At 40.3% G+C, this 71,685-nt stretch overlaps 8 protein-coding genes across 8 annotated transcripts; 4 read left to right on the top strand and 4 right to left on the bottom strand.

The window, feature by feature from the left end:
- Positions 1–11,689: 11,689 nt before the first annotated feature.
- On the top strand, positions 11,690–13,795 carry KVR01_001875 (uncharacterized protein). Its single transcript, XM_044781923.1, has 2 exons — positions 11,690–12,134; positions 12,204–13,795. Exon 2 carries the CDS (start codon positions 12,645–12,647, stop codon positions 13,440–13,442), a length of 798 nt encoding a protein of 265 aa, XP_044649830.1. The 5' UTR covers positions 11,690–12,134; positions 12,204–12,644; the 3' UTR covers positions 13,443–13,795.
- Positions 13,796–18,280: 4,485 nt separating this feature from the next.
- Positions 18,281–19,727, bottom strand: KVR01_001738 (uncharacterized protein). The gene is made up of 2 exons (XM_044789644.1): positions 18,713–19,727; positions 18,281–18,661 (listed from the first exon to the last, which is right to left on the bottom strand). The coding sequence occupies exons 1-2, from the start codon at positions 18,997–18,999 to the stop codon at positions 18,406–18,408; spliced, it is 543 nt and encodes a 180-aa protein (XP_044649693.1). The 5' UTR covers positions 19,000–19,727; the 3' UTR covers positions 18,281–18,405.
- Positions 19,728–21,072: 1,345 nt separating this feature from the next.
- KVR01_001163 (uncharacterized protein) lies at positions 21,073–21,651 on the bottom strand (the record flags this gene model as incomplete). The annotated part of the gene is made up of 1 exon (XM_044791106.1): positions 21,073–21,651. The coding sequence occupies one exon, from the start codon at positions 21,649–21,651 to the stop codon at positions 21,073–21,075; it is 579 nt and encodes a 192-aa protein (XP_044649118.1).
- A 7,713-nt stretch (positions 21,652–29,364) lies between these two features.
- KVR01_001662 (uncharacterized protein) lies at positions 29,365–30,006 on the bottom strand (the record flags this gene model as incomplete). Its single annotated transcript, XM_044782310.1, has 1 exon — positions 29,365–30,006. The coding sequence occupies one exon, from the start codon at positions 30,004–30,006 to the stop codon at positions 29,365–29,367; it is 642 nt and encodes a 213-aa protein (XP_044649617.1).
- Positions 30,007–30,280: 274 nt separating this feature from the next.
- KVR01_001352 (uncharacterized protein) lies at positions 30,281–31,546 on the top strand. The gene is made up of 5 exons (XM_044781874.1): positions 30,281–30,356; positions 30,414–30,777; positions 30,831–30,933; positions 30,983–31,089; positions 31,148–31,546. The coding sequence occupies exons 1-5, from the start codon at positions 30,308–30,310 to the stop codon at positions 31,203–31,205; spliced, it is 681 nt and encodes a 226-aa protein (XP_044649307.1). The 5' UTR covers positions 30,281–30,307; the 3' UTR covers positions 31,206–31,546.
- A 15,674-nt stretch (positions 31,547–47,220) lies between these two features.
- KVR01_001413 (uncharacterized protein) lies at positions 47,221–49,017 on the top strand. Its single transcript, XM_044792189.1, has 2 exons — positions 47,221–47,689; positions 47,747–49,017. The coding sequence occupies exons 1-2, from the start codon at positions 47,274–47,276 to the stop codon at positions 48,639–48,641; spliced, it is 1,311 nt and encodes a 436-aa protein (XP_044649368.1). The 5' UTR covers positions 47,221–47,273; the 3' UTR covers positions 48,642–49,017.
- A 4,558-nt stretch (positions 49,018–53,575) lies between these two features.
- Positions 53,576–59,090, top strand: KVR01_001767 (uncharacterized protein; the record flags this gene model as incomplete). The annotated part of the gene is made up of 5 exons (XM_044785799.1): positions 53,576–54,448; positions 54,525–55,104; positions 55,164–56,362; positions 56,467–57,888; positions 57,942–59,090. 5 exons carry the CDS (start codon positions 53,576–53,578, stop codon positions 59,070–59,072), a joined length of 5,205 nt encoding a protein of 1,734 aa, XP_044649722.1. The 3' UTR covers positions 59,073–59,090.
- A 6,529-nt stretch (positions 59,091–65,619) lies between these two features.
- KVR01_001169 (uncharacterized protein) lies at positions 65,620–66,992 on the bottom strand. The gene is made up of 2 exons (XM_044782599.1): positions 66,822–66,992; positions 65,620–66,707 (listed from the first exon to the last, which is right to left on the bottom strand). Exon 2 carries the CDS (start codon positions 66,507–66,509, stop codon positions 65,982–65,984), a length of 528 nt encoding a protein of 175 aa, XP_044649124.1. The 5' UTR covers positions 66,510–66,707; positions 66,822–66,992; the 3' UTR covers positions 65,620–65,981.
- Positions 66,993–71,685: the final 4,693 nt, after the last annotated feature.

The raw sequence follows: 71,685 nt of genomic DNA, 5'->3' as shown, positions 1-71,685 counted from the left end.
TTATTAAAAGGCCTTTTAAATAGTATTAAATAAAAATAGATTAAATATAAACTTTCCTTCCTTTATTTATTTAATAAAAGGAAAAGGATATTATTAATATTAATTAATTTAAATAATATATTATAAAGTTTAAAATATTCTTTAAACTTATATATATCTATTACTATTAAAGGAATTAAAATATAAAAACTTAATAATATCTATAAGCTTTTTTATAATATAATAATTATAATTATTAATTTAATTAAGTTATTTAAATAATATAAAATTATTTAAATATAATAAATAACTTTATAAAATATTTTAATTTTAAGGAATTAAAAATAATAAATATTTTAAAATAGTATATTAAAAAGTAAAGAATTTATAAAAGGAAGATATAATTAATTAATAAAGTAGTTATATAAAGAAATAAAAAAGAGTTATAATAAAGAGAGAAAAATATAAATATTAGTAAGAAATAAAATCTTTCCTTAATAAGAGGAAGGAATAAAAGAAAATAGTATAACTTATAAAGTTTACTAATTAAATAATTTAAAGTTAAGATTATAAAAGTAAACATTACTTAACTTATAAAAAAAAGTTAATTAATAAAGAAATTAATAAATAATTACTTTCTATAAATAATTAATAAAAATAGAAAGAAAATATAATAAATTAATACTAACTAATTAATTAAAATAAATATAAAATATTCTTTTTAACTATAAGAAATTTAGTCCCTCTCTTTAATTATTTTATTATTTTAATTAATAAATTATTATTATTAAATAAAAGCCTACTTTCTATTTATATAAAAAGATATTTTTAATTTAAATATTTTTTATTATACTCTTTCTTTTAATAATCTTTTTATACTCTTTTAATACCTTATATTTATATAATAAACTCTAAAAATAAAAACTTTATTAATTATAAACTTTATAAATAAATACTTTTAAAATTAATAACTTTTAAAAATAACTTTTCTTTTTCTACTTAAAGTAAAAACTATTAATATTATTTATTTATAATATTATATTTAAAAATAAAAATATTATAATATAAATATAAATACTTTATATAGTTTATTTAAATTAATTATAAATCTTTAAACTTATTATAAATTACCTCTTTTATATTTATATTAAGATTTTTATTAGAAATTAAAGTTAATTTATAATAAATAAATTTTTTAAAGTTATATAATTAATTATATTATAAAAGCTTTTAATAAACTTATAAAGTAAAAGTATATTTATATAATCTTTAATTTTAAAATTATTTATATAATAATAAATAGCTTACTTTCTTTATTTTTTAATAAAAATACTTTATTATACTTAATATATAAAATAAATAGTTTAAATTTATAAAGGTAAAGTTATTATTATAAAAACTAAAAGATTAATAAGTTTAAACTTATAATATTATAAATAAACTTATAACTTTCTTTAATTAATAAGTATTATTAATTCTTTATAATCTATTATAAAGGTTAATTTATATTAATTTAATTTAACTTTAAAAGATATTATATAGCTTATAAATAGCTATATAAAAGATATTAAGTTTTAATAAAAGTAGGGTAAATATTTACTATAATAATTAAAAATAATTATAAATATAAAATATAAAAATTAGTTTATAAATATATTAAAATATATATAATATTTATAAAAAAAAAAAAATAGCTTTTTTATATACTTAAAAATTTTATATAAAAATATTAAAATTATTTAAATAAAATAAAGGAAGAGATTACTCCTTTAAATTAAAGAATTAAATAAAATCTATATATATATCCTTTTATAAAAATAAGTCTAATTTTAATATATATAAATACTTTTAATAAATATTATTATATCTTTTAATTAAATTAAATATATTAAAAGATTATTATATTAATTTAATTAGTTTATTAAATTACTTTTAAAATAGAAAGTATATTAAAAGAATCTAACTATTTCCTAATTAATAAACTTAAATTTACTAATAAAAACTTTTATATAAAGTTTTATAGTTTTAAAAACTTAAATAATTTAATAAAATATATATAAAATCTCTACTTATAAAGTATATATATTAGATATTAAGAGAAGTAATATTAATAAAATTAAGCTTTATAATAAACTAGGTTAAAAGTTAAGAACTATAAGGAAATACTTAGTATAATATAAAGGTATTAAATAACCTTTTATAGGGATTTTAAGAAATATATATCCTAGAATTTATAGGCACCTATTATTCTATATTAACCTAGCCTTTATTATACTATTTAAATAGGTTAATTTTAATATATTATTAAATTTATAAAGTTAAGCTATATATATATCTATTAATTTAAAGTTTTTAATTAAAGTTAATATTATTATAACTTATATTTAATTATAAATATTTATAAAACTTTATTATTTAAAACTTTATATATATATTAATTTATATTAAAATTAATAAAAGTTTAAGTTTATAAAATTAAAAAAAATAAAAAAGAAATTAAAACCTTACTTATTAATATAATATTAATTAAAACTTTTAAATAGTTAAAAAAATTAAAAATAATAAAAACTTAAAATATAATATATTAGTTAATAAAAGGAAATTATTATCTTATAAATAATAAATAAAGAATTATTTCTTTTCTAAAAGAAGTAGCTTATAATATATTAAATATTTTAATATATATTTATTTTTAATATTTCTTTTCTTTAAATAGTTTAACCTATAATTAATAATTTTTACTATTAAGGAGGTATATTTTAATAACTATTAATAATAACCTTAAATATAAATTATATAAATAGATATCTCTTTTTAAAGGATTTTATTAATAATTTATCCCTTTTTATTTTTATTTAATTAGTATTTAAAAGTAATTATTTTATCTTTTTTTTTATTTATTATAAGTAAATAGTTAACTATAGAAGTTAAGGGTAGAAAACCTCTAGCTCTAAGTGTAAAGTCCTTACCTTTAACTTTAATATTTATTAAAAAAAGCTTTTAAATAAAAACTATTAAAATATTTTTAAAGTATTTTATATAAAAGAAATTATAAATTTTATAAAATAAAAACTTAATAAGGTTTTAAAAAATTATAAAAAGTTTTTAAAAATATAAATTAATTATTTTAAAGTAAATATTTTTAAAAATAATAAAGTTTATATTAAATATAAATATTAACTTATTTTTAAATTTTATAAACTCTTTTTTATAAATTTAAAAATTATTATTTTTAATAAAATATTATATATATTTTATATAATAAATTATATTATTTTAAAATATTTTAAATATAACTTTAATAATTTTAATTTATAAATTAAATTAAACTTTTTTATAATTAATATAATAAAAGTATTAACTTATATAGATTATATAAAGTAAATCTTTTATTTTATTAAAAGTAATTACTTTATATTATATAGTATATTATTAATAAAAGTATTTATATTATTATTAAAAAGTTAAATTATTTTATTTTAATCTTTATTAATTAAATAAAAGTTTATAAGAAAAATTAAATATTTAATTTTAAATTAAAAACTTTTATTATTATTATAAATATATTATTTACTTTATTTTATTATTATTATTAAAAGGTTATTAAATATAATTATATTTATAAACTTTATAAAATATAAAATAAATATTTTTTAATTAAAGATTTAATTTTTTATATTAAATTATTTTATTTAATAAATTCTTTTAATAATAATATATAAAATATATTATTTAATATTAAGTAAATAAATAAAATTATAAGTTTTTATTATTTATTATTTTAACTTTAATTTTTTATAATTCTTTTATAAATTCTTTTTAAGAAACTTTTTTAAAAGATTAATAAAGTAAAAGTAAATATAGTGCTGCTCTTGCCGGGTTTAGCAGCCCTCCTTGCTTGGGCTTAGGCCTATTAGTGCTCGTCCTTATTGGCCCGTTTATTATATTACCTTTTAGCCGGCAATATAAATATAGCCCTCCTTACCTTTTATCCTAATATTATACTTTGAACCTTTATACTTTCTTATCTTGTCTCTTAACTCGACCTTCTTTATTCCCTGCCAGCAACAGGCTCCCTTACTCCTTGCTCTTCGTCTTGCCCACGACCGCTTCATGCTAGCCCTTACTACTTCCAAGCCCTGCTATCATCATTGCATTATTGCCTTGCCTAACATTTAGATCTATGCGTTTCTATGCTATCCGTCCTTTTCTGTCCTTCGCTACTTCGCGGCCGTTTCCAACCAGGTTCTAATTTTAGGCCGAGTTGGGCTAACTAATACCCTTATCTCTAGCCCATTTCGCGCCAGGTAGCGTACAACCATATTATAGCTGCCAGCCTATTTTAATTACCACTTTATCGCGCCTTGCCTATTTTTTTCTAGCTACTAAACCCTATCCTAAAAAGATTTTTTTTTTTACCTATAGGGTATAGCTTTGCATTTGCCCTATTAAAACCCTTAATATATATAGTATTGCCTATTTTGCCTTTAAAAAATGCTATAAATGGCAATAAATTAATATAAAGATGGTAATAAAAGGCCTCCTTCTTTAAGTATATATTAGCTTTTACCTAAAATGTTCTTTTTTTTATAAATTGGATGCCTTATTAATAATAGTTGGACTAATTTTAGGTGTTAGCTATATTAAACTATATAAGGGGCCGTTATAATAGGAAATAGGGTTGACTAGTGGATGCCCGTAATCTAGGATGTAGCGTTAAGGGGCGGCTGGGGAGATGCTGGCGACGAGATGGGAAGCAACCACCTGGATAAAGCAATGGGCTTAGAATCAGCCTCGGCTAGCAATTTAAGATAAATAAAGGCAGGGCAAAGCTGGGAATAACGCCAACTCCACAACGTTATATATTAACCTACACGCATATAATTTTGCGCGCATATAGAGGACGAGCTATGCCCGTTTCGGCTTGCCGAGGCGGAAGGTATCATTGCATTGCCAACATCATTCCGGGGTTAGAAATACATGATCTTCGGCGCTTCCGGTAACGACCCACCATGGCTTAGTATATGTAATAGTTACAGGTCCGTCTCATTACTTTTTGCATGGGCCTTCCCCTCGCCCACGCCATCTCATATTCAACACCACCAATAGAACAAGATGGTTCGCTTATAGGGGTTTGGCTCCGCTTCCCATCTCCTCCCCGAATACCTCCTCTCCAAATTGGCAGTTGCGTGGTTGGCTAAGGTCTAAAGGTGTGGTGGTGCTCCGCTCTATGTTCTTCAATGGCCATCAAGAAAATGCTGCAGCTGGACACATTTCTCGCGGCAATCAATGGAATGGACAAAGTAGGACACAAGTAGACTCTTTGCCATTAAGCTATCGCAACCGCTTTCTTGCTCCGCGCATATAAAGTTTGCTCTTTCTCCTAATGATCGTGTTTAAGGCAGCTACTACGTACTAAATGCTTGTCGTGAAAACTAGCTTAAACTTTCGTTTCTTTTGCAATTTAGCTGTCCTCGCGCTTGCAACAAGATGGCAAATATCTCTCTTAATAATTAGCTCTTTTCTATTCCTTCCCAGCAACTAGGCGGGAAGCCTATAAGCTAGAGTTCTCGCTCTTAGGGTAAATATACCCTAATCGCCCTGCCTGAAGGCCAAAAGAAGCTGCAACAAAATGCCCGCGGCAGCAAGCGCGGTTCTCCGGAACCCCCTATAGCCAATATGATTGAGATATTTAGCGATAGTAAGTCCGATTATAGCGATATTGGCGAGGGTCGATCCCACACGCCAATCCCACAGGCCAACGAGCTTTGGCGGCTCATCGCGCCCAAGACGCGAGCGGCCAGCATTGCCAATACTAGTTCGTAGATATATTTCCACGCTTCCTTTAGTAACATATTGTGCTGACATTGCTGAGCAGGCAAGAGGTTTAATTTTCCCTGCGGCGGTGGTAATTTGGGCAAGTTGGCAGTAAGCAAGACGGGCACCTTGGACAACTAGCAACCCGAGATACTGCCAATTGCTACTATTTATCCCAACCTTGCTATTAAGCGTGGCATACATGGCTTAAAAAACCAACCTTTTACAGGCCCAAGCTACGCAATAATGTCATATTAATTACAACAGCCTGGCTTAATAGATACTATAGCTTTAGCATTACTACTATTACTTTGAATTTCATTTTTGCCAACGCCTTTAAAGGCTATTTTAATACATAGCGTAGAAGATCCATTTAAAGTCTTTACCACTCAGAATACTAATGCTGCGCATAATGCCAACCGCCAAGATGCAGCAACCCAACTTAATAAAGAACTAGTTGGCCTGTATAACTCTGTATCGGACCGCAATTTTCAGTCCTGCAGATCTCTTAGAGAAGAGTTTCGCCCGCTTGAGAGTCCGCCGTACGCCAACTCAGCCTCTGGCCAGCAGCGGGCACGCATTTCAAGAGGTCTTTTGGAGGGCCTCGGCATAGCATAGCCACGGCAACTGCCTGGTTTAGTAAAAGCTATGCAGCAAGATAGGGCAGGCTCTTAAAAGAAGACGTTCAAGCTAGGATAGATATCCTACTTTCAAGAAACTGCTTGCACCGGGGCTGCTGCTAAAGTAGCCCACGCGACACTACCCGTTGAGGAGGCTTCACAACCGCACAAACGCCGTAGAGTAACCTCTCAACATAAAAGAAGGCTTTATAAACAAGACATGAAAAATACTTATACCTCTTTTAATAATAGCAGCAATAACTAGGTAACTTGGCCATTAAGGCGGCTTAAAATAGCCCCCCCAGGCCCAACCTACATAACAGCTACTAGTTGGCATACTAATTCTAACCCTAAAAGTACTAAGTTATAACTAGTTTAAATATAAACTTTAAAATTAATTAAAATACTATCTACAAAATTTATAAAGTAGTTATTTAAAATAGCAAATATTATAAAAATAAAAATAAATAGTATAATAATATTCTAGCTATAGTTTAAGTAAGACCTTTATTACTTAAAATGTAAACTTATAGTACTTAATAATCTATATTTTAATTATATACCTAATTCCCCAGCCAGGCAGCCTAACTTAAAGTTAAATTATATTTTTAATAATAAACTATATATTACTAAAAAACCTTTATAATTATAAATAGAAAATAATATCTAGGCCCCGCCCTTATTAAAATTTAAGGCAAAATATAAAATTAAAAAAATTATAAAGCATAAAAGGCATAAAAAAGGCTAGCAAATTTATATAAAATAGGCGCAATTTAAAAAACTAACCTAAAAACTATAAATAAATTTTATTAAAATGGATATACTAAAGGCCTTTAATATATAGTATGGGCTACTCTAACTTATTGCTCTAGAGGGACTTAAGGACATAAACTTATTATTTAGGCCAGGCTCTAGGGCCGCTTTATATTATCTATTATTATCTACATTTAGTAAATATTTTAGGTAATGATATTAACCATTTTATCCTATAGATGTTTAAATTTCACTATGTTATATATTATTAGTCGGCTGAAATTAGAATTATTACTTATTTCTACAGGATTTATAGCCCTTATTAATTAAAGATGTGCGGCTTTAAGCTGGTCTCGAATAGTTTTATTATAAGGCTTTCACGGTTTCTTAGTGCTATTTTATTTTAAATTTTATCATTATAGGGTATTCGTTTTTTAAATATTGGATCTTTGAGCGTTTAAGACTAGCTTAACGTAAAGAATAAAATGGCCAAGCATGTTGCTAATTTATATTTTATTTTAAGTATGCTATGGCTATAGTTATAAATATCTGGTGCTTAGTAAACTATAGATTGGACCTGATTAACTGTAGTAGTTTTAGATACCTACTTAGTAGGTAATTACCCAATCTAAGTTGTGAAAGATATTAAAAAAAGTAATAAGTTGCTGCCATTGTGCAGCACAGCGCCGTCGTTTTGGCTTGCATCCCACCACGGAGCAAGCAGTACGTACCTTTTTCTGCCGTACTTTTTCTGCCGTCAGTACGTACCTCTTTCTGCCAGTCAATACGTACCTTTTTCTGCCGTCAGTACGTACCTTTTTCTGCCGTCAGTACGTACCTTTTCCTGCCGTCAGCAAGCAACACCGGTCGACGCTCAGAGGCCACTAATCATCCGTCATGTATACCCAATGCCAACGACCGGACCATCAACATCGGAGTGGTGACCACAATAGCCCAGCTATGCCCCACCATACTCTCGGGAATAGAATATGGTAACGATGAATCCCAGACATCAGATCAGATAAGTTCCTTAAGTTGTGCCAGTGCCACATTAAAGGCTACTTATTTTTCTAGATTCTCTCGTCAGGCTGCCAGTCACGACATTGAGCAGGCCACGGCGATGTCGGCTGGCGCGCCACAGCTCAGACCCGGCACCAAACAGAAGGCTGACGATGACGGCCCCGACGTCCCTGGCTACGCGGCACCGCACTTGAGCAGGTGCAGGCTCCGCCTCCCAAGGTGCGACGGCTAGACGCCGAGGGCGCTGCGACATATCTACACTCTCCAACAGGAAAACCGACTTCAGAGAGGCCCCAGCAGGCGTCTCAACCCAGATCCTTGGCCTTCGACGGTTCGATGGCAGTCGGATTCTTGCGGTCGTATGCGCTTCTCGTACTGAGTCCACTGGATTTTTCTTTGGCGAAAGAAGCTCACCTGATCCCTTATGATGTTGAAGCGGGGTTTTGAGACACTTCAGACGGTGTGGTCCGGATCAATATTTGGCCACTCTTGTTGCTTTTCCTTTCTCTCCGAATCCTGTACTGCAACATTCAGCTTCTCAAATATTTACAAACCGACGCTGGCGGAGGAAACAGAAATTGCGATCACTCGAATGCGCGTGGCGCATTATAACAGTAGGTACCAACTAATTTAATAACTAATAGTTACTAAGACTTGGCCATACTTCTAGCATGGTATTTCTCGGACGAGGGGATTGGAAAACCACCAGAGAAAAACGTCAACTTTATTGGCTAGAGATTACACAGTTCTGGATGTTGCATTTCTCAGTTTCATTTGTGACCCAGTCGGAATCTGTAATCGCCTTCTCTGCTTCCTCTGTTATAGCATCAGCTTCGTGATTGCCACAATTAAAAAAAACGAAGCTGGAATATCGGAATTTAAGACAAACGTAGTTCAACTACGTTTTTGCTGCAAATACATCTATATGGATGATCCCATATGCAGCCTGCAAATCACAGATCATAACGACTGGCGCCAGGTAATCTTCAGCAGTGGAACAAGGCCGGCACAGAAGCTCTATAGATGTTAGAATGACTAATCAGTAAAAATTGTCCACATACATACAAGTACAATATACGCTCTGCGGGGGATCCGCGTAATACGACACATCCAGTTTACAGTTTTCTGTCATTACGCCTAATATCCTAATATATATTTCATTAATCACGGCAAACGCAGAAGGTGCCACGCTGCCTTCCCCGGCTTCTTCCGCAACACTCATACCACAAGGAAGACGGTACGTACGAAATTTACCATCCTTCACCCGGCCTCACCATCGCTATTGAGCAGGACGCATAATTTCTACCTAGTGGTTACAATTATAAGTCACTTGGAAGATGCGGGAGGCCTCCATTATAAGGTTCCAGCCCAGCTCACGCCAGACGTATTTAAGAAGACGGGCCCGAAGTCATCATAATGACTCAACATCAGGTCCAAATGACTAATTTTTTGACTGCTTCACTCCACAATATAATTACCTGCGCAAATTTATTTAGTAGAAGCCTCTACAATGATTACCAGATATTCGGTGCGAATTTGGCTTGCAATCGTTCTACTCAGCCTGCTTTCGCTAGCAACCGCCATTTTCAACTCGGTGGATACACTCCTCGCTGGCATCTTGCGAGATCAATTCAGAGGCACCGGAGCAACTGCCGGTTACTGGAGTGACAAAGTCAAGGTCATGGCACTCCAGAGTCTCGTTTTACAGTGCATTTATCTTGGCCGTCGCTGCCACCCTGTTTGCATGGGTCGGCCTTATTACAGCAATCTAACCTGGATAGGGAAATACTCGGTTTTCTAGACAATTCATGGCATCATATTGGTTGCCATTGGAGGATATGCAGTTTTACGAAAGTTTAGAATAGACCCTGTCGGCGATAATTCGCCAGACAAGATTATCCAAAAACCTGGAGCAGGCCATATAGCGAAAATTCACAAAGGACGTTTGCTCGAAATCCTCGATTTGTCGTTATTCTCGAGCGGACTTTGCTGGTGAGATTCCGAGACGATTATTCGACGATTTCGGCTAGCAGCTAGATTGGCTGCAAGAATGGACTGGTGATACTACCCGTTTTCACAGTCTAATGTCAGATGACCTCACGATTTTACACTGGCCGTATCTTATCGTAATCTTATCGGCTGTGGCGAAGTATTGTGGCTATTCTAAGCACAGTTGGCTCAGGCAATGAAGAAGATAGGAAAATCATATCATTAATACCGTTCTCTGAGATGACCTTGTTTTCGGACATCGCATATCAAGAGCGGAATGGCCTAGTAAGGAGCTCCCTCGGAAAACCATCTGAGTATCAAGAAGCAGTCCCGCACAATGCATACATGAGCACTTATGGTGAAATCTTGCAGGGAGGCCCTGTCCTGCAATCATCCAAACGTCGGAATTTCACACCACAATTGGTATAATGATGTTCAGGAATTTGGACCTGGGTCAATCCACCGGAAGTGCACCCGATACCTAGGCACATGTCATCTCGGGAGAGGTGGCTGGTTTGAAAGCGCGTACAGGTCACGATGATCTGATTCTGGTGCCAAATCTCTCTGCTTGGATTTATGGCAAGTCACCAGAACCAGGTGACTTAGCAATCCCCTCAGTCAGCAGCCATTCGTCGTGTGTATCTACGCCGCGAGCTTGGATAGATCGGTCCAGAGGAATGGACCAGAGCATCTCATTCACTCATCTCACATCTTTTTCTGTCGACTCGTCACCCGGATGCCATTGGAAAAAAACGCCCGTTCGTCCCTGACCTTCGGTTCGCACAGTCTCCTCCCACACCTTGATGCCAAGGAAATCGCATCATAGGTCTTGCCCCAAAATAGCCATGGCCTTTTGCCAGTGAACTCAGAGTGGTGTCAGCCGCCCGGTTTCCCTGCCGTTGGCTCAGGTATTCTCCGTCTCGCAAGCCATCCTGGCGCAGTCCCCCGCCATTCCTTTCATTCTACCAAGGTCATCCAAATATATTGCTTGTCTCTTGTGTTCTCAGGGGCACATTGGTGTACCCAGACACACTTCCCAGGCGGATACAGCAGTCACGGTGATCGTATTGAACATAGCGCCTGCATGAAGGCTGCAGGATTAATGCATGAGAAGCGCCGCGGCTTATTCCATTTGGGTTGTCTCGAAGACGCAAGCCAGCTGTCCGGACCCTCCGGTGGCAACTGTGCAGGATCTGACGATATGGGGAACACTTCGTAGCGCCCGGTTCCATAATGGATCTCTTCGTGCTTGCTTGTTGATCCTACCACAGGCCCTGCTCTTTCAGCTGCCTTGAGGAGTGCAGACCCCGGTGACCTTCATGCCGCAGCCAGCCGACAGTCCCAGCCTTGCTCTCATTGGCAGTCAAGGCAGCATTAAACTTGTGCAGCGACCAGGAACAGGCTGCAGGTGAGTGTGCGGGGTCGAGAGGCTGAGACGAAAAGGCAAGATTCCAAGTACGACCACTGGCAGGCGTATTTTACGGCCGCGATCAGCCGCTAAAGCGGTCTCGCGGAGCGGGAGCGCCGGCGTCATCTCATATGATAGGTCCATGCTTAGCAGCGCGGCAGATGCCGGTGGCCCCCCGAGACACACTGCATATTAGCGCTGGACAGACCAAGCCCAAGCAAGGCCCACATCAATCAGCCACCAACATTCTTCTCCCTCTTCTACAATACTCATCCCGCCGCCAACGCGCCGGATCTCTACGCTCTCTGCCCAACATGATCTCTTGACCTCTCATCTTTTTTCGCTTCAGACGGGCAACACCAAGCGTGTCAACTACATTACACCTCGCAGCTGTGTCCGAGGACGCTCGTCGTCTGTAGAAATATAAATCCTCGCGCAGACCTCACTCCGATATTTTGCCTGCAAGCATCACCACTTCCCCAGTCATAAATAAACACCAGACCCGAAAGAAAATGTCGCAGTGGAGTTCTATGTACTTGAAATCTAGTGTAAGCCGACAAAGATGTTGTTTGACAGACCGTCGTCCCCTAGTGTTGACATGAAAACCGCGATTGCAGATGATCAAATCAGCTTGTGAAGTGGCTGTGGATTCCTGCCATTTCAACTCAGCAGAGCCGGATGGAACTCCCAAAAAGACATTCGACTGTGGCAAGACCGACTGTCCTCACTCTGTCAAATATGCGCCGAAGAAGTGAGCCTAAGCGGGAGGCCGGAGTTGATACTTTTCTTAATCAAGTAGGACCAAGGTGAATATATTGCGAATCAGTAGGGAAATCGGAGCTTTGATGAGATTTTTATTTCTTGTAGGGTAGGCGACTGGCATGGGTCTCTAGGTAGTCGGGGAAACGGCCCATGCGATACTTACCCCATTAGGATTAACCTTGAATTCAAGAGGGCGCACAAGTGTATTATGTAACGACAAATTTTATTTGATTATCATTGAGCTATCCCACCCCGCGTCATAAATATCACTTTCACAAATACAATTTCTTGCCATCATGGAAATCGTTTCGTACCATGAAGCGTTCAAACAGATTGACAATGAGCTCCATTACCAATGTGTTAAGGGTGTTGTCCGAATCGATGGTCTGCTTTACCTCGCGGAATGGCATGATCGATTGCAATTACCTACGGAGACTTCTGAACTGCGCAGCATTCAAAAGATATACACTGAAGATCGTGGACCACTGATCAAGCCTGCCTGGACGGTTACAACTCCAGAGCAACATCATTACGTCAAAACACCGAGTATCCATTCATTCTACGACGTCTCCGATCTCGAAGGTCTAATCACCCGGGAAATCGAGACCTGTGAGCTGCTGAAGCTCCATCCTCACCCAAACATAAGCCCCTACTATGGGTGCACCGAACTTCGAGGCCGTGTATCTGGCTTGTGCTTCAAAAAGCATCGGCAAACCCTACTGGAGAACCTCAACCCTCAGGGCCTGAATAAGGCAATGTTCCTAGACAGTGAGCATCGCCGCTTATCCGTCGATCACTCACTCAAGGAGGCTACCTACAAACTTCGAGAGGCTATCGAACATCTACATTCCCTTGGAATCATCCACAACGATATTAATCCGGCCAACATTATGTTCGACGAGGACGGTGCACTTGTCCTCATAGATTTCGACAGCTGTCAGCGCCGTGGTGAGCCTCTAGGTAACACGAAAAGAACCTACGGCTGGCACGACCCAAAGGTGACGGTTGCAACGGAGCAGAATGACCTCAATGCCTTCACTGAGTTACAAACCTGGCTTTTTGGCACTTCAGCAGGTTCTTATCTCTTTCCATAGATCCCGCTCATGTCATATGGTGAAAACCAAAATGGCCTCTCAACGACAGAGTACCACAGTGTACCTTGACACCTCCGATTCAAGGGGTGTAAGTGCTGTGGTCAATATGGTCCCATAGCAATATCATATGGTTGTTCGAACTTATTATACGCATTTTTATGAGATGAATGGCTCTTTAGAACTGGTTGCGTTTGTCTTCGTGTTTCTTCTAGTCCAGAAGCAGCGGGACTGCAGTCACGCGAAGCGGCCTATTTGACTATCTTCAGATAATACACCACTTTACCAGTTTATAGTCGCTGCTTCCTGCAGTTCAGGGTACTTTTAGGAAATTTTAAGCTCAATAAGACGTTTGACCTTGTGGATTGCACAGGGACGGCAAATCTAAGGTTGCATATCTCAGAGTACTGATTGAGAAGGTGGTGCATCGCGCTGCAGGCAAGTTCAAAACATCTCCAAAGACGTCCCTCATTCCCTGCTTCAACCAAGATTCCGAGAGTACCTGAATCTATTGAGGATGTAAATGTGCACTATCAACGAAATGAATTTAAACCCACTTAACCCCGCAAGGTGGAAACGTCGAATGAACCGCAACCTGAAAAGGGAGGTCCACCCTTAATATTTGATGAGACCAACTTTGATATTGATGTTTTTCAGTTAGCAGATAAAGGTAAATGGATGATTTAAGGAAACCTTCAGTTGCAGGATGCTTTTAAGAATTTCGGCGTTAGTGGGAGGCCAAACTACGATTGTGATCGAAACCATCGAGTCATGCAATACTCATTTAAAGCAGAAGCAGGCAAAATCTACTTTCCAGGTGGCTTTCCTAAGTGTCGGGCTTTCCCTAATCGAGGCTTCCGGCATCGCTCCTTGACCATGAACAGGCCCTACCGGTAGTAGCGAGGCAGAATCAGCCTGCGATCCCAGATCCTCTAATCCATGCGAGACGCCGGTAGAGGGTGATGGGACGTTGTGTACAGTCTAATGGCGACATCTTGGACCCGAACTAGACACTCAAGATAGCCTTTACGCGCCGCAAACGGCTTCGACATGGCAGCTACTAAATCAGGTGGCCTTCCTGCGGCTACGCAGTAATTATAACTCCTTGAAAGCGTGCAGAATAGCATATGCCACATGCATGCATGGGGGGATCCCGAGTACTGCCTAGTTGTCAACGCATTAGCTTATAGTTTATAAATCCCTAGAATAAAAATTCCATTATAATATATATCTCCCTTAAGCTAGAAATAAAAAAACTACTAGTATTACCACTATATTGCTCCATAATACTATAACTACTTGCTAAAATTTTATACTATTATAATTAAATATTAGACTTTATAGTTAAAAAGCTATATATAACTTAATTATTCCTTCTCTAAAAAAGGCGTATAACTATTTAAAAAATAAGTAAAAGCTATAAGTTTTTAGCCAAATTCTTTTTCTTTTTAATAGGCGCGGGCTTTAAAAATAATATATTTAAAGTTGCCATTAAGCCCAATACGCCCAACTAGTTGTCCTTATTTGCTAATAGCAAGTTAAAATTAGCCTTTAATAATATTAAATAACTTTTAAGGTCCTAAAATAAGCTAATTAACTTAAAAAGTACTTAAACATTAAGGTTTATTTTAAAGGGTAATTAATTAATAATAGCACAAATTCTCTTAAAATAAGCTAGCATTTAAGTATTATAAACATTTATAATAAACTAATTTATAATTTACTTATCCTTTTTATTAAATATTATAAAATTAAATTTATAAATTAGGTAGTAATAATATTTTATATTTTTTCCATTAATTATTAAATAATATTTATAAATTTTTATAATATAATAGTTATGCGAAACAAAAAAAAAAAAAATTTATTAATAAATCTTATTTTCCCACTTTATAATATAAAAAAGCTTAATAATACCTTATATTACAAAAAACATATTATAAGCGTTTTAGTAATTTGCAACATCTAGTACTATAGCACCGCACTTTATCTTATAGGCAAAAAAGGGAAAGTATATATAGTATATAAATATAAAAAAAAATAAATTACCAGCAATAAAGTTGCTAATAAATGGCAATAGCTTAATAAGCTGGTTATTAGTAAATACCTCTTGCCAAAACCTAATAAAGTAGTTTGGCTATAAATAAATTCCAATTAGGGGGACCAAATTATTCCATTTTTTATTAATACTTTTTATTAAAATTTTAAGCTCCTTATTATAAAGTAATAAAGTCTTTACTAAAAGAATAAAAAGCCTAAAAATATTTTAAATAATTCTAGCTTTATTTTTACTATAAAAGTTCTTATAAGCTTTCTTAAAAATATTACTATTAAAAATAATTTTCTAAAAAAGGTTTTAATTACCCTTAAATATATTTTAATAAAAATATTTATTTTTTTTTTTAACCCTCTTCTTTAATATTTTTATAAATATTCCTTTTATTACTAGCAAGGTTTTATAGTACGTGTTTTAATATAGGGCACTTTTCTTTTTATATAGCTTTTAATTACTAGGCATTATAAAGATTATAAAGTTTAAATGCTTATATTAAAGTAATAATAAAAAGCGCTTTTATATAAATATATATTTTATATTAAACTTAAAATATTTATATAACTAAAATTCTTTTATTGCCTAATAGCTAATTAAACTAGTATATTTATTATTAGCAAGCTTTATAAATATTTCTTTAATAAATGGCGTTAATTAAACTCGCTTTAAAGGCGTAAAATTATATATATTTTTAACAGCTTATTTTTAGCCCTTATATTAAATAAAAGGTGCTATTAACCACTTTAAACTTTAATATTTATATTTTAAAGCAACTTAATTTATTTATTATTAACTAAGGCCTATTAGCGCTTTATAAAGCATACCTTAATTATTTATATTATGCCCCCTTTTAATAACTTATTAGGCTTAAATTTAGGCCATAATAATAAAATATAAAAATAAAGGAAAAAAGATAAGTAAATTTATATTATAATTAAGCATTAAAAGAAAAGGGTTAAGCTTAATATAAAATTCCGCGCAATATAATATAATTTATAATAACCAACCATTACGCGTATACCGCCATATAAAAATAATTTATTACCTATTTTAAAAAGCTAAAAATGGGGAAATTAAAAAAAATAAAATAGTAAATAAGCATTAAAGCTAAAACTTTATTATATAATAATAATCCTAGTAGGCTTTAAATAGGGTTTAAGTACATTTATAAGTTAAGCTTTAGCATAATTTTATATTTATTTCTTTTAAGCCAATTATCTTTTAGCGCTATAACCTTGCCAATTATAACCATAACCTTAAACTATTATATATAATAGATGCTATAAACGCGCTTAATAGTACATGCTATATATTATATTGTTAGTAGCTGCTGCTATGGAAACTCTACTATAAACCCTTATTATTACAAAGTAAAGGTAGAGAGCCAGTTTATTCTTTACTATAAGTGGCCCTTTTCATGATTTACAGCCAAGGTGTAATATTGAGATAAATTGCTTAGTTGGGTTTCTACTTAGCCTGCTTTATTAGATGCCTGCTTTTATATATTGTAGTTATAATTTAGAACATTGTAAGTGCAAGGAAAAATAAATAGCGTTTTAAAGATTTGGTATATGCTTAATTCTGCGATTATTAATAAAGCTGCGCAATTTTTAGTTTAATTAATAGATATTGATTTTAAACTTATAATTCACTGCTAATTCTATATACTAAACACATAAATGGTAGGGAGAGAGGCACGCTGCGTTGAGCTTTACTCGTTTTTCTCTAGCCAGGGCGTCAAAGGTCGCAGCCTGATACAACGTTTTAGTGCGCATAACCTGCTTTGTAGTAGGTCGTTAGGTGTGTTACATTTGAGGCGCAGTAATGGACGCGTGGTGGTACTAGCTGAGCCGGAGGAGTGACCAGTCCTTGTCGTCTTTGTTATCGTTACGGCCGCGTAGTGGCCCATGCAATATAGATCGCGGCGTACATGTCGCTGCCTCTTTTGTGGTCATGCCCTTCCAGACAGATAGATTACGTCCAAGTACCATGTGGAACCCAACCGCGGATCCAGGTCCTCATCTCAAAGGGTGAAACTCAGAGACCACAACTGCTCAGTCAAGGCGCAGGGCTTATAATCGTGCTGCGTAAGTGCTAAAACAACCGAGTAACATGCAGAAGTTTATTTGTGAAAAGGGAGAGGATAACACTCTACAGCCGACGCCGTCTTGGTTCTCTGCATATGAATATGCTGATGCCTTGTCCACTGTTATAGTCAGCGAGCCTTCAGGAAGCGGAAAACGTAACATATCGAAGACTGTAAGGCAAAGATTGCCTCCCTAGAAGCCGCACAGCACGAAACTATGTCTGAGAACGAGATGCTGAAACGCGAGCTCCATCGTATGAGCCTCGAGAACAATATGTTCAAGGCAGACTATCTGTTTAGCCATAGTAGGCCGCTGGTAATCATAGGGCCCCTACAGTACGGTTCCCCTAACTTCTGTAGAAATTTCATATCCCAAAATCAGGCATCCTTCGACAGGCCATCATTATTGCCCCCCTTCTCCACGAACACGGTCAAGAACTTGGGAGCTCTCTACGCGAGCCAGTGCAAGCTTCCAGAAGCTGAGGCAATGTATAAGAGAGCACTAAAAGGGAGAGAAGGCCCTTGGACAGGATCACACATCACCCTTTGACACAGTTAACAACTTGGAAGCTCCCTACGCAAACCACGGCGAGCTTTCAGAAGCTGAGGTGATGTACAAGCGAGCGCTAGAACGGAGGGGAAAGGCTCTTGGACTAACTCATATTCAAACGTATACCGTTACATGCAACTAATAACTTTTGTATTACAGCCAAGGTATGTTATTCAACTATGGTTTTGTGTACAAATGCCTGCGTGGAGGTGTACCAACTCTCGGGCTTCTCCTCCAGCTCCTGCTTGTGGTCCCTGTGTCGGTTTCTTCGAGCTAACTACACGGGACCCTTATGGATTACTGCCTTATGAATCTTCTGAAGATGTCTAGTCAAATGATCCTTTCTGCTGAAGGTCTTGTTGACTCGGGTGCAGCTCGGATATGCACAACGGATGCGAGATACCGAAACACCCATCTCAAGTGCATGCGTCTTGTGATGGACCTTGTAGTGTCTAGTGAGGTCCCTTTTCCAAGCAAAACCTCGTCCGCACTTAACACAAATTTCCGGCTTCTTGAATTTTCTCATTTCTCTACTATAGTGCTTGATCAGTGTGAGTTCTTGATGAGATATGGAAGAGACGCACTTCAAATCACAAGAACGGGACCTTTTTGTACCGCGGGGGTCGGCCCGGGGAGATCTTGGGTGCTTAGTGCTCGATGCGGGACCAAAACCATCAATTGGTGGTGTTGTGGGCGAGTGCGGAAAGCCTTGAAGCTGACTAGGTCCGTCAACTTCGGTTGGCAAGTTCGCACAGGAAGAAACAGACGGAAATTGGGGCAGGGCTCCGGCACCACTGATATTCCCCGGGAGTGGCGTACTACACGAATGGGCCGCCGAATCAGGTTCTGTATCGGTCTCTTCATCGAGCATCTGTTCTGTAATGCTCGCGCCGCCAGTATTTGCGTTGGTATAGGCCTCCTCATTGTCCTTCAATTTATTCAAGACAAGGACATGTGGCGACACAGTCGACAGTAGGAGATCGCTTTCGCTAGCAGCCCGCTCGCGGTAAGGAAGGGTACCCTCGTGGACGTGGTTAGATTCGAAGGGACCCGCGACTTGGAAAGAACCTAGAGACGGTCCTGTTGGAGGTGAGCCTCTGGCAGGCCCATTTTGAGCATTCTTAATCTTCTCATGCGCGTCGTCGGGACTGTTATTTACAGTCCAGGGCTCGGTTAAATCTGTGGTTCCGTCAGTGCAGTTGGGGCCAATGTAACGGATGTATAAGAAACAACTTTCCTTTCTCGCGCTGTCGGTAAAGCGGCTCCACGATTGGATCACGTCGTCATCATCACCCCCGATCTAAAACAAATAGCAGAGGTGCAGTGCGGCGCTCTGAGGAAGGGAGGGGTAGGGCGGGTGATGACGGCGACGTAATCCAATCGACGCCGCACGACAGCGCGAGATGTGGATTAGCGAGTACCATCCCCGGCCCTTCCTCGGCACCATTTGCTTTCGCATAGCATGTCTTACCAAACAAATCTACTGCCCACAGCTCATTAGAGAAGTATTCCTGCTCCCACTCTGTCATTTTTGTATGAGCAGGGTTCAGGATGTTGATTGCCTGAGAGATAATTGACTATGAAAATGATGAGGATCAGCCGTTTTAAGTTGCAATGTGGAGTGTGGGGCGAAACATTTTGGATCGAGTGGACCCGTAGTATGCATAGCGGTAAGCATGTGATACCATTTGATGACGGACACGCTCCATCGAAAATCTGCTATCAGTTTTAGGACCCACTGATCTGCGATCCCGCATTTGGTGCCCAAGCTCCGGAGACGTGGGCAGCTGGCAAGGTGCCTCCAAAGACTGTTGCCGAGAAGCCAAGTTACCGAAGTAGCTCTTTGCTGGGCCTTTCTACTCCAACCCCGATCGCCACAACTTCAAGTGCCGTAGCCGCAAACAACGACGACAAAGTCGCGCACAACAGTAGAATTGCGTTTGATCGTCCACAGACGACGGAAACGAAGGAAACGACCAGCAATGACCTCTCCGATCCTCCCCAACCGAAGTCTTCCTCCTCGCAGCAGTCTGTGACGATTCCAGCACAGCCACAGCAGCAAAAACAGCCAGACCCCTGGTCGCGCAACCGCGGCGCTGCCAAGCGGTGCCGGGCCAAGAGCAAGGTGGCCATGGCGGAGCTCGAGGCGGCGGAGCGGACCATGGGCGCCGAGCACCAGGCGCTGATACGAACGGCGAAGTCGCTGCGCAAGGAGGTGCTGTCGCTCAAGAACCAGCTGCTCATGCACAGCAACTGCGACGACGACCTCATCCAGCAGTACCTCGCCAACTCGGCGCGCATGGTCGCCAGCGGCGCTGCAAAGGCAGCGCTGGGAATGGCGGCCACGCCCAACGCGACGCAGCTGCCGCCGGCCCCGGCCACGGCGGCAGCTCTCGGGCGATGCCTCTTCAACTCGCCGCCTGGTACGCTACCTGGGCCGGCGTCGACCTCGCCTTACCGGTACGACAGCAGCGCGGGGTCAACGGAAGGGTGAGGGACAATCGCGTTAACTTTTTCACTGGGCAAAAAGAGGCGGAGAAGGGACACCTACAAGTGAAAAAGGGATAAGAAGATGATGACGCACGGCGGATCAGGAAAGGGGAAAGCGTTTACTTCTGGAAATGATTGGGTTTTTGCATGCAACAACAGCGGACCGTACACGAGGCGCCTACGCGACATAGCATCGATCCTCCGACGAGCATTGCATGTGCGGACCGCGATAAACGCTTAACGCGTATCATTTTTCGACGGCACACATACATAAACCTGGCAACACAGACCTGGGGACCTTTGGATTTTGAGGAAGACAATGGGGCGACATAACGGAATCAAGCGAGTCAACCCGGAGTCGACCAGGACGCTGGTGCAACAGCCACCCACGCTCTTATACAACATAACCATGAAGAAGGATACCCAGTGAAAACCACCATCGTCTCGAACAGCTCTACCACTTGGACAGCATTTTGGCGTTGTCCAGTTTATCGATGTCAGACGGGATGACGCTGTCGTATCGGGATACGTTGTCCATCATGATGTCGATTGAATCCATAACCGAGTTGACGATGTTGTCCGCGTTGGACGAGCCGGTCTTGCTCTCGTACTCGCTCTCGATCAGGCAGTTCGGGCAGAAGGCATGTAGGTCCTGAGACCCGTCCGGGTGAACCAGCAGTGAGCTGTGTTGATCCACATATCCTTCCACATGCTTCCTGCAGGTGCAGCATCTCCACCCCGTGTTCCTGGCCTCGCAGCCCCTATCACAGTACCGGTCCCCGATCTTGATCTTGATCACCTCGGTTCCGGGTTTTTCGTTGCCAAGGCAGCACTCGTGCAGGACACGCACGTCGTTGTCGTGCAGGTGCTTACTGCAGTTGCCCAACATGGTGACCCCAACGTGCCCGCAGGCGTTGGTCATGAAGTATCTTGTGCAGCCCGTGGTCATCTTAGTTTCGGGGTCTTTGAGGTAGAAGTCATCCAGGGCGATCGGGTCGTCGTTTTGCTTGCTTTTGCCGCATTCGGTGGTCATCTTGGCGTTCATGTGGCAGTTTATGAATATATTTTGTATGAGGAATGTGATGGACGATGCGGCTTTGTTGTTTAATATACCCTGGATATGGTATACCTCGATCATTAAGTTAGATAGTGATTAAGGGCTCGGGGATTAATGGTGCCCCGGGATTAATAGTGGAGGGTACTCCAGGATGGAGGGTACCCCAGGATGGAAGGTGCTTCAGGACGGAGGGTGCTTCAGTATGGAAGGTACTCTGAGATGTACGACATGTTGTTCATACTGCCTGCTTGTGTAAGTGAGAGAACCGCGAAACATATAACTCACTCCAACCGCCCGCTTTTGTCTATGTCAACTATCGTCTCGACACCCACAAACATACATTCCTCAGTCAAGATGAGTCTTCCTTTGGAAAACCGTGGCAGAACCCCAAGCCCAACCATTTATCCATTGTCCTCAACCATTTCGCGGGATCCAGATGAGGGAAGCAAGATTGGGACTCAGATTGAGAACACTCCGAGTAGGTCATCTATGCCTTGTCGTATTAACTTGTATTTACCTCTCAGAATCACCTATATGGGTGATTACCACGAGCAACCCACGTGGTTCCAGTACCAAAACCTGTGATCTTAACATGAGGGCACAAGGTAAACAGCTTACTTCATTCTTATCAGAACTATAATTAACCTTACTAGATCTTCAATGGACAGCCTATCTATCATGTTTCAAAGGAAGGCGTATAACAGATGAAGCTGATGTTCGTTACCGTCTTGAGACAAAGATTTGGACATTCTCTAAGGAACGACCTACTCGAAACGATACACTCCACCTTCGCATCCCCAGCACATGGAAAGAACAATCTTGCACGATGTCTTTCAAGATAATAAAGATAATGGCAGGCTCGCCTACCAACTGTATACTTCTTAGAGTCTCTTGTGCTTTAACTGCTGCAGAGTTTCTAGAGCATTTAAGAACGAGTGGTCCTGTTAACATAGCTAGGAAAGATAAGAGAGGGGGGGGGGCCAACGGTGGCAGCTCTGGGAGTTCAAGTTGTTCGGACTAGAAAGAAATTTCACATACGCATGTGCCCAAAGTTCAGTGAGCCGCATGCCAGATTACCGAGACAGTGTAAATTCATGGCTGAAGGACATCAGGATAAAAGTAAGACGTACCCCGTACTGGTGAAATAATAATTTCAAAAGCTCGTTGATATGTGAAACTTATGTGAATGCGCATGGGCGGTGGTTGTATTGGTTTGAGTTAGGTCCCGCAACACGGTTGGATCAGAGGTGATGTTAAGTCCGGCTTCAGGATGGAGTGGTTCGTTGGCTGACGGGTTTGTAAAGGCGCTGAGCAAGAGAAGTGTTGGAGGGTACTTTTGTCCAAAGTACACCTTAATGTTTTATGGCCTGCTCTGTACTACTCAACCAATCATCTAAACTGGATGACTTTCAAAAATTAACCGATACTTGTGAACCTCGTAACGTGTTTTGTCCTGGGAGCCCGCACGGGCCTAATCATCAGCATGCTTTAGGCGCACAGCTCTCGGAAACACCTTCCAAATCTTCGTGCATACGACCGTGGATCGAGAATGCATGTGTACTAAACAGGAGAGGAGGCTGGGCAAACAGACAGGGGCAACCATTAGTAGGGAGGTTCAGGATGGGTACCTAGGTAGGCTGCAGCCGTCGGGTGGTTTCACCGCCCGCGACAAACCTGGACGACCTCACCTGCCCAGGGTGTAATGAATGTAGTGGTGTGGAGGAGATACTGTGGACGCAGCCACTGGACAACCACTCGGGGTGCGTTAGCGGTGGTATATTACGTTCGACATATTTATTTTCAGCTTCCCTCAAATGGCCTTGGATCCGCATCGCCTTGATGATGATTTCTTGGCCCCTGAGCGAGACCTGTCGCTCTTGCGTTGACTTGGGATTCGATGGTTTGAACTTTGCGAAATGCTTTTCTAGGTCCTCTACAAAAACTCTCTGCTCAACGAGAATCTGCTGCATGTTGGTGAGTAAGTGCGAGTTTAGGCTCTCAAATGCATCCCTCGGTAACCGATACAACATTCGAATCCGTAGCTCGATCTTGTGGTTGAGAACAGTGTCTCCTGTCTCGGACATGATGCGATCTTAAGCATGCTTCCTTTCCATGACAGGGAACGGATTTGCGAGACATGTCTCAACGCCCTGCGAAAGACGGAGGGGACGGGGATGAGTATACCGGAACTGGATTGTCGTTACTGTATTCCTCGTTCTATGAGGCTTTGACTATGGAGATACTCAAGTTTGAATACAAGCTACCGTTTGAAAGGCATTATGATTACTCTTGTCTCTTACGAAAACTAGCCCGACGATGTCGAGACGTCCATCCTCGCGAAGTCGTAGATGGTCTTTCCGCTCTTGCTCCTCAATGAACTTCGTCTCTTCCCATGCTATTTTCATTAAATCAGCCACGTTTCTACCACATAAGCATCGTGGATACTTACTGAAACGTGGCCCAAAACGCGGGCAGTCGCCAGTGACAAAGCCCTTGCTTGGGAGATTCAGGAGCATTGTGTTGCCCCGAGGATCTGCCGGGGGAATCTGAACGTTGTAGAATAAGCGATACCCACCCTCATTCTTTGGCCGCATCGAATGAGTAAAGAACAAATACTTGAGGACGCGTGTCCCATTGTCGCTGACTCCTGGAACAGGCGAAAGGCTCTCGAACGTGCCCATTCCGTCGACGGCGAATCCGGTATTCAAATCTAACAGTGCAACATCCATCCAGAGAGAGATCTCAGAAAGGAATCCGAAAACAGTCCGGTCCAAGTCCACTTGAATGGCCGTTGTTTGCATCAAACGGCCGACAGTTACGATACGAGGAGGGGCCAATTTTTCTTCTATTCTGGAAAACGGGAGCTGAGTCGTCGGGACCTGGGGCATATCGACCTTTGGGATATCCGCCGGCTCGGGGGGGCGGGAGTTTGTTTCTTCCTGCTCTTGCAGAGAAAACTCACTCAGACCGGTTAGGACTGTTACCTTTTGTATCAGTAGGCGCTTTCTGAAAGGATAGGGCCAATGGCTTACTGTCTTCATCGGATGAGTCCTCAGTTCTTGTTATCGGAGAGGATGGTGCTGCTCTTATGCCGCAGCCCGCACCGGATATCTCGTCATCCTCATCCTCGGAAGCAGAGAAAGTATCATAAGTCGTTGGCGAGAGCTGTGCCAATCTCACCCGACCCGAGCCAGGAGGCGCAGTCAGGGGGAAGTAGGCATCCTCCAACCACGGGGAGTCAGCGTATGTGGGTTGCTCAGTCGCCATGTTCATCGCTTGAGAATTGAAGGAGGAAACTATGTTGACACAGCAGAAGGCAAAATGGAATTGCGCAAGCCTTATGTACCTGGGATAGTCCCCCGATCCCTTGGAGTTATCTCTTGGCTGTTGGTCGGACGGTCACCACCGTCTGAGTACAGCCTGCGGATGCTCTAGGTATTACGCTGCTGCCCCCTCTCCCGTAGATATTGATCTAGCAATATGACACCATTCCTTCGCGGTTGCTCATGTGTACATGCGTTGGTGTTCAATGGGGAAACATTCGTCACAAGCCAAATGAAGGTACTTACCTATTCAGCTTAGCACAGACAACATAAGTCCTTTCCAAAGTACCGTCCCTTCGGAGTACCTTCACATGGACGGGTCAGCGTTAAGAATTCCCTCTCATTTCTTCATGCAGACCCCAACCAGATCCCCCAGACCCCAACGTAAAGCATGGGTAGGTCAGCAGAGAGGCATCGGCATGCATTGGGTCTCTTCTGTCCCCTCCCCTTTACTCCCCGTGCGCCCCGGTGCGCCCCGGTGCCCTGGTGGCCCGGTGTGCCCCGGTGTGCCCCGGTGCGCCCCGGTGCGCCCCGGTGCCCTGGTGGCCCGGTGTGCCCCGGTGCGTCCTGGTGCGCCCCGGTGCCCTGGTGGCCCGGTGTGCCCCGGTGCGCCTGAGGGAGACTTTCGGTAATATTGTAGCATACTTGGATCCAGCAGATTCATAGTAGGGGCACATGTACTTGGGAGGATTGGACCAGCATGTCTGTCACTTCCCACCTTTCAATCGATCCAGTCGCCAGTATATATGATTTCAGACCTGAAAGACATGGTTGCCTCCTTTTCTCCACACTTGTTGCCTACTCTGCTCCTCTTCTTCTGCATTACAGACACTGGATCATACTATCACTGAGCACAGAATGGAGGTGATCGTCACCCGAAAACCTGAAGGACATAAGGAGGCCACTGTAACGTTTTATGCTTCGGATCTTTTGGCAAAAAAAGGTACCAGCCAGAATGATCCAGTATACGTGGAGGTCAAATTCGAACAATTAGAAGACAAAGTGTGGTCGGGTGAAAGGGAGCTGTACCTTGAGGCGACCAAAACACTTGATGGATTATACTTCATCTATCAGTGTTCCTTCCGAATCCCAACTGCTCCTCCACACGTCAAAAGACCTTACCGTTGGTCCATCATTCTGTGGAATAAACCTTCTGGGTCTGAGCGTGTCCTCCTCGCCCAACACAACACGAAGGTGAGTGCCTTACATCGATTACTGGCTTCGAGGGAACTAATCAGGTAGACCATGGAACCCAAGGTAACCAGTAAATAATCTCATAACAACCAACGATTACATTCAGGACTGCAAGGAGGACGCAGTATTTTGGATTCCTGAGAGAAAGTTCTGAAAAAGGGAGAGGGGCGGGGTGTCTCCTATGAAATTACGAGTTATGCCTTTTTATACATTTCCATGTTGCCCAGATGAATTGCCTGGCCATGGAGGAAAGGAGATCTACTTTGCAGTGCTGTCGATATATGGTGCGGTCAAGCCCTCAGCGGTTAAGGTTAGGAGGCGCTTCACACAACCTGCCGCTGACAGCGCCTGCCTCATCGACCGTCATCGACCGCGCCTGCCTTGTCTCTAGCATGGTGAAGACGCTGCAGAAATGCTCGACGTGATGGACCAGCCGGCAGCCTGTGCATATCTGGGCTGGGCCATCCATGTTAAGAGTGACTGATTTAGTGCTTTACTGGATGTTCTAGAGGGGAGCTGAATAGCTTCATCAGCTAAGAGCATATATATATAGATACTTACACACTGGGATAATATATCGTCCATCTCATACCCTCCTGAACCTCTGTCCTAAAGCACCCTCCATCCCGGAGTACCCTCCATCTTGAAGCACCCTCCACCACCAATCCCCATTCCTGTGTGCAGGTCACTGGGGACATTTTTAATTGTTACACACTTGAAAAAGCAACAGTATTGATCTGGAACTTCTCAAGGAGGCACGAGCGGGCCATCGGTGAGTGTTTTGGGCAGTGTATCGGGACAAGGACCGACTGTACCTAGGTAGTCTCCACGAAATTGCTTGCCCTGTCGCCCCCTATTGCCCCGTCATTTCCTGTGGCCCACGGCGCCTGGAAATAGGTATAATGGCATCCTCTGGCGAGGCCAACCGGCTGCCTGAGCTGGTCCTCACTCTGATTTGACCGGTTGAAGCGGAATCTACCTGGCTGCATATGTGGCTGACAAAATGCAACGTTCTACATAAAGCTAGGTCTGAACCTCACAAGGCCAGATGGTGACCGTGACTGCCGTGGCTGCACACCTGAATTTCCGGACCGGCTTGGGATGGACGTCCCTACCGGGTTGCTAATTTAATCCCTGCTGTGTTCCAGTTTCAATTCAACGCAGGTTGAGGAAGGCATCAGGCTGTTCCAACCGCCATGACCTACCTATCTACTATATTTCCGTCAGTTCAGCATCCCACATTTACCTGTCTATTAATTACCTACTTACACCTATCCACCCATCAGGCATTCTCTACCTAATCTGACCATTTGTCGATTCGCCCTCTCATTTATATGTTTAATCAGTTCTCTCAACGCGGTTGCCTTTCAGCCTAACATGGCTCTCTCTTTTTCTGAGCGTGCGTTTAAGAATGTTAAACAAAAAATCGAAACAGGAGCTAGACATCTTCACTCGTCCCAATCAGTAACGGATGAAAAAAAAGAAGGGTTGAAGCAGCTGCCAAGCTGCTCGCGGGACTCGAACCAACAGAGCTGTCAAAAACGATGATCAGAACGCAAAAGCTGCTTCTCTATATTCTTAAGGTTGTGGAGCTCGAGCAGAAGGCCTCCAACTCGGCCTTGGCCGATGATAACACACTCGCCAGGGTTCAATCAGCTCTACTGTGTGGGATATGTCTCTCGCTCACCTCTGCGGCGAACCTAAGATTTTCTGATTACGAGAATTTGTATTGGTGGCTGGGAAAGGAGGGACCAAAGTTTCCTCAATTTGCTCTGCGGGCTCTCGATCATAACGTGATATCAGCATTCGCAGATACAGCTCAAGCCTTTCAACGCGTTGATGCTCCTATGCTGAACAACCCAGCCATTTCAACAGTGTGAGTTCTCCCCGTTTCCCTGGGGCATGCAAGCAACCCAATGTTGATATTTTTCTTGCCCTCATCCAGGCACCTTACTTCCAAAACTATTTTTACCCACAAGGCCAGGGCCAACCTAGGCCTCCGCCCCAGGGACGGTTCTTGCCACAAGTTGCAGAGACTCTACGGACAAAACGAAGCCTAGACAACACAAATCAACAGGCAGCACCATATAAGTCGGAGAACCCGAGCATCGGAAACAAAGATTCAGCCGCGGTGGGCATTAAGCGAAGGAGAGCTGACAAGGCCGAACCATCTTACATCAAGCTCCCTACACCCAGTAACTCAATGCCCGTGTTGATGGCCACCGAACAGAGGACACACGGAACTGCCCTTTCCGTGGCTGGAATGTGCGATTAGGCACACACACCGGACATACAGCGCAGAACCACGGAGCCCCACTAGTGTGGCGCGCTTGAACCGAGCACCCGCCAACCTGTACCATGCGGTAGCGGAAGAACTATTTGCCGATTCAGCACTCCAGAGCACGTTGAGTGGTGGGAACCGCCTCGGAAGTGATGTTAACAAAGATTCTCTGACCGCGCCATACTTGCCTAGGTACAATTGCACTTTTGCACCAGAAGATGGTTAGTAAGCTATATCAAATGTGGTGGTAGATACTAAACTAAGTATTATAGTCATCTTTGAATATTGAGGATCTCGACTCCTCTCTTGATTTTGATAACTCCCAGTCGGCTGGCAGATGGTTGTCGGGTCTGGTCAAAGGATTGCGTTTCGCAGGTGTTTCATCTTGGAGTACACAAGCGAAAATGTGAACGAGCCAAAAAAGAAATACAATACATGTGATGGTCAGGCTACTATCCCACAAGGAATTGAGGTGTATATTGGGGGTAAAGATGGCGTGCTGAAGGTGTTGTGATGCCTTCTTAATTGAAGAGCCTCTTCCTGAGTAGTGCGCCTTCCTTGAGGCGGAGAAGATTCCGTTCCTGTCTATTCATCATTTCCTCCTGACATCTTCGGGTTGCAACAACCCCATCGGCTATCTGCGCGCCAAAGAAAGGCCGTACTGTGGACAATAGACAACCATTGAGCAGGGGAGAAGGTTGCGGTATGTGATGTGATCCGTTGGGATTCAATAGAACCCGGTGGTTGTCTTCCGTCTTCATATATGCGCCAAAGATATTGCGAGCAATTTGGTCGACCTTTGTCCCTATTACTTCGATTCTCATTAGGCAATCCGTCTACTTGCTGCAGGGGAGTGTGATAGAGATGGCGGCACTATGAATACCCTTGCTGCTAGGCCGTTTGCGAATCGCGTTGGCTAGATAGAATGGGAACATCTCTATACACTCCACAATAGAAGCATCCACGAACATATGACCATCTCCTGAGAAGTATTCCGCAGCGCGCAGCATGCTTATCTGTGGCGGCTTGTTGGTGTAGGATGGGCTTGCGGAGGATAGGGCTTGTTATATTCGCGGAGATATTTGTAAGATTGTCGGACGTTTCTTGTTGATTCTCGGTTATCATAGAGCTCTCCCTGCTGCCTTCTGTCTGACGACGATTCCGCTGTAGGTGGGCTTGGTGGATCTCGAGGAGACGATCGACTCTCTCCCTCTCGTCAGACCCCAGTGCCGAATTCAGCTGCTCGGCGAGCGATCGACGAGACTCGAAGGAGCTGCGTTGTAGACGAGATATAAGTCGCTGACGTTTGCCCCTGCCAGTGACATGGCCAGTGGCGCTGGCGGCCCTCTTGGTAAGGGCATAGGCCGCCCAGGCTGTCCGTCCACCATAATCGAAGAAGATACGCTCCGTCTTCTCTTTCCGCATATGTTCAACCGCCTCCAAGTCGTTAACGAGCGTCCGGGGGAGCCTTTGGCGGGTCTTGATGCTTTCTAGGAGTATGCTGACGTCCTCTGGATCCCATGGCGTTGACATGGCGAGTGCTAGGGATACAGCCCCGAGTTGGTTTGCGAGGGCGACCCCTCATCAGTCCAACGTAGCCAAAGACAAGCGAGTCGCCAATAAATCAATGAAATTCGAATGACTTTGGCATTGTACATTGGCAACGCGACCAATGTTGCGTCTAGCGGGCCGCATTACCGGGAATGCCCGACTGCGGTAATGCATACGTAAGCCGACTTCGGGACGGGCACAAGCAATAAAAGCCCACGTGCGTACACCTCTCCTACATCCTTAGCCAATGCAGGCCTCTAACTTCCCTCAACCACCAAGCATTATGTCCGACCAAGAAGCCCTAACGCCCCGCGTATTCCTTGTGCGTCACGGTTAGTCAGTTCTTGTCGAATTAAGCCTGTAAGATTCATAACATTTTTGGTATACAGGAGAAACGGAATGGGCAAAATCAGGCCGCTTTACAGGCACAACCGAGATCGATCTTACTCCCACTGGCGTCAGACAGGTTTCCTCAATGGCAGCGAGGACTGTCGGCGCCGGCAAATTGCTCGAACCGTCCCGCCTTACTCACGTATTTGTCAGCCCGAGAAAGAGAGCTACAAGGACATTCGAACTGCTCATCTCCGATACTATTAAAGACCAGGACGTCACCTTTACGGACGATATTGCGGAGTGGAACTATGGCGACTATGAGGGCCTTAAAAGCAATGAGATTAGACAATTAAGAAAAGAGAGGGGCCTGGATACAGAAAGGGAGTGGTATATCTGGGCGGATGGGTGTGAAGGTGGAGAGTATGTCACCTTACCTTTACACCTGGCTGTTGCTAATGCTCAGTGGCAAAAAGATCTATGCAGCAAGTCACACAACGCCTCGACAGGCTTATCTCGCGGATTAGAGATATACAAAAGCCTTCGATGAAGGGGCAGAAACCAGCTGATGTGCTCGTGGTATGTTGTCCTTGAGTCCCACATTTATCACTAAGCTGAAAATGAATAGATTGCACATGGGCTCATCCTCCGTTGCTTTGTAAAGCGATGGCTTGGACTCGAGATTGACTCCAACCTGCAAATGATACTGTCCCCTGGAGGAATCGCAGTTCTGAGGTACGTAGAACTTTATAGGTTTGGGAAAACGACCATATGCTGATGTAACTCGTGGAAGCTACAAAAACAATGACATTAACAAGCCGGCCTTTCACATCGGCATAGCACTTCCGTAGACACACAGTATCTCTGGCAGGTTTCTGGGACGAAAGGAATTACTGCTATTTGCCGTGTTTCTCTAGCTAACAAGATTTCCAATCTCAAGTCACTGTCACTCCTGGTCTCATTGGGACACTGCAAGTCCCGTACCAACTGGCGAGCAACTCCAAGAACGCATGCGATGTGTCGTAATCCACTGGAGGCGCTAGTTCACTCGGGTCTAAAGACTGGGTCTTCAGGATCGATATTGTCTCATCATCTGCGTAGCAGGCTATTGTGTGTAATAACTGGGTGCCGTTGAGAAATCCAGTATACCTGCTTAGGAAAAGTCTCAGAATTGAGTGGGCATTGCATCTGATTGCTGTCATGAGTGGTGTGTACCCGTTGCTTGAGACCTCGTTGATGTTAGCGCCGCCGTCGAGTAGTATCTCGGCACACTTCAGACTCCCCATGCTCGCTACTGAATGCAATGCCGTCCGGCCTTCTGGATTGCTTGCGTTAATGTTGGCGCCGTGTTTAAGAAGTAGTTCGACCATCTCAGCTAAGCCACCAAAGCTGGCAGATGTCAGGGGGCTGCTGCGCTTAGAACCATTTGGTATCCAGGGGTCAGTTCTCCCTCCGGCTCGAAGAATGATGCGTAGGGCCTCAGAGCTGTGGCTGTCGACTGCATGGAGGATTATACTACGGCCATTGTGATCTATTACATTGCAATTGGAGCTATAAGCAATCAACACGTTCATATAGTTAAACTGGGCCAGGGCTATAGCCCAGTCCAGGGCAGTGCGGCCTTGGGCATCAATAGCATAAACCGCGCTGGGATTATGCTAGAGCTAATTATAAAGTTTCTTTATAACTTTAAAACCTAAAACAATCCTATAAATTAATAAAAAGCATTACTTTTCAACCTAATACCTTTACTTGGACCCTATAATATAGTGGAGGCCCTCCTACTTATTAATATTGCATTTTCTATAAAAAATAAAATTTTATATATATTTATATAACTTATTTAAATAAATTAAAATTAGTATTATTATAGCTTAGTATTTTTACTATATTTACTTATTATTTATATATGCTCTTTAAAAAATTAAAAACTAAATAGTTCTATATTATTATATTTTGCTATAAAAAGCCTACTAAAATTATTAGTATTATTAAATAAAATAAGTTAGGAAATATATATTTTTATTAAATTAAAACCTTAAAAAGAACTTTTATTAAATAAAAATGCTAAATTACGGCTAAATAATTATTTTAGGCCATTAATATCCCCTTTTATTGCAAATAGTACTAAATTAATAGTATTTATAACTCTCCTTAGTTATATAAGTTGGAATTATAGTGTAATAAAGGTATCCCACTAGGATAACCCTATGCTCTTAATATCAATTAGCAGCTCCATGGAAATATGCAACTGCGTGTTCTCTATTATTTGGGATAACTTCATATAAGAATTCAAGTTAGAACTTAAAACACTTAGCAGAGCGGCAAGAGTTGGATTTGGGGCAGGAAACAACGCGAAGTTAACGGGTGTGAATATATTTCTTAGAGTAATCCCAACCTAACTACTTCCATCTACCCACTTATTATTCTAGTCTAGCAGTTGGTGGTGGGTAGAGGTTTGTTTTAATATAATATTGGGTTGGATAATCTATAAAGAAATATCTTATATAGGCTATATAAAATCTTTTAAAATTAAATTTTTAAAAAATTGCGTTTTATATTATGGGGGTATAATATTTAGGGTGGTAGTACTTTTAATTTTTTTGCATTTATTATATAGGGGCAGGATTATAATAGGCTTATTTAGGCCTAATTTTTATGTAATAATGTCTTTATAAATATTTATTTCCTTTTTATTTGAAGGCTATGCTTTATATTTATAATATATAAAGGTGCTTACTATTATAAATAAATTATAGTAATTATTATATTTTTTATTTTAAAAGTAATTTAAATAAGTTTATTAATAGGAATAATTTAGGTATAAGCAGGCAAGACTTATAAATAAAGCAATACTTGTTGGCATTTTTCTACTTTATAAATATATAATTATAATATTATTTTAGGCATATTTACTTTTTTTTCTTTTAAGGGTTAGTATATAGGAAATTAATGCAAGATTTTAAAGGTGTGGGCTAGTTAAAAAGGTGCTATTATAATAAAGTAATTTAGCTTTATTTAAATAATTAGAAATATTTAAAGTTTTTAGTTATAATAAGAAACCCTAATTTGGTATAAATATAAGTGTTGTAAAAGCTTAGCCTTTAATGCGACAGCTTTAGAGTAGACCTGGCATTTGATGGGGTAGGTTGCTATTTTTAGGGCTGGTGTGGGTTTGGGAAGCTGTCAATATGCTGGTGGACTGGAGTTCCTAAAATAGCGGGGGTGATTTGCACTGTGGGGTTGTGCGGTAATTTGTATTTTCGAGCATGGCGCTTAAATTCTAGTTTTGCTGGACGACCTTATTAAATTCTTAGGCAGGTTTTGCTAACTAAGCTCCAGCCACTAGTTGCCCAATATCAGGAGCATAACCGTGGCTATAATATAGTAGCCATAAATATTATTAATAAGAACTAATAATATGCTGTGTTGTATTTAATAGTGCATGTGGGCTTGAGTTATTTAACTTGCACCTCTAATAAGGGGCGGGTGCCAGGCTTTCTGGTACTAGGGTTACTTAGAGCACCCTGCCAACTAGGAACCCCTTCCCTTAACTAGCTTAAGTTACAATTTTCAGCGGGCGGCTACTACGAAAGGGGAGGATGAGTATCCACTAATATCCCGGATAGTGGTGTTCCTGCTAGCTACTTCCTAGGTATTTAAGGCATCCCTAACTTTTGCCACCCTATACTAAACACCTTGCTCCTTATATCTACTCTTTACGCCCTTTCTCTATTATCCTTGACCTTTTTTTTTAAATAACAGTTTTACTTTAATTTAAAATAAACTTTAAACCTTAATTATATAGCTATAAGCTATTTACTTTACATAAAGTTAATTATAATAATACTATTGTAATTAAAATAAAAATTAAGGTATATATAAGTAATAAGCGCGGCTGAGTATAGTTATTAACTGTACTATAAGGTGTAATGCAATATAAGGCGTATAGGTAGCCTAGGACAAGGTTAATGATATCCTTGCGTCGTATGGCCCAGTTGGCATCTGCTCATCCCCGATACTATTAAAGATCAGGATCTGTTTAACGACCCGGAACTCAGCGACTACGGGAGGAAGCCGCACGGGCGGACACGGGATACCAAGAGGTGCACCAGACAGTCCAAAGACGGGACCGAGAGATTAGCTCAGGCCATCAAATACGCGTTCAAACACGTGGATAACGAAAGGCTCATAAGGCACAGGGAGAAGCTCTGGATCAGGGGCTCCAATCACTCGGGAAGATGAGTATGGAGGAGAGAACCCCAAGACCTGAAGCCCACGCCCTTCGCACGACAGCGCCTCGATATACCTATTCCCGAACCTAGATTTCTGTATATTCCATACTCGTAGGAACATATTCTGTACACTTCTCCTGCCAGCGTCTGATGATGCAATTTGAACACCCCTTCCCAGCCCGTGGTTCAAATACACACCCGTGGAATGGCCCTCTCCATTTTGCACATGGAGGACAAGCCTTTTTGCTAGCCATTCCCCTACTATGACAGAGAATCGCCCATGCAGCCTCAGGTTCTGCTTGACGTAATCGTGGTATGATCAATTCGAGCGCTGACCACGGGCTGGCGATCATACGGAGGCTATTGCTTCTGTAAACAGCGGCCTGGTCCCCAGAAGTAATCCAACTGGGCAAACTCTGATCCCGTCGTCGTTCTACAATAAACGTAAAGAGATGATCACGGAAGTTCAAGGCGGGTCGGACCTGAGATGGTGATACCAATAAGAGATCATCGGATATATGGTACTCCTCTCTATTCTAAGGAGTATTAGTATAGGCAGGCAGTAGAGGAAAATTGAACTTACAGTTTTAGGTTCGGTTTGCTCAACCGCAAACCCATCATTTTCATACGGATTCTCTCGAATCGTAATCGTGAGTGGTTTCTTTGAGTGCTCATTGTACGCGTGTGGTAGTTCGATAGTCCATAACGTGGAGTATCCATTATAGGGGTAGGCATTGACTGTAACTGGCGGCATTGTTACAGGATAGTAAAGAAGCGATGTAGCGGGCCACTCGTACTTGGCGTTTAATCCAGAAAAAGCCACTCGAATTGTCGTCTCGTTAGGTCCAGAACTGCCCTGTGTGCTGCAACCATCAGCTGGATTCCAGTGCCACGAATCATATGGATCCCGTTGTTGTAGTCACAACCACAATGTTCGCCTTCTTGAAAGTACCTACAGGGCTTCTGGTGTTCCCCGGTACCTCGGTATATGAGAAGGAGGCGAATTGGGTGGCCTGCATCGCCGTCGTAGAGATATTGGGCACCCTTGCCAATAATCACACTACCTTCAGAATTCGACCGGCCTTCCAGCCATTCATGCCCGATGAACTTAAATATCCTGTGCCAAGCACGCGCATGCAAAAAACTCTCTCGGCTAAGACGATACTCGCGATACGAGGCAAGCCGCTGGAGGGGACGACAGAAGTGCACGATATTGACTGTTAATTCAGCCGGTAGTCCGGATATAACTTCTTCAAGCGCTCTCTCATGGGTGGGTACCTCAGACATAGCTGAGACCATTCACCTGGGAAGCAGTTTTGCCGTAGAATAGGGATATCTCTAGGGAAGAATCGCGGCCAAACGTCGTCTAGCCCTACATATTAAATAATATAGCACCAAGAAACGAATTCCGGGCAAGGCAGGTTTCCCAAAAACAAGAAACTGTCAATCAGATGTCCGCCATACAAAGTGGTCTTAATCGATGGAGTGAAGATAGGAGCCAGAACCACCCAAGACCCAGTGAATTGTGCAGCTGAGTTGGTCGTGATGCCCCACTTGGCCGTATGGCTGGACCTTGGCATGCAACGTGCTCCTCCTTGTCTTGGCACAACTGAACATCGTGGCTGCGCTTCCAAATACTGTCCGGATGAAAATAATTCCAGGTAATTCCTTAACCCGTGTGACGCGACCTGGCTCTCGACTCCGACAAATTTTCACCTGTCTTAATTGTACCCAGAGTACGGTAGCTCTTAATCTATTATGCTGATCATAAAATCTGTGGACACCCTACAAAATGCAGACCTGTATAAGGTCCTTAGCGACATGCGGAAATTGACTGATCAGATTTCTTATTTCCGCGAAGATATGTTTCTGGCAGGTCAATCTACTACGACTACCCGTCTCTCTTCTGCCCAATTACGCAGAGGAACCCAATAACATCCTTTATGATAATGAGAATTCGGCTCGTATATCTTTTAAAATAATCTACAAATAATGAGAACACCATAATTGTCATGGTTGAGAGAAGACTTATTCTGGGCCGCAAATAATCTGGCTCCAAGGAGGTGGTATATCAATAACGCATGAGTGTATCAGTGTACATTACATTGAATGCCGTGTCTTGAATTCTAGAAAATAATCTGAGGGGTTAGACTATTGTATTGGCCCGTTCCCTCTTCTTGGTCCTCTTGGCGTTCTGCCTCCCCCGCTGCCATGTGAGCCAGGCTCGTAAGGGTCAGCTCCATGGTCCAAAAGTAATTAGACACAGTCTTTATTATTATAGAGGACGGCTACAATAAGCGGCATGTCGCCATAGTTGTTCTTACTATTAATGTGGCTTAAACAAAGGTCCCGAAGTTCCAGGAAATCATTCAAGAAGACCTTGAGAAGCCTGCAGCCGTCTATTGAGGACCCTAATGGTCTAGTATCTTCAAACAATAAGTGAAGTGGCGTATCTCCCAGCCGGTCGCGCTAAAGCAATCTAGCTCCAATTTGAAGCAAGAGCTTCACAACCTCTTCTTTATTTTCATGAAACCGCTCTCTTGGCGTGCAAAGAATAAAGTGTACAACTATGTCACCACTATCCTAAGGAAGTAAAACATTAAAGTCAATATTGGTATTAGACAATAGCAGACGCAACATTTCTAGGCCGTATAAGCACGCATCATATAAAACCCAAGTATATTGTTTTATCAGCGTAATGCCTAGGTCGAGGAGCAGTTAAACTCTTTGAGTGTTCTGGACCAGAATAACAGACGCGAGGGCCGCGAATTCCGCAGTCCTGTCCCTTTCATTATCATGAAGGGTTGAAGCAAAGCTATAGCTGGAGGACCATAACGCCGCGGGAGAGCCGGGGCTAAGGGTTAACACCGGCAAAATAGGTGGGTCCATGGTAAGGCTCACAGCGGAAGAGATGTAGATAAAATGAATTGCAGATTTAAGCGGATGAAGCAGTTCGTCAGTGCGCTGTTGCATTTCACTGTACCGACTCTCTTCCTCTTATCTTGCACACCGTCGCTCCTTCGCCGTGGAGAAACCAAGGCAATATCCAGGAACGTGGAAAAGGAAAACAGCAAACCGTATACTGCTTAGCGTACATCTAATATACCGTAAACGCGTCCTAGGATATAAACAGGCTTCCAGGCCGGGATTCATTTGGCCCTAGTTGGGGGCCAAATTACTAATTAGAATTACAAGATGCAGCAATGGCCTTAAGACAAATCATCTTCAAGCTTCACTTTGGCAGGCCAATTCCTTTCGCGTTGTGCCTAGATCTTGTCAGCCTCTAATGGATTTGACAAATAGGCAGTAGATATAACAAGGATTCTATGGTACAACATACCAATTATCCATGGCAACTGGCTTACAACCCTCGCACTGGTACTCATACTCTAACAGGTATATAATTATAATCTCTATACTATTATTAATATCTTTTAAAGCAAAAACACATAATCTAAACTAGCCAAATAATTTCTTTTTAAACAATTATATAGCTATATAAGTTATATAAGCATAATTTATAAGCTAGTATTTATTACCCTTATTATAAAAGTTTATTTAATACTTATAAAACTTAATAGCTTACTTATTATTTAAACTTCCAGGCAATACTAGTTTGCTAATAAAAAATCTAATAAGGTTATTTTTTTAGTAAACTATTATTCCAAGCTTTACTAATATGGCCTATAAGCCAAGACCTTTCTTAAAATATATTATAATATAAGGTTTAATATTAAATACATTTATAAAGTAATAATTATAAAAGGAAAATAAGCAATAATCACATTACTTTTTTTTAAAAAATATAAATATTAAGTTTAACTAATCTAGAAACTCTATAGCGCAATATTTATTTTTTACCAAAAATAATATTAGCTTAATATATAATAATATATTCTTTTCTAAAAGCTTATAAAAAAACTTATTTAGCATTTTAGTTTTCCAAATAAAATAAGAATTTTATATTTTTAGAAAATACTAAAAAGCTTTTCTAATTATATAAATAACATAAATATAATTATTAACTAAAAGGGCGTAAAATCCCTTAAACTTTTAGTTATTTATATTATAATATATTACCGCTAAAACTTAAAAGAAATTATATTTATTTAAAAAAATAAAATATAATATACCCTTAAAGGCCCTATATACCTTATACTACTAATTACCCAACTAAAAATAATATTTATATTACCTATTAACTAATTTTACAACTTTTATAATTTTATTTTTAGTTTTAATAGCAATTTAAGTATACTATTTCTTATATTATTAATATTAATAGCAAAAATACTAATTAATATATATTATAATTTTATTATTTTAAATCTATTAAAAATTATAAAATATTAGGCCATATTAAGCATATTATATAAAAATAAAATATTATAAAATTATAAGTTTTATTTTATATTAATAAAATTATAAAATTACTAAACTGTAATATAATTTTATATTACCACTATAAGTTTTAAAATACATGCATTAAGTAATATTAGCTTATTAAACCTAAAAATATTATAAAGCAAATTTACCTCTAAAAGGTTATTATTTAAAATTATACTAGCAAATAGTAAATATAATTTAAACTATTTAGCAATATTTTTATATAATAATCCCCTTTTAGCTTTTATAGTTAATAATTAAATAATTTTTTAGGGGTTGCAATTTTTTATAGTATTTTTTTTAGCTATATTTTTATATAATATAATTCTAATAACAACTTTAATTTAAATTTTACTTTTACTCTTATTTTTATTAATAATGCCATATAATATTCTAAATCTTATATAATAGCTACCCAAAAAGCTCCCACTATTTAAAAGGTTATTAAAAAATAATTGCCAGCTATTAGTAATTAGCTTTAACACGTCTATATTATATTCCAGCTAAATAAGTATTTACTTAAATAATATATTTATTAACCTATTTAAATAACTTTATAAAGGCCAAGCAACCTTTTCTTTAACCTATTAAAAAGTAAAATATTTAAGCTTATAAAGGCTACATTTTAAATAAATAATAGTTTATATTAAAATTAAATTATTTAAAAATATAAAATTAATTATAATAGTAAAGCATATTATTAAGTTTAAAACCATATAATATTAGCCCAAAATAATAATAATTATATTTTTAAGGCCGGTAAAAATAAAATTAAATTTAATATTTATCTTTATAAGCATTTTAAGAAAAATAAAAATATTAAAATAATATAGCTACTAGCCACATTAAGGGTACTAGATTTTTAAATAAAAATTTTAAACTAAATTTTTAAATTTTATATTTAATAACTTTTTAATAAAAATTTAAAGTTTAAAGCCAATAATAATTATATTATATAACCATATAGCTTTATTTTATAATAAAAGCTATTTCTAAATTCTTTTTTCTAATATACTAATAAAATATAGTTATATTTAAAATTTTATTAAGTTTAAGCAATTTGCCTAAACTAAATAATATATTAAAATTAAAAATAAAAAGAGGCCTAATATAATAGCTAATAGGTTTTAAGGGGGTTAAAATAATAATAGCTTTAAATAACTTTTTATATTTTTTTAAAGCTAAATATAAAATTTTTAAAAAATTTAAAAACTTAAACTCTTATTTCCTTAATAGTAAAAGTTTTAAAATCCTATTTTTCAAGCTAAAGAAATATTATATAATAAGTAAAAAAGCCCAGTTATTAAGATTTATAATTCTATTTAATATTTTTACTAAATTAAATAATTTAAATTTAAATATATAAACCTTTTTAAAAAATTTAATATTATAGCAACTAAGGTTTTATATTAATTCAAATCCTATATTAGTTATTATAATGCTTAGCTAATAGTTTGTAATGGCACTATCACCAATTTCTAGCGGTGGTAAAGTGCTGGAAGGGGTACAACTATCACCCAACGATATCCCACTATCTACTACCCTATTAGCGCCTTGCATATGCACTCCTCATTCCTTAATAAATAATTCTAAAAGCTTCTTTAAGTAGACCATTTTCTTTAAAATTTCATCAAACTAGCTTATAATTAGGTTATTCTATAAAATAAAATGCTAAAAGCTATGCTACATTAATGCTAACTTTTAATATAAAATTTAAAGGGCATTTTTAATATTTAATTTTAAGGCTTCTAGCTTTTTACTAAAATCTATTATTTATTCCTTATAATTTAAAAAGCAAATATAAAAAGTAATTCTATAAATAAAATCAATTATTTGCCATACTTAACTACTAATATGCTAGTAGAAAGTTTATATTCACCTTATAACTTTCAATTAAGTATACGTGTCAATTAAATAAATATTTAAATAGTGGCCCGTACAATGCTAATAGCTTAGCGGGCCAACATCCACAATGCAGCCCTATATAAGTGATGGAGAGCAGCAAGGGGGTGTGGCAAAGAGCGAAAGCGGAGTACAACATATAAAAAAGCAACTAAACCATTTTGTCAAGTCATTATGGCGTCCAATCCTATCTGCGTCTTGCCCGTTTAACCATATTATTACCGCCAATACTACCAGGCCTTTAGGCGTTTATAACTATATGAAGGGACCAATGCCAGTTCTTTTTTTTCTTTTACTTTCAACGTCACGCCTTCCAAAAATATGGACTTGAATTAGCCCACGCTTACAAGCTAAGGAGGTCGATGGTGATGTAGTCTGCTGACATGATGTATCTTTCTAGATACCACATCTTGCTCGAGGCACCCAGGACACCTTACACATCCAAGCAGCGCGTTAATCCTTGACTCGCTTCATGTTGGCGTATTGTTGACCACACTGAACCATGCTGTCAAACCTGTTTGTTTGGGTAGGCGGCTGTGCCAAGGGTGCGTCCACCAGCTGCGCCCCATTCCCGAGATGTCCACTGGATCTCCTCATCTTACAACACCTTAACTACACCCGGCTTAGTAGGTATCGGCTGAGTGGGTATCGTCTCGGTGAAGACCATATTCATGCCCGGGTAGGACCGCGCATGGTGGCATCGGTCGTAGTGATGACCTCGTGACCTTGTTTGCAGGCCCACATACCCCTAACCGCTACTCAAGCCACAAAACTGTGTTGACTGGCAAATATATTGAAAGAGACAGTCAAAGGTGTACTGTATTAAATCAGCTTCGATGGTCCTTAATATTCGCTGGTGCTGTGTTGATATCTTCAGACGTAATGATGGCAGTTCAGAAAGACGAGGCCCAGCATGGAGAACATACCAGGAAGGGAACTTCCTGCGACGATGTTGATCATCTCAAGGCTTGTTTCCCCATATAGGCGTTCACTCGCTTGCACTGCTCCCGATTCCTGGGAGCTGCAGAGCTCTCATGGTTCGCTTACGGAAATCGAAGTGAAGCGGCTTATAGAAGTCTCGATTTCGAGGCTCATCGCAGCACTTGTGGTTCCATCCATCATCCAGGATATCTTACTGCTAGAAATAGAGGTAGTTTGGCTTTTTGTGTCCACGACAGCAAAGGTCTGACCGCATATCTCCAGTAGCCACCTGGAGAACTGCATCACCCACCAATCTTGACCGTTGAGATGTGACTTAGTGCAGATGACGCAAATCCATGCTGCTCCTTTGAAAGGAGGAACATAGATTGTGGACCGTTGCACGGCCTGATCCGTCAATCTGCGAGGTGGCCGGTGGTTTCGAAGGGCATTCAACCTCGCGCTAGGATGTTATCTCTGGAAATGATGTAAAGCCGGAGCTAGCTGCTGACTAGAGATGTGCAGCTCTTATGGGATGCTATGTCACGAAGTAACCTCGATGGAGTGTTTGAGCAACCAGTTCAACTTCACCGAGTCTCCCCCCTCCCTGCGGCCGACATCCTCGCCGCCCGCTCTGGCCCAATGCCTAGCCGACCTGCTCTGTATTTTCTTCAGCTGGTGCGCTGCACCGTGTTCTTGCCCATTAGACTGTCAGCAGATATATGCAAATGAAAGGAACTACCTGTGCCGCCTATGCCCATTTGGAGGCCTCGCGACTAGATCTCGGCCAGCTGCTCGGTGCCAAAAGACAGTAAGATGTACACTTAATTCTTTATACTAGGTAAGCGGAAAGTAAAAAGCTGGGTAAGCCGGACCTTCGCCTACTTAAGCGTCCTAAGAGCCGCAATCTTTTAGCAAGTTAAGCTCTTTAGCTTAGTATAATAAACCAAATTTATTTAAATCTCTAACGTCTATTCCTCTATATTAAAAGACCCTCTATATTAAAAAAAATAATAATAGCTTTAGTTGTTAGGAAACTTAATATTTATAATATTATATAAACCTAATACTAGCGCTATAAATGTATTTACACTTTAAACTACTAAAAAAAATATTATAGCTATTATTTTAATAATAAAAATTTAGCTAACTAAAAGTTGGCAGCTATTTTAAAAAATATAAATTTTAAAAATTATTTTATTAATATTAATATTTCTATTTAGTAATATTATATTAATAAAAAAGTAATAATAATTTTTATATAATATTATAATAATAAGCTTAATACTTTATTTATATTTATATAGCTTATTTATAATATTAGGCTTTTACCTTAAAATATTTTTATATAATATTTAAATTAAAATATTTTAAATATAAGGGCTTATTTAATAAAAATAAAAATTTAAATTAAGGTTAAAAATTATAATTTTAAAAAATTATAAAGCCCTTATTAAACTTTTAATATTTATTAAAAAATCTTGCCTAATAGCCTTTAAACTTAAATATTAAGGTAATTTTATTTTTATTAACCTATATATTAAATTAATATAATTATATTAAAAAAATAAGTAAAATATAAAAGTTTTAATTTTAAAATTAAAAAGTAAATAAAAGCAAAATAATAATATAAATATTTAAATTAAAGTTATATTAGGATTAATAGCTAATTTTAATTTATAGCCTAGCAAATATAATTAATAAAAGTAAATAAAAAGGGCCTTATTATATATTTTTAATAATATAATATTAATTAGTTTAAATAAAATTAAACTAGTATATTTAGTTATTATTATTTTTAATATAAATTTATATTATTTTATTTATTAATAATTTTATATTATATTTATAGCTAATATTATTATTTAATATTATTATTATTTCTTTTATTTATAATTTTCTTTTAAAAGCTTTAATATTTTTAATAAAATTTAATAGTTTATTTATATATATAATTAATTTTATACTTTTTTAAAATGTTATTTTTATTACTTTAACTTTTATTAAATAGTATTTTAAAGTTTAGCTTCCTTATATTATTATATTATTACGCTTTATTTTATAAGTATTTATTTTTTATTTAGTTAGCTATTTTTTATATTTATTATATTTTTTAATTAAAAGCTATAATAATTTCTATTAATTATTATATAGGCAATTTTAAAAACTAATTATAAAAAGTTTACTAAATTAAACCTATAATTTACTATTAATATAATATAAAGTATATAAAATTGCTATAAAAGGCAATAAAATCCTTATATATTAGCCCTTTTAAAAACTATAATATTTTAGTATATTATAAAGAAAATTAATTTTATTTTATTTATTTTTAAATTTATAATATATATTATATTTTATTAATTACTAAAATATATTATATTATTACTAGCTAAATAAAATAAATTTATTAATTAGTATTAAATTAAAAACTATTAAAATTTTATTAAAAATATATTTAAGTAAAGTAAAAGGCTAATTATAGTATATTTATTATTAATTAATTAGTTATTACTAACTTTATATTATATTTTAAAATGCCTTTTAAAGTAATTTATTAATTTAAATAAGCCTAAAAATAATTTTTAAAATAAAAGGCTAAGCTATTTTATTTTAATAAAGGTTTTTAAAATTTTTATAAATAATTAAGAAAAATATAGTCCTATATTTAAATTGGTTAGGCGTATAATTACTATAAAGTATATTATTTTTATTATTTTTATTTTTATTTTATTATAATTATATATAAGGCTATATTTAAAACTTAAAATAATAAAATATTAGGTATTTTAAATTTAACTTTTATAATTATAATATAAAATTATAATTTTATAATAATTATAAATGCTATGTTATTTATAATTAAAATAAAATTTATAAAAAATAATTATATTAAAGCTAACTATTATATTTATTATAGTTTAAGCTAACTTTTTTATTAGTTATATAAATTTAAATTTATAAAATTTATTATAATATATACCTAAAAATGCTTTTTTATAGTTAGTAAAAATTAAAATATTATATTATTAATTATATTACTAGGTATATAAAATGCTATAATTACCTATAAAAGCTTAAATATAAAAAAATAATAATAATTTGGCTATATAATATAAAAAGCTATTTAATAATAAAAAATTTAAAATTTATTTATAAAAGTAAACTTTATTTTATAAATTAAATATGTTATTAAATTTTAAAAATAATTTTAATAAAACTAATAAATATAATTTTATTTTTATTAGTTAAAAATAAAAATTAATAAGCTAAAAATTATTAAATAATAATTATACTAAATAATAAGTATTTTTTAAAATTATAAATTTAGCTTATATTAATAGTATACCTTTTATAATATTAATAGTATTTAATAATTTATATTATATATAATAATAAATATAATATTTTTAACTTTTAAATATAAACTATTAATTATTAGGTATTTTTAAAATATATTATAATATAGCAAATTTTACTATTTTTAATTAAAATATTAAAAGTTAGCCTATTAATTATATAATTTATATTATATTAATAATATAACCTTAATATAATAATTAAATAAAAAAATTTAGCTTAAATATATATATTATATTTTTAATTTAATTAAAATATTATATTAAATTTAATAATAAATAAAATAAAAATTTAAAATTTATTATATATTAAATATATAAAAGTTTTTATTATAACTATTTAATAATTATATTTATTATTATTTATTTATAAATAGAATATATTAGTTTTATATAATTGGCCTTTATATTTTATTTAACTTTAAGTTTTATATAATTTTTTATATTATAAAATTAGTAAATAACTATTTTTATATTATATTAATAAAAATATTAATAATAGTTGCTTAAATAAATAATATAATTTATATTTTATTTAAAAATTTATTATAAATAATTATAATAGTTTATAATTAAGTAGTTGCTTATAATTTTTATAATAAATAGTAGTAATTTAGCTATATTATTAATATTAGTAGTAATAAAAACTTATTTTATAAAATAAATAAATAGCTATATAAGGCTAGCTAATAGAATATTTATAATAAAGGAAGTTTTTAATTAAGCGAAAAATATTTTATAATATTAATATATTTTGGCAATTAATTATATAATTAGTAAATAATAAAAATAAGAAATAAATAAATATATTTTTAAGCTAATAAAGGTTCTAAGCCTTACCTTATTTTTAGAAATTAAAGACTATTAATATACATACTTGCACGTATATGTGCGCATATTTGGCAAAAAGCAATTTATATATTTGGTTTAAATTTCTCCAATGCCAACTTATATATACTCCCCGTTTCCTTCATTTCTTGGCTTTACGACTAGTATGCAATACTTTTAGTTAGGAAACTTGTCCCCTGTCCTCCCTAGAACTACAGCTCCTATCTCCCTAAGATCATCCTCATAATTGACGTTATATAAAGTCCAGCTAATACCATCCTTATCATTAATGGCAAACATAATTCACCTAGAATTTGCGACGTAAGATGATATTACAAAGTTTTGTTAATAGTCTTCTAAGAACCTCTGTCCTGCTATCTGGGTCATTCTTTCCAGGCCTGCTTGGCGCATTTGCTATTATCATTAGGCATTTGTACACAAAACCATGGTTGAGCCCAAATATTTGCCTATCCAAACACCGTGCTGAGTGACCCCCATGGCATGAATTAAGGGTTCTTATGCGGTGAGCATTCGCTTTAGCCGTTTGCGTGCCAATCGCGTCTCAGCAGACCTAGATTCTTGCCCTAATCAGTCGTGCATACATCCATCTGGGAATGCAGGTCCTTGGTCGAACAGTGTATGGTCAGGTTCATATTGTCGTATATATGTGACGTGTAAGGTGAAGGATTAGTTCAATTCCTCAAAATTTTAAAGATCCGTTGAGTTTGCAGATTGATGGTGGTCTCGTGATGCAACTATACCCTGTATGCCAAGTCCCGAATTCCGGGTATTGTATGTGGGCATATTGAATGCGACCTGGAGCTGGGGTCTCAATGGCTTCGGCTCACGCGGCCCAAGCGGCTCACGATTACTGAGCGGGGTAGGAAGTGTGGCGATGTGCACGCGCACGAGCCACCGGCAGTAGCTCCATATTATCCATGGCAGTTGGAAAGCGGACGTGGTAGCACAGTCATCATCTCAGCACCCTTATCAATGACTCATTTGTTACAAAATGTTTAAAGAGTGACCAATATCTTCATGGAAATGAGGCAAACATGGTCAGTATGGGTAGGGTGACCGTCGCTGAGCATTGAAGAGTCTTGGTCTCCACGGCGTCCTGATTGGGTGCTGGATCGGCACAATCCAACGCTCCATGAGCGGCTATTTCCCACGTCTGATAGGACCCGCACGGCCCTAAGCATTCCACCAGAAAGTACTTAGCCCAGCCTGTGCGTCAAATTTCACCCAAATCTGTTCTTAACTCACTCATACCGCTCAAGTCATTGACGTAATGGCTGAAACTGTAGGTCTTGCCTCGGGACTCCTGGCTTTGGCATCATTTGCCTTCGAATCCAGTGTTTCACTTTTCAACACCATACAGAGTTACAGGAACCACCCTAAACGCGTGCGTGATCTTGCCCAAGAGGCGAAGGCTTTGAGCGAGGTTCTGTCTTTGCTTGCCGACACCATCAATGCTACTGCTGAACTAGATCTTTCCGCCCTCGAGCTTCCTCTGCGTCGATGCGGCGAGGCATGCAAGGAGTTTGAACATGAGCTAATGAAATGCTCATCGCGGTCTGGTGACGACCGTACTAGCTTCCGCGACTGGGCGAAGTTGCAGTACATGGGTGATGGCATTGACGAGTTCACCCAACTTCTCGCCGGGTATAAGTCTACTATCAACATTGCCCTTACCGATGCGAATCTGTGAGCCTCTTTCTGCTGCCAACGCATGCGAACAACAGCTAAATTAGTATTTTGCAGGCGTCAATCCGCTATTACCGCCGAGAGTATTGAAAACTATCAAGCGATGATCAAGACAGCTACTGATGACCTCGAAGCTCGTTTAGAGAGCATTGACGGGAAGCTTGCGACCATTTTCGAGCGCACGGTAACGGAGACCGACTCGGATGCGAAGGAGTTACAGCGAATCAAGGAAGAGCGGTCGAGCACACAAAAATGTCTCGAGATCTGCGCGCAATTGGCAGATCATATCCAACGGATCCAGCTTCAGTCTACCCCAGGCCCGAATCTCTGCAGCTCCTCCGATGCAGATTACGCGAACCAAGTCACCAATGAGGGCCTACAAGTATGCAAGGAACGTCTCTCCCAGACGATTAACAGATTGGAAAAGCATATGCAAGAGCTGATAAACCGGCTGATTGAGAAGTCGGCCGCAAAGATGAACTCCAAGGTCGAGGCTACCGAGCTTACTAGGCTCCAGGAAGAGTGGACCACAGCTCGTCAATGTCTCGACATCTGCTCGAGTGCAGAGAGTCATGTCAAGCAAAACATAAGCATCATCGATAACTATGCAAGGGGCGACGACACAGTTCAATTCTTGGTTTCAACCAACGGAAAGACGATTCACGGCAAGAACAGAGGTTTTGGAATTATGACGAGACAGGTTGGAGGCCACCTCAGCGACGCGTCACTCCAGCAGATGTCACGGGACGTGAGAATCAGCTTGCGGGCATCCAAACCGGAATCCTCAGCTTCGCAAGATGACGCAGATGCGGAAGACGAACAAGACGTAGAGTTCAAGGGACGCTACGGACGAGGGCTGAAGTTGTCAGACAACTCCCCAGATATGGAGCCCCCTTGCCAACCAACAGCGAATCAAGGACGGCCTCACTTCGCGAAGCACACAAGTCAGTAACTCAAAAAAAATTTTTGGGACGATGAAGAGATTCAGCAGTGGGGTCCCTGCTTGCATTACTTGCCTCTGCAACGATAGTGCTTGTAAACGCGGGTCCAGAGACCTGCATTAGCGGTTCTCTGAAGCTTTTGCGCCTCGGTAGCGCTCTGCCCTTCTTCTTTCCCTTAGCCGAGGATGAGTCGCCCATGGCTTCCTTAAAAACAAATTATACGCCGAATTTGTCCTCTTTTTACTGAACAGGGCCCCGAGGCCTTCCATGTGGCTATCCAGCATATTCCAGTTGATATCCAACTCCTTGTAAAGCTTATTCAGACCATGCTGATGGCTTTGCTTGATAAAAATATTTTTTTTCTTTATGAGTATACTTATCCCCAGGCTATCTATCCTTATTTTTTTTAATGAAGTTATAAGTTGTAGCTTAAAGGTGATTTTCTAAAAGTTGCTTAAAGCTAGAACGAGATCGGGATCCGTATCTAGACAAATTTACTTTCTTTGGATGTTCTACTATTTAAATACCTTCTACCTAAAATCATAATAAATACACTTAGGGCTATCTTTATTATATAGTTTAATAAGAGTGTGTATTATTTGCGGCAGGTGATAGCAAGGTCGAATTAAGCCAGATCCAGGCACAAAGCATCGAAACAGCGTGCCAAAATGACAGCAAAGGCGCGGTGGGCGTCAGCAGAGGTCAAAAATCGAGCTTTGGGCATCTGGCAAGAGTAGTGGAGCCTACATCAGTCCCTGCCGGCCCATCCAAGGAAGCCAATGAACGCAGAAAATCGGATTCCGAGTCCCAACACTCGCCCTCAAATTTGTCATGCAGAACAGAAAGGATGGCAGGGAGGGATAGTCAACAGGTCGAGCGCGATGTACAGGACTCGCCGCCTTATGCAGAACGCAAAAAGGGAGCGCAATCCGCCCAGTCTACCTCATCACCAAAGAACTCGAACCACTTCAGATGCGTCAAACACGATGACAGTATCATGGAAAGTATGGATGTTGCCGACATTATCAAAAATCCCATTAAGCCCATTAAGTCCACTGACTCTAAATAATCTCGCAAGTCTTCAAAATACTGTAAGGACGGTGGTAATGCACTAGAAGAATACTATCATTTGCAACAAGGTCAGAAATTTTCTCAGATCATACGCCCCGACCATGCGAAAACCTTCTTTACAAGGTCTCTTGCGGTTCAAATTGAATACTCAACGGGATCGCGTCTGCAATCACCAGCGGGGACGCCACCACGGAAGCTTCCATTCGCCATAGACCGGCTGGGACTAGATGAGATTGTGGGAGTGGAGGATGAGGAAAGCATATCCATCGGCAAAGCAAACGGATTGATTGCTGAGGTCCCTCTGATCCTACCTGGTATGGGAAGTCTTTATATTGCTGCGAGCGGAGTTGTGTTTAAAATTACATTCCAATAAGTAAAATGACAACCATTATTCCGGAGGTATCTGTGTACCATCCGTTTGACTTTGTGCAGGAACCGTTTTCTTCTGTGCGAATATCCCTATTTTAAATAAAATATATAAAATTGAGTTCAATTAGTTTTAAAAAAATATTAAAAATATTCACTCTTTTAATTTATATAAAAGGATATTATTCTATTTATAATTTCCTGTTGTAGTACTTTAATATATAATTAAATAAGGATGTTTAATAATAAAAAAGCTAAAATGTTAAGGATTTAAGAAATCATAAAATATTTATGAAATAGAAAATATATAAGATATACTGAATAAATCCTAAATTTTAATACATTAAATGTTGTATTATTAATTAAATTTTATATTAATAAAACCTTTTATTTTTATTCTTTATAACAAAAGTTTATACGGAAAAAGTTTATATTTATTATTTTATTAATAAAATGGTCATTTTAATAATAAGTTTTTAAATACTTAATTACGTATATTATAAATATGATCCACTCTTATGGGCCTCCTGTCTCCGCTGGTTGCTTCCTGGCATGCAGTGCTGCTTTGAAAATGGATTTCTTGCCTCTACTTTCTGATTGTCGGCGCCTTTATCCAAGAGGCTTTGACGTTATCTAGCACAAATGTTGAACGTGGATGCCATTGATCCTGCTAACGTCTATGCTGCTTAAAGCAAGTATTTTCCGATACCAGAAGCCATCTTCGACCCGGACTTACTACTATGTCCCCACATCTTCCTCCCAGCGATTATGTTTCAACACCGGGTTTGCAAGTCAGATATCCTGAATGACAACCCACGACTTCTCTATACATCGAGGATAGAGCATGCAGAGAATCTGATTAAAGTAGGCCTACGTTCTGAAATCATGGATATACATGTTTTCCGAAAAACAGAGAAGACGATGACAGCCTCCAAATGGGCACAAGACCTATACCCCGGTCGAAGATGTCCAAGATGATCGGGGCTGTTGGCAGACTTGCCGGATTTCAAGGCAAACTATCTGCTATACTATATGGCAGGCAATAATCTTGATCAGAGTGGTACGTATCTCAGGCTGCGGGGGACTGCTTGATGGATCTCACACATATCCCTTCCAACTTTACATATCTTCTTCGCACCGTATGTCCTAACTTTCTGGCAGTTAACTGCAGCACTGCGCTCCGTGACTCGGCCATGGACCACTCCCACGGGAGTGCAACCTTCTTCACGAATTATCTGAATCGCTGTTTCCGCGTGGACCTCATGGCCATCCATCGGGGAACTTGTCCCCAGGAAGCTCTGATAAACCAGATTACCAGCCACGGCCACTCTATGAGGAAGCGGCGGCCGGTTGAGCTGACGCAAGCACAAAGCGAGGAACTCAAACAGGACGCAAAATACCAACGGATAACTAAAGTGCTCGAGGGGTTTCCCAAGGCCTCTCCAGGATACAAGGAGGTTTAAGCCAAGAGGAGGGCCTACTTGGAAAGATTTCGAAAGGCGAAGCTCGATCATATCCGTAAGGATTGGAGCGTCAATCAGGGCGTGGAAGACATGGAGCGGCAGTTTCTCAGTGGGGAGTCCACGCAGGCAACAGGAGACAGCCGTCCAGGCTGCCCATGTCATCAAGCGCAGCAGAGGATGCTCAACGCGCTTACGGCCACCCTTTTCAACAACTCAGATGCACAAATTAGCTGGAATCTAGATGCGCTCGCTGTGAACAGGACATACTGCGAGCTCGAAGAGCCACGTAAGACAAAGCTCCAACAGCGGCAGAAGCCAGGACCGTCACGGTTGAAACTGGACGGCACAACGAAGTCACCACCGCAGAAACCCGAAGATATGCGGCGCTCGACACTAGTCCGCGTCTTCGGGAAGGTGCTGAGGTGCTACATCTGCGTGGCCAAAGCCGGAGGCCCTCGGGGCGGATGATCCCTATTACGCCGACTATTGCAAGGGACAGCAATCCGCACACACTTGTCCGCCATTTCATTCCTGCTCATCTGGATGCGTATGAATAGAGTGAAGTGTTCCAGTGCCCCATTTGCCAGGTGACACTGGTCAACAAGAAGCACCTTCAGAACCATACTCAGATCATGCACGGCATCAACACGAATATCAAGTTTCAGCACCTAGCGAAGAGGAGAAGGTATCATTAGGTTCAGGAAACGAAGTGTGTGCAGTTCCAGGAAAGAGTGTGTGCATTATTCTAAAAGTAGCAGGGAATCAATCTCCAAATAACACCCAATCTCTGTTTGGACTGTTTAATGACAATCGTGATAATCCGTATGGTAGATAGTAGGTTTCGTTTTCAATCCGATCACAGTACCATTTTTTTTTAAAGAAAAGAGCTGCAGTATGTCCCTTCATACAGTCGTAAACACTCAAATACCCTGGCTCTAATAGTGGATCATGTTTTACTCTGTCCGCCGACTTGGACCGCCCATTTCGACACTACGAAGCTCACCCGGCTAGACAGGTCCTCCATAAAGCACGGCACCATTTGATATTGCAGCCCAACTTCGTCCAAAAAGGTGCAAAACATGTCATGAAAGTGGATCCAATCTTCCTTATGCTCTGGCATGAGCCTGACGCCATCATCTACCAACCAGTTGCCAGGCTCGCACACAACAACAACAGAATTCGCCATTCTGCCATGCAGCTCGGCCCATTCGGCGGACTCACGTAATGATCTTGCGGCATCGAGTCCAACATATCTCGTTGCGTAAATGATAGGGTCGACGCCGGACCTATCAGACACGAACCACCTTTTCTCCCGTAGAGCCGATCGTTCGGAGACCACCTGGGCCGCCAGTATTAACTTCTGGAAAGCGAGACTTTGATCGGGGGAAGATCGGATATCGTCTGTGGCGAAGGCGTGCCTCTTGAGCTCTTTCCGGGCGACTTCTGAGATGATGTGCGGCGCGTTGTGCTCGAAATCCGGATCATCATTGAAGTGCCGTTGAAGAGCATTGACTAGCGTAGTTTTGCCTGTGCACTGGGCTCCTATAACATAGATATTCGGGATGGGGGTGGCTGCCATCGTGAAGATTGGATCCGGGAATGCATTGGTAACTGATGTGAGGCCGGCTGGACTCCTCTACTTCACGACTTCACCACCCTTTAAACTACTGACTAATTGGATGGGCGGAATATCCGCCGGAGGCAGCTGCATTTGTGTGCTGATCCGAACGAATAGGACCCGATCGACCGCCTATCGCACGTGTGGTAATACAGGGCATTTGATAGAGATCCTCATCAAGAGGCTGGCTATACCCCGCTCTTTACATATCCAGCACCCATGCCGATGCCAAGACCTCCATACCGATGCCAAGGTGTCTCCGCATCGATTTGGAATTTTTATTCTTGGCACTCCTCGCCATAGTGTCAAAGGCCGCGAGTGCTATCCCCGTCTGGAGGGACACTTCCGGCTTCCAACCCCATATCAGTATTCTTTCCACTCGCCCTGTCCGGTTTCATTCACGCAGATCTATTCTGCCATCGCCGCAATGCCAACAAACGGGCAGGCCTTGATATCCTTCACGTTTGTCTTGCAGGATTCTATACGCATGGACGACCGGGAATGGCGATTCACCGTCCCAAATCTGCCGAATCCCCAAGTGCTGGAAAGCCAGCGACTCGTCAAGGCAATATCACTAATCACAGACGGCTTGAAGCAGAGAATACTACTCAAGCTGGAGCCCGTTAGACTTAATCGGGCCATCAGCGGAGAACCTTTGTGCAAGTTCCTCTTGGTCTCTTTAGCCCAGTTCAAGCCACCAAGTCGGCAGGCCTCCTTCGAAAACAGTGAAAAGTCTCTCCAGCCTGCGAGCCCTAAAGAATGCAGCGAATACTCCACCCGCCTCCTCCGAGCTGGCATCTGGATCCAAGGAATACACTACAACTTCTATGGCCATAGCAACAGTCAGTTGAAGTCCCGAACATGCTTCCTTTTCGCTGCTCGGAAGGAGGAGATTACTAGAAAGGTTGAGGCGCTGGGAGAATTTACCAAAATGAAAACGGTTGCCAAGAAGGCCAAGCGCATTGGCCTTCTCTTCTCCGTTGCCCAGATGGCCAATATCGTGAAGCCGGATAGATGTGAAGACATTCCAGATGTCGAGACCGCCGACTACATCTTCACTGACGGCTGCGGCCTGATCTCACCGCGCCTTGCCCATGAGCTCGCCGCCAAGGTGAGAGTCGTGTTTAGGGATAAACGCTATACGCCTTCGGTCCTTCAGATCAGATACCGAGGTTACAAAGGCGTTGTCACGGTGGATCCCAGAATGACCGATGGGCGTGTGCTGCTGAAATTGAGAAAATCTATGAAAAAGTTCGCCGGCGGTGATGATTGTTCATTCTCAGTGGTGGAATACTCCAAAGTAAGAAACGTTTTGTATGCTCCTGAACAGATGTATCGAGTCTGAGTAATTACTAACATCTTTGTGATGGTTTTAGCCGTATACTTATGGCTTTCTGAACGACGAAGTGATCCTGCTGCTTTCCGCACTGGGCATAGATCGAAAAGTCTTGTTAAGGAAGCAACAAGAGCATTTCTGTTTTCTCAAGGAGGCAACCCAGACCCCACGAGCCGCCTTCCGGTTTTTGTGCTCCATCAACATGCCCGATATTGCTGAGAGACTCATCATGGATTCACTCGATTCAGTCCGGAATAAGATACGAACCCAGGTCAATACCGAATATGACAAAATGCTCAACAAGAGAGAAGAGCAAAAGTGTCGGATTCTCATCCCAAATTCAAGGCTACTCTTCGGAGTCTGCGATGCATGGGATGTCTTGAAGGAGGGGGAATGCGCTGTCAAAGTCACCATGGATGGGGACGGTATGCCGCGTGCTCTGGAGAACACGGAGGTGCTTGTGACGCGAAATCCATGCTTGCACCCTGGAGACCTACAGAAGTTCAGGGTTGTTGCGAAGCCCGAGCTGGCACACCTCGTGGACTGTATCGTTTTCTCCACACGCGGAAAACGACCGGCCGCAGACCTGATGTCAGGTGGTGATTTGGATGGCGATACCTGTAAGCCTGCTTCGAGCCACATCATATCGCCGGAATCTAACCATACCATCTGTGCGTAGTCTTCGTCTGTTGGGACAGAGACCTCATACCAAGCACGCTATCGCAATCAGCGCAGTACCCAGGCGTTCGTGAACCCGTTATGTTCAGGCCGATTTCTGACGATGATCGCCTGGTGTATTTTGCAAGATACACAAACGCCTCTCTGGGACGGGTCAAGAATCTGTACCTTGACTGGGCGAGAGTGTCTGGCCCGATGAGTGCGGAATGTCAGCAGTTGAATCGCCTATTCTCCCAATGCGTCGACGGTAACCGCATCAAAATCCCACCCCAGCTGGAAATCGTCCCCAGGCCCCAGCCTGGCGATACCCCTCCTTTCATTCTTGATGAGCTACACGATGCCGCTAAGTTATTGATAAATGACCAATCCTCCGAATCGAAAATCTGGGATGGTTATGATTTCAGTGCACTAGAGCTTCTTCTAGCTCGCGACAACATTGCAATGTCGGAATTCGAAGCAATGAGACTGGCGTTGAAGTGGTGCAACAGACACAATACTCCCATCGATGACTTCCTTCATCTATTTGACTTTAACGTCATGTCCGCCGAGGAGAAGGCTTGGATCCTCGCCCAACTACCACCATCGAGCCACACACCGAGTCTGGTGCTGAATGCTCTGTGCTCATCGGATCTGCTCCAAGAGGACGAGTTGCGTCAATTCAACCTGCAACATCCCGGGATAAGATGGCAGCGCCTGTACAGCTCTTCATGGGAGAGACAAGCGTTGTTCCTTAATCGTGCGGCCAGGGCCTTGCATCTGTTTCACCGGAAACTTATTGTCTTCCGCGCGGATGATCGTCTTACACTCGCCATTTACGTACCACAAAAGGTGGAGCCGTCGCAGGAATGTGTCGTCGACGACCGTGTCCGAGTTTTTGCGTTTCCGCATTCCCAGGGGCCAGAAACCCAGAGTCGGCTTGTGCTGCCAACAAAGAAGAATTACCGCCTCTACTGCGACGAGAATAGCCTCCAGCTGTTTGAGAACCGGCGTGCGAATACGTGGATCTTTATAAATCGCGGAGCTTCTGATGACAGCCTATATCGAAGCACCGAAGACCGAGGAGATAGAAGGCGGCAGAAACACTCCACAATAGAGAGTGGGCTGAATGTTGACAACAGGGCGAGTATCGCGCTTGACAAATTCAGCAAGGGCCTCCAGAGACATGTTGGCAGAGTGAACAGAAATGGCATTTCTGCTTCGGTGAGATAGCTATTGCATGAAAACTTTGTCGTTCTTCAGAGCGGAAGCTGACGAGACGCTAGGAAATCTACATAATCTCCAATCGAGATGTTAGGTCGATGCAGAACCTAGACCTCTGGGTGGAATATATCGAAACTGCCGAGAAGTTGCCCTTGTTCGACCAACATGCCAAGGAATACGCCATCCCGGCAATGAGTACCGGAGACTGGTCCCAAGAGCCCAAATACATTGCTCAGATTGTGGAGCATAATGACCTTTCTGGCCTTGCTGAACTTGGAGAAATCCACAGATTTGAGGCATTGTTCTCATGGCTTCATGAGCGTGATCAAAAGTCGTTGCTCCTTCGGTGCTATGATCACCTTCTCGCAAAATTGGCAGACGATGTACCCCAGCGAGAAGGTTCAGGCACCATTTTCCAGAAAATGGTGGGCTTTCTTGCACGTGCCCCCTACTTATCGATTGCCTTTGGCAGACTGGTGCAGGGGAGAGTGTACAAGGAGGCAATAGCCGCCTTGCTCGAACGATCCGCATTCGACATACTCCGCGCGTTCATTCTGTCCGCGAATCAAGCCGAGGAGTTTGTTGCGACGCCACTACGATCTTTCCTTTCGACTGTTAAGCTTATGAGTCTCTCTGAGTTTGCAGATCTCGTACAGCTTATCTCGCTGACGGTAAGATCTCCAGAGGTGGCGTTGGATGTCCTCCTCGGATGTCTTGAGCCTGAAGCTACACGGATCCTTCCTGGAGAGCCGCCGTTGGTCCAGCATTTTGTGCGCAATCTAATAGCAAACGCCCTGGACCATATCGGAGAGGCTGCGGAGCAGTGCCAAACAAGGGACGATCTGCTTGAGATCAGACTCCTTGACGAACAGGAAGACGGCTACGCGATGGTAGAAATACCGTTCAGGATTGATGCCGCAGGTGGCACGCCGGAAACATCAGCCCACGTTCGTCTGACTGCGGCAAGTCTTCCGACGAACGTGGTGGTGGGCAGGCCATACTCGATCGACGCCCTCGTCATACACTCTCAACAAGGGCTGGCCAAGCTTGTATGCTATCATCCGCCCCCTCCTTTTGTTCGAGATTGCTCGTGGAAGATGCAGAACTGCGGCCCTTTTGTCACCACGAAGACGACTTTCGACGCCATCCGCACATTTGCCGTTGAGTTTGAAGCCTGCTGCGGGATTGCACAGCAAATCCTCGGACTGCCTCCTGTGATACTGGACCCGGCATTGAATATTGCACCACCTGAATATTTACCCAAGGCACACTTGAACAAAAGCCAGAACGCAGCCGTAAAAACGGCTTTGAAGTCATCTTTGACCTGTCTTTGGGGACCACCAGGGACAGGCAAGACGGAAACAATCGTGGAGATGATCAGAGCCCTGCAGGTCCACTTCGAGGGGAGTAGAATCTTAGTCACAGCCCCAACCCACAATGCGGTGGACAATGTTATGCGCAGATACATCACGAAGACCGGCAGTAAGGATCGAGAGAAGAGATTTCCGCTGCGTGTCTCCACAGATGTGAGTATAGCTAGCTGCCTTACGAAACACGTCTATACTTATATTTTCTTCAGATTCGCAGAGTGGCCCACGACCTCAGGGAATTCACTTGTGATGCTATTGCAGGCCAGGAAATCTATGCGAGCCCTGCTGCCGTCCGACAGGCAAAGAAGAAGATCAAGAGCTGCCAAATAGCCTTTACAACATGTATCGGAGCAGGTCTTGGCCTTCTGCGAGCCCAAGAATTCGACATTGTCATCATCGATGAAGCTTCGCAGCAAACAGAGCCCGCGTCTCTGGTGCCCTTGGTCAAAGGCTGCTCGAGGGCCATTCTTGTCGGAGATCATGTCCAACTTCGACCAACAGTACAGCAAATTGCGCTGACAGTGGACTTTGATGTTTCGCTCTTCGAGCGACTATACACGTCCGATGTTACCGGAATTGGGCAGGCTGGAGAGTCACAGATGTCGGAGAACAGCGTTAGCTTCATATCTAGGCTTATGCTGGACACGCAGTATCGCATGCACAAGGCCATCTGCGACTTTAGCTCGGATGAGTTTTATGACGGCAAGCTCCGCACCGGCATCACTCCAGAGTCGAGGCCACTGTTTGACTCTGCCTTTCCATGGCCGAAGTCCGACTCAGCATCCCATCTTAGGAATACCGAGAGAGCACGAACGGTATTTATCGAGTGTGCGGCACGTGAGGACTTCAAAGGAAAGTCAAAGAGCAATCAGGGCCAGGCGAATCTCTGTGTTGAGGTCTGCAGGTTGCTCTGTACTGTAGCGGCAGCAGGCCCACATGGTGTCGGGGAGCAGAAGACGCAGCCCGAGGCGGGAAAGCTGTCCATCGGCGTGCTGACCCCGTACGCGAAGCAAGTGGAGCTCTTGAAGCGTCTGCTTTCCGGACTATCTCACCAGGTTGAAGTCTCAAGCATCGACGGGTTCCAGGGCCGCGAGGCCGACATCATCATTCTCGTCACAGTCCGATGCAACGAACACCACGAGATCGGGTTTCTGAGAGACCTGCGCCGCCTCAACGTCGCGCTGACACGGGCGAGGTCGGGGTTGGTCGTCATCGGGAACCGCGCCACCTTGACGACGGAAGGGGATACGTCGGATCCAGAGAGCAGCGCCACGTGGAAGAGGCTGCTTGAGGTATTCCGCCCTGTCATTATCGAGGCGTCGAGGAACATCACCGTTTAGTTCAAAGAAATGTACTTGCCTTAGGGGCTGCGGATAAGCAGACGGTCATGGAACACCGAGTATATCAAAGATTTGGGGCATCCTAATCCCAGGGATAGCTCAATGACATTGATATGGGATATGACTAACCATTCTCCAGTTCCAGGACTTGTACTCAGCTTCCTGAAGGGATTCATAAACCTTGATCAGATGCAAACTTGTCACGATATAAGCACGTACGGGTGGCCACAGGTACAGGAATGGCGTTACATTTTATATGACAAACTTACAATCTTTTAGCCGTATGCCATTCTTATATTGTGGTACAAATTAACCGGAATTCCGTGCTACGTGTATCATTCATTAATTTCACCTGCATGAAAGGACCTGAGATGTCTTTCCCACGCGGCTTCATATCTGAATGCCCAGGGGCACCCGCTTCTGCATGGATAGACAAGCTCCTTGGCATGCCTGTTCCTGAGGTGCCGAGCCACCAATGAATGTCTTGTAAAACAATATTCAGGAAGATTTTTCTAGCACGTACTTAAGGGGCACCGACAGTAATCGCTTGTGTGGTTATCAGGATGGTGCAACCGCCTGCGCCTGCGCCTGCGCCGTGCTGGCCGACTTGTCGAGCTTGCCTGGTCCGACCTACCCTCACACTCTGAGTCGGAGGAGATAACAACTTTCTCCACAATATCAGGACTACCAAGCAGCCCCCTGGGCTTGTTCTTTTTGAATCTGGGTTGCCTCCTACTGTTATTGGCTGACTGCCCCTCCTGCCAATCTCCAGCTTTGTTTCCTTGCCTTGAGCCCGCTCCTCAGAAGGCGTAGCCGGCACCATTGGCGGTTGCACATATAACTTGCGGCTGCTTAGCTCTCTGAGCCGCTCAGTTGCCCGTTCTTCCGTCTCTTTATCCCAATTCTTGTGCTTTTTCTGAGTCATCTCGAACAGCACATGTGCGTCGTTGCACTCTTGAATCCAGCCGTCGTCTATGGTCCAATATCTTGATGTTTCTCACCGAAAGAAGGTTTGAGATATTTATCCGCAGGATGATAGTTATCTGGGTTTGAGTGAGACTGTGGGAAACAGACAATGTGTTTGATGGGGCGGAACTGGGCATTGAAAATGGGTCCCAGGAGCCATTGTTCCATCCATTCATCAAGTTCCTTTGATCACAATGGTGAGAATCTGATTGTTCCAGCACAATGACTGATTATTACTGCTTTGGCCAAAACAAAGGATATGAGACATACCTAGGTAGAGCTGCAATCGTTGTCATGCGAAGGCAAAGAAAGGTTTCTTGCCCTGTCTGTGTGATACTGGCCTACTGAATCAATCCAGTTCCAAGGTTACCACCTGTAGCTCAATCTCTAAGGTTAACATGTAATGTGTCAACTATATGCATCCTTACCTCGACAAAGACTTGCCAAAAATGCAAGAATGTGTGAGAAATATAGGAGTGAGACCCCCCCTGCAAGTCTTAGTCACCGCTTTCCCAGGGTTGCCATGAGTTTGCCGCTGACAGCTGAGATTCGGGACCCCTGGCATCAATGACGGATTAACCTTCATGAGTAACTCGACCGACGTGTATGGCATTTTGAAATCAAATGCGTTTTGATTTTAGGGGTTGGGTCTACTCCGCATTTCCTGGCTGCCCCCCTGAAAAGATAATGGTTAAAGCAAAAGTGTACAGAATTTAATTTATGGGATGATTTATAATGTATAAGAAAATTGGAAAACTGAAATACATAATAAACGATCAGTCTGGGATAAAGATTCCTCTTATACCTGTTTATTTCTTAGGCTATTTCGCAAATAAGTCTTTGAAAGTGAAACGGTTAACAAGTATATTTACCACTCAACCCTTGATGTAAAATCACGACAATTTCATTGGAAGACAAGCTGCCCTCTATTTATATTTCAAACTTCAATATCGGAAACATGCATATTATTCTTTTTGGTGCAGGTCTCCTTACACTTGAGGGTTTCGCCCTGCCTCTACACTCCTTGTCTATTGAAAAGGGTAATCTTACTAAATCTGCTTTTAAGACTGATTACTAATGCAAAGCGTTGATTTGTAGGAAGTTTGGAGAGTCGCCAAATCCTAATGCTTGGGGGTAAGCTGATCCAGGTTTATATTTTCCTACTATAATTTTCAGTTGGGTTGAAGGATCAGTTGGAAGTGTCCCAAGGCTCCGTGTCAGTCAACGCAACGGACCACTCGAATTCGCGCCGAAGCCCAATCCCTTCCAGTTCCATCGTCCAACCTGCTGCCAACGTCATTTTCCACATCTACCTGCCTCAACCGAAACTCGGGGGCACTTGATCTACCATAAAAAAAGAATTGCTGCGTCGCTTAATGCGGCTCGCCTATTGTGTAGGCATGGTTACCCAAGGCTGGATTGGCTAAATCCCACTGTTGACAGACCAACATGCATTTCGGGCCACCATCTGCCAATCTCGCTGTTCTACTAATCGACGCAAGGTGCCGAGCACACAATCTCCGTTCTCCGCAGGACAAGGGCACTCCGGCACGATAGGTCCACATATAACTAAATCTGACTCTCTGTCTGGCATGTGTCCAAATAATCATAAGCTTTCGGACAACGGAGGCTTTCTCGCAAAGTCTTAAAGGTCTCAGCATTCGCAGGACACAACTATCATACCGCATTATGGTTGCCCCGAGCCCAAGCTGCGAGCTTTCAAACACCAAGATGCAGATATACAGTGGGGCAGGAGACTGGATGATGACCGAACGCGGGGAAGATTGATGGCTATGCGTTTGAAGTGAAAATTGAATCTCAACTCAATGCTTTAAAAGTCGCTAGTCAGTCCCAACCTTTCAAACTCTTTCGTAGATCTTAATCGTGTGTATGGTTCAAGTTTTTCCACCCTCACGACACGCGGTACTACTGGGGAGTGTACCTTGGGGTTTCCACACCCCTGGAAAAAATCTTTTACTACACGGACCCCTTCTTTGCAGAATGTTGGGCCTATGGACGCATTGAAGAAGCCTCCGAGAAGACAGGAATAAAGGACCACTTGACGGTCAAATGCCATGGATATCTCTATCTTCAAGAAGGAAATAAGAAGAAACTGCAAGAAATGGGTCTTGACCCTGGGATGGATGTTCTCCATAAAAAGCTAAGGCTGGTACTGGAGGGGGAAGGTCGCGTCCGAGCAATCGTAAAAGATCTTGCGGTTTCGAAGGCGTCCGTCAGCTCCAGCTGTGTCCGGGCGAGCCTAAGGAGGGGCAAGATGCTAAACGAGCTGCAAATATATAACATGGATATCCGAGCAGAGAATTTCGTCGGGGGAAGACTTGTGGATTTTGGATCGTCATTGACGGAGCCACATATATACTCGATGCCCTGGACCCTGATGATGCCGAGGGCTTGAGGCTGGCCGACCTCGTCAAGTTTGATGACATGATCGAGGAAGAAATCAAACCAAATCAAGGCTGCGAGCGTTACCAAATATGGAGTACCGGAAGAAGTTACGAGTTACTTAGGCAGGAGCGGGACGGCATGGTCGTGGCGGAGAGTATAGTGGTGATGAGGCGGGTGATGCTGTCTTCTTTGCGAGGGGGAGGGGGGTATTGGGGGGAGGATCAGGAGGAGGATGAGGGTGAGGCTTGATTGTTCTGAATGTTTGGGGCGGAAGAGAGGGAGTAGGAGTGGGAGGAGGTTGGCTAGGTCTTGTTCTTATTCACCTCTTTCCAAAATCACTGACCATCATCAACGGCCATCTTTGTCTCCAAAGTTCAACTTCCGGTAACATGCCACCATCCATAGGCGCGAAATCGTGATGCTGTCAACGGGACCTCAGCACACAAAATTACCCGGTCAGTCTCCGGGCTTCGGGAAGGGGAGAAGGGGGGATGGGGGAATGTCAGACATCTTAAAAAGACGCCACCTCGTCCTGGTGGCGGTCTGAAAGCACACGAGTAAGAGATGGTTGAATTCCTACTCATGACTGATCGTCAACGCACGCTGTAGCTACCAGAACGAACAACAACGCTATCGACAAGTAGCTAGCCATCGCCGAGTCCGACCCCCGACCATACACATAAACAAAATGCTGCAAGCTCGCCCACGGTTTTTTGTATCCAAAACTCAACACATCCAAATATGTGAGGTCATCAAACCAAGCACCGACAAGTTCCCAATTCATACGTCTCACGCCATGTGTTTGTTCATCAATCAATCAATCAATCAACCCAGAAGACAGGGCGAAAACAAAATGCCCATCCAATCAAATGTAGAACATCGTGTCCCGCAGCTTCTCATGGATCTCGACCGTCGCACGCGCGGCGACGGCCTCGCTGCCCGCGATGCTGGTCGTGTCGTTCGCGCTGCCCTCGAACAGGGCCGCGTTGTACCGCTGCGCGCGCTCGCATAGAATGTCGGCGTTGTACGCGGGGGTGTAGATGCTGACGGCCTTGGTGGCGCGTGGGTATATATAGCATAGGGCCTGTATAATACCCTCGAGCTTGTTGGCCGCCAACTAGTTTGGCCGCGCCAACCCTGCCCCGCGGGCCCGGGCCCGGAAGATCTCGTCTTGCAGCATAATATAGTGCGCGGGGCGGCTAGTACCCTGGATAATAGCATACAATTATATAAAGAAGTTCTAGATGCTCTTTTTGGTAATGTTGCAATTAATAATAGTGCCAGGCTTATAGTTTTCGCGGCGGTTTATATCCTTGGCCTGGCTGGGGTAAAAGCGCGTATAGTATTACTTGCTGATGATAATGAATGTTATTTGGGGAAGATTCTTGTTGATTAGGTTTGCAGGGTATTTCTTGGCGCACGCTTAATGGAAGAGAGGGATCTTGTTTTTAATGTAGGTCTGGTACTGGCCCTTTGACATACCGTTCCTGTAAACTAGGATATTCTCTGGAAGATGCGCGTTCCTTTTGATCCTAATCTAGTTTTTAAGATAGCGCTTTACCATGTGAACCAACTCGGCTATTATCTTCTGTTGGCCTGCCTGGACGCTTAGGATGCCAGGCATTTGGGCAAGTTTATTGTTAATAGTTGCCATAATGCCGGCGATAGAGGGTGTTTGGGATGACGAGCTAGGGGATGGATGGGTTATGTTCATACCAACCACTATAATCTTGCCCTTAGGGAGGAAGGATAAATTTTGGAGATTAATTGTTTAGTTGTTGCCCCCAAGCTTGAGGTTGAATTTAAGGGCAATATTTATAAAATATTAGTCTTCACCTTTTTAACTAGTAAACTTGGCTCCAATAATATAAATAGTATAAATGCTATACTTGGTGTTGCCAAGCATTTTAATATAGCTATAGAGGTTGGTGTTGTCGCTTTTATCCTTTTTAGGGAGCATAATGAGGAAAAGGTTGAGTTTATTTGTGGACGCGCTTTTAAACACCTTATCCAACTTGGGGTTTATGAGTAAAGTCAACTTAATTGACCAACCATAAAGGGCTTTGGTCTAAATAGTTACCCCATTCTTTTTTAGCAAGGCAGTAAACCTGCTAATAGTAGTAGGGAGGACTTTGTTCGCGTAGAATAGTCGCCTATTATCTTTAATTGCAAGCCAGGACCACCTTTTAAGATTTCCCGGCTTGTTAAATTAAACGCTTTCCATGTTTTAGCTACTAAAAGCCATGTTAACTGCCTTATTATTTTTATAAAACACCTTAAATTTTCTAAGTACTCGAGCTAGCATAGTAATTAGACTCTAGCTAATGTTAATGCCAAAATTTGCCTGTTGATGTGAGGTTAGCAGTGACGTGCAGAGTTTATCGGAACTAGAAGAATGGATAATAGGAATTCAACGCTTACCAGGAGATGGTTGGACTCAATAAATAGGCCGCCAGTAAGAAGCCCATGGTTAATGATTAACTTGGCGTTCTGCCAAGGTCCGCGCATAGCAAACCCAATCATGGCCCTCATCTAGTCGCCAATAAGCTTTAATATAGCGCTTTGTTCAGGTAATATGATGCAAACCTCTGCCAGGAGGTAAAATAGATTCTTATTGGTGCCAACATTAATAATGGGGTAATTGTCGGCACATATAATATTGTACGTGTTTTTGAAATGGTTATATATGTTGATGTAACGGCTTGTGCCAGTAGAGGCAAAGGCAGGTAGTGGACTTGCTGTTGTAGGCGCGCCTGGGTTGCCCTTGCCGCCCTTGCCCTTGCCCTTTCCCTTCTTCTTGGATGCAGCCGGAGATGAATCGGATCCTGGAACGGTAGAAGTGGGAGGCGCTACTATGAACTTATCTTCAAACCAAAACTCGACATTCTTGGGTTCGGCACCAAACTTTTTAATCCTAGGCCGATTAGGCCTCTAACCGTTAAATTTCTTGGCCAGGCCGAAGATTATCTTTAGATGGTAAATAGGCTCACCCTTCTTATTTATTTTAACCTTCAAGTATATCATTTAAACATAAACACGCTTAAGGAACTTTTTAAGGGAATGCAAGGCGGGAATGTTGTAATAAAGACTGTACGCAAACATTAACTGCGTCAATTGGCCCTCATTATAGAAGGCACCATGGCTTACGTTGACATTAACAAGAATCCGGTTAATAGCGGCGTGGATATTTGTAAAGAAGCCACGAAAAGTAGTAAGGCCTTGGCTAAGGTCGGCCCTGTTGGTACTACCGCTTGTTGAGAATGTCTTGCTTGACCCAATAGTAGCCAAATTATTGTTCGACTTTGCATAGTATTTTAGGAAAATGTTTAGAGCCTGAATGATCTCCAACTTGCTGTTGTACTGGATAGCCGGGTTGGTTGAGGTAAGGTAGGATACGAGATCTCCAATAGTTATGGTCTTTGTATGCTTGACCGAGATGGTATAGGTGATGGTATGGTCCTTGGCATCATCCTCTCCTTTAGCCTTGTACGTGATTTTGATTTCTTTTATACCGGTTATTTTGAGGTCCAGCTTCTTCTAGGAGATGATGGTGGACTTGAAGTTGGTGACCATGTCTCCTTGGTATATCTGTAGCTTTGGTGACTTGTTGACCAAAAGGCGGATGGTTTGCATGCGCTTCTTGCCAACTATATTAGGCTTGACCTTGGAGACGTTGTATGAGTATAGTGTGAGGTTGGATGGGGGCATTATTGGGACATAGTTGGCGAAGATGGTGATGGGTTGGCCGGCGGTGCTATAACCAGGTTGCGCTGGCATTACGCTGGAGCCGGCGAGGCTTAGCGAACTTATTGCATGTTGCGGGGCGCTGCGGGCCTTTTGGCGAGCATCTTCGACGTCCTGGACTTGGGGATTAGGCACCGGGACTCCGCTGCGCGGAGTGTAAACCCTGGGGGGTTCCTTTCCGCCGCGGCCGCCACCTCCACGATAGCCACCACGGTCGCCTCCTCCGCGATCAGGCGGGAAGACACCGCCTCGGCTGGGGCCACCACCACGGGGAGCCCTATCACCGCGTCCTCGTCCTCTTCCACGGCCTCTATCAGCCATGGCCGTGACTGCAAGTGTCCAAGGATGATATGCTTGATAGTGATATTGTGGTGGGTCACAAGGCAGTGCGAGTCAACCTGGGGGGGAGTGGTGTTTGAGATGTTGTACCGCCGGTGAGCGATTCAGGAAAGCAATATTGCAGCAAGGGATATCGATGCAGCAAACAATTATCGGAGAACCATGTATGCAAAAAAGTATCTATCTCTATGTTAGTATGGGATGCGGTGGTATGGAATGTAGTGTGGCATGGCCAAGAACGATGTTCTGGGTGACGAGAGCCGAAGTGAGGGGGGGACGGGTTGTTCAACCAACCTGTCACACCGACAGCACCGGAAAAAAACAGAGCAAGCGAGCTCGAACAGCTGCAGGTCCCGCCGGACAGTGGCTGGTTGAATGAGGGCTGGAATGAGGATGAATATGACAGACGAGTGGAGAGGAGAAGAATCTGGAGAGATCAGGAGAGGCCGCCGAGCTCCTTGAGAGGGGAAGGCCTGGAAGAAGAGTGGGCGCGAGCTGAATGATATGGGATGGACGGATATGCGACCTAAGCTCAAGGGAGGGGGAAGGGGCATTCACCGAGCTTGAGCTTGGCCCATGCAGGGGGCATACCACAGCAGCCTACCCACACCCTGATGACATCCCTCTCCTTCTCAACGCCCCCGCTCCAAGCCAAAGTCAAAGTACAACCTTCCTCTCCTTTCACTCTTGATCATTACCTATGTGCCATTAAATAGCAATCCCAGCTACGAGGCTCTCTCGTATACATCGGGAAATGACGAGAAAACTCTCGCAATCACGATTGGCAATTCAGAGCTGAGCATTACCGTACAGCTAATTTGCACGAGGCTCTCCGCCATCTCAGGTACAAGACGGTCGATCGGCTCATCTGGGCCGATGCGATAACGTGTGAGGGATTCATATCAGTGAGTGATTCAGTCTTTTAACATTTCCTTTATTTAACTAATTTAACATTAATAATATTTAATATATCCAATAATGTATACATCATTTTAAAGCCAATTTAAGTCTTAGAATTTTTATGCATCAATAATATTATGCTTTATAATATGTTATATAAAGAATTTAGATCAAAATTATAGATTTAATGTGTAGCTATATGTAATAACCAAGGCTTCTTGGGTCCTCTAAACCTGCTGATCGGGGTTTGTGTCCAAGATACGTTGTTAGGCGGTTGTTGAGCAATATTGTTGACTGACAATGATCACTAGCTGGTGAGAGCTATTCGAGGTGAATACTTAGACTGACTGCTGAAGAGCCTATACTACGAATACTATTTACTGTGGTGATGGCCATTCCTTATATGTTCCGGCTCTTCAGTTGCCTCGATGGAAGCGATGGTGATTCCGTCGACCTGGTGTTGTTCGATAGAATCGATGTCGAGTCCATCGATTCATCTCCCCAGGGTGGGTCCATGACCCTAACCCTGGTTTTGGCGTGTTCCGCTGACTGCGCACCAAGCCCAAGAGGCGGGGACTGCGGGATAATCGACCTGCAAAAAGGATGTAGAGTAAGATGTGGCCCTCCGAGACCCACTTTATTGCACCCTTACCTCTGCTACCGAGCCGCCAAGCGGGTTTCACTCCTCGTATATTGTAATATGGTGGACCCCTATTCCGACCACCCTCTGATCCCGACCACATTTTAAATTGGAATTTTAAGCTAAAATTAAGCCTAAAAGCCCTAACCCTAGACTCATTCTATAGCTTTTTAAAAAAAGATTTATATATAAATATTTTTAAAATTATAATTATTTATATATATTTTAAAAATAATTTGTATTAAAAACTATTTAATATTTTATATTAAATTTAAATAAAATTTTAAAATAATTTTAATTAAAAAATTTAATATTATATATTTATTATATTAATCTTAATATATTTAAAAAAAGTTTTTATTAATAATATTTTTAAAATAAATTTTAAATATAAACTTGTTAAAATTTTAAAATTTCTTAAAATTCTTTATATAAATCTTAACACTGCTTTATTTCTAAATATTTTTTTAAAATAATTAATTATAATTTTTCTTTTTTTAGAAAAACATTATATAAATTTTATTTTATATAATTATTAAGAATATAAGTTTAAAAATAGTTTATTATATAATATAAATAAAACATTTAAGTTTTCTATATAAATTTTTTATAGAAAAAATATAAAAGTATTAATATTAACGTCCATCCCTATATAGCGGAAAACCCTCCATGCCAAAAAAAATAATAAATACTTTAACTTTAAACCAGTTAAAAACTCCACATATATTAATATATTTTAAACTTTTACGTAAATTATATTCTCTAGCTATTATTAGGCATTCTAAGCCCCTCCTACTAGAAAATTATTTTAATATTACTATTTTTATACTTAATCTATAAAATATCTTAATTAATAGTAAAAAAAAGTTTTTTTAACAAGCTTCTACTATTAAGCTTATATTATATTAAATACTTATAAAAAGGTTATATTAAAGCTTTAGGATTTTATTATAATATTAAAAGTTTATTTTAAGCCTTATAGCTATTATAATATTTAGGCATTTATAAAACTGCTATATAAATTAGTATTTTAAATTAAAGCAAATAATAATTTTGGTTAATATAAACTAAATTTATTAATAGCTTTCTTTATAGCTAATTTAAAGTGCGACTAGTAGCTTTTGCCGCTAGCTGCTGCCCTAAGCATTAAGATGGGCCCGGCAGTTAGACTGGCGCTTGACTAGTGGCTCGTGCGCGGCTCGCGCCGACTAGCGGGGTCGCTTAGGTTAGCAGCTAAGGCGTCAAAGGGCTAAGGCAGCAAACAGCTCCTATATTAATAGCCGCCATACCTTAACGTGAATACCTACACTAATAGATTTCTACTCTCTTTATTGCCTTGCCGCTTTACTAATTAATTAAAGCTAAGGCATTTAATTGCAGCTCTCCTTTATCTATTAAGTACTATTATTTTTTATTAAGGGATTCCTTTTCCTTATAAATATAATTATTATTCTACTAGTTTTAAACTACTATTTCCCGCTTAATATTCTATTATAAATCCTCTTTTTATTATTACAAATATAGCTAGCATTATATTATTTAATATTTAAATTATAAAATTTTTTATTAACTTTTATTTAGCCTATAAAAGCTAAAAATCCAATATTATTTACACCCTTAAAAGGTTAAAATATCTTTTTATTATATTAAAAACTTTATACAGCTAATTAATAAACTATAAATTTAATACTAATAAATAAAACTTACTTAAAACTATTAAAATTTTATTTAAAAACACTAAAAATTATATTTATAAACTTTAAAGCAAATATAATAAGTTTAATAATACTACTACTAGCATTTAAGCTATTATATATACTAATACCTGCAAGCTAATATACTTTTTTTAGTAAAATATATTATAAAAGCTTAATAAAAATATAAATAATATCCTATTATATTTCTTTCTAGCCTTATAGTTGCTATAATAAAAAAATATTAATAATATTTAAAATAATATTAAAAATATTAAAGTACTACTAAATATTATTAAAGCCAGCTAAATTTTATTTATTATTTATAACTAATTAAAAGCTTTTAATACTATTATTAATTATAATAAAACTTATAAAAAGAAATATATTAGCACTAAGCTATAATTTATTAATAGCCCCGCCTTTAATATTTAGCTTATAAAACCTAACTTCTTTTTATAGCTTAATAGCTTTGCTAAATGCAATAAATTAATCTTATATTTTATAATTATAAAGCACACTTTTTAATACTAGCAATCTAATTTATATATTAATATTATATTTTTCTACTTTATTTTTAATAATAATACTAAATAAAATACTTCTATTATACTTTATATATTAGTTTTATAACTATTAGGCTAGCTTAGTAATAATTATAAGCTTTTTTTATAATTATATAATAACTATTATAATATTATATTACCTAACCTAACCTTTAAAGGCTATTTATAAAAGCTTATATAGGTATTTAATAATATATATATAATTTTAAATACACTAAATAAATACCCTTATAATATATATTAAAAAGATATATTATAAGCCCTAATTAAAATATAAGTATAATTAAAGCCTAGCTTTTACCTCTTAGTTATAAGTTATAAAAAGCCTAATATTTATAATATGCTTTATAATAAGCTTAATATTTAGGGAGATAAGACTATTTCTATAAAAAATAACTCTATTAATAGTAATATTACAACCTTTATATCTAGCTTCTTAAGGAATAATCGACAATTGCGAAAATAAGAAAAATACTATAAGTAAATTTAGGAGGCGCTTACCGATTGTGCAAATAAAGTATATATTCTTTGTCTTTAATTAAAAAAGCTACTAATTTAACTAGGTTTCGCTAAGTTAAATGCTAGTTTACAGCATTATGCAATTATACTAGGAGTAAACGTTAGCTCGATGCGTTACTTGCCTTTCTACCTTAGTCTCTAAATAAAATATATAAGTAAATGCTGCTAAGAATTAGCAAAAAATCTATAGATAATGCAAAATAAATCTTAACTCTGCTTTGCTGCGCTAAGAGGCCGTTAACTATGCCAGAACTTATTAAGGGCATTGTAGTAAAACTTAGGGATAATCCGCGTTTTAATCCTAATAGTAGACTAGATAACGAAAATAATATCTACTGTATTTGCCCTGGCCTTATCGAAGTAAATTAGCAAGCTAGCAGCAAGCCAGCTACCATATATATCGCGCATTTTTCAATCTAGGAATATCTAGAATCTAATCAAATACACTAATATAAAGCCGCAATATTTAGCGTAAAAAAACTAGAAGCTTATATAGAAATCGCCTGCATCTACCTAACATATTTGCTAAAACTTATAATATTAATCCCGGATTATTTAATAGAGCATATATTAGCACTTTATGCTATAAAAAGCTAGCACAAGCATTTCCGCGATAGAGATAAAAACATGCTCCTTGTTTAGCAGCAAGCTATCTAATTATTTTAAAGTCCAGGAAGCGCATTTGAGAATTAGGTTCGAATTTAAAATGTTAACAGCTATGACGGCGAGGAACCTTCTAGAAAGATGCTGTCGCCGCTTTATTATGCTTCACTTTTTGGGCTTAATGCAGTTATAGCCGAGCTACTCTGCAAAAAGCCTTATGGAGGTTGCTTTCGCGG

This window comes from Diaporthe batatas, assembly GCF_019321695.1.
Source record: "Diaporthe batatas strain CRI 302-4 chromosome Unknown Contig00002, whole genome shotgun sequence".
NCBI lineage: Eukaryota > Fungi > Ascomycota > Sordariomycetes > Diaporthales > Diaporthaceae > Diaporthe > Diaporthe batatas.
Note: the sequence above shows the minus strand (reverse complement) of the source record. Positions and strands in the feature narration are given on the sequence as shown.

Excerpts from the sequence above, each read along its gene's own strand:
- KVR01_001875 (XM_044781923.1), top strand. The coding sequence starts at position 12,645 with ATGGAAATCGTTTCGTACCATGAAGCGTTCAAACAGATTGACAATGAG.
- KVR01_001738 (XM_044789644.1), bottom strand. The coding sequence starts at position 18,999 with ATGCTCGATGAAGAGACCGATACAGAACCTGATTCGGCGGCCCATTCG. Across the intron at positions 18,662-18,712 it reads TCCCGTTCTTGTGATTTGAA|TAGAGAAATGAGAAAATTCA; the intron begins GTGCGTCTCTTC and ends CAAGCACTATAG.
- KVR01_001352 (XM_044781874.1), top strand. The coding sequence starts at position 30,308 with ATGTCCGACCAAGAAGCCCTAACGCCCCGCGTATTCCTTGTGCGTCAC. Across the intron at positions 30,778-30,830 it reads GATGGGTGTGAAGGTGGAGA|ATCTATGCAGCAAGTCACAC; the intron begins GTATGTCACCTT and ends AGTGGCAAAAAG. Across the intron at positions 30,934-30,982 it reads AACCAGCTGATGTGCTCGTG|ATTGCACATGGGCTCATCCT; the intron begins GTATGTTGTCCT and ends GAAAATGAATAG.
- KVR01_001413 (XM_044792189.1), top strand. The coding sequence starts at position 47,274 with ATGGCTGAAACTGTAGGTCTTGCCTCGGGACTCCTGGCTTTGGCATCA. Across the intron at positions 47,690-47,746 it reads GCCCTTACCGATGCGAATCT|GCGTCAATCCGCTATTACCG; the intron begins GTGAGCCTCTTT and ends AGTATTTTGCAG.
- KVR01_001169 (XM_044782599.1), bottom strand. The coding sequence starts at position 66,509 with ATGGCTGATAGAGGCCGTGGAAGAGGACGAGGACGCGGTGATAGGGCT.